The 67,122-nt window shown below is 41.8% G+C and overlaps 1 protein-coding gene and 1 pseudogene across 4 annotated transcripts; both read right to left on the reverse strand.

Moving 5' to 3' along the window:
* Positions 1-8,554: 8,554 nt before the first annotated feature.
* Ociad1 (OCIA domain containing 1) lies at positions 8,555-33,112 on the reverse strand. 4 transcript variants are annotated; one of them, XR_012907240.1, is made up of 9 exons: positions 32,959-33,112; positions 31,572-31,634; positions 31,029-31,109; positions 23,541-23,594; positions 18,303-18,350; positions 17,083-17,218; positions 15,020-15,240; positions 11,419-11,571; positions 8,555-9,022 (listed from the first exon to the last, which is right to left on the reverse strand). XR_012907240.1 is itself a non-coding variant. In XM_075943092.1 (9 exons), the coding sequence occupies exons 2-9, from the start codon at positions 31,627-31,629 to the stop codon at positions 8,985-8,987; spliced, it is 744 nt and encodes a 247-aa protein (XP_075799207.1). In that variant the 5' UTR covers positions 31,630-31,634; positions 32,959-33,112; the 3' UTR covers positions 8,555-8,984. The 4 variants fall into 4 exon arrangements, 3 of the variants coding, with proteins under 3 accessions (XP_075799207.1, XP_075799209.1, XP_075799208.1); XM_075943092.1 differs by having other exon boundaries at positions 15,065-15,240; XM_075943094.1 differs by lacking the exon at positions 11,419-11,571.
* A 5,435-nt stretch (positions 33,113-38,547) lies between these two features.
* Positions 38,548-38,970, reverse strand: LOC142832368 (small ribosomal subunit protein uS8-like; annotated as a pseudogene).
* Between the last annotated feature and the right edge of the window lie 28,152 nt (positions 38,971-67,122).

Here is a 67,122-nt window from a genome sequence, read left to right on the forward strand (position 1 = left end):
GCCTGGTGACCTTTGCACTGTGTGGCCAGGACCACACCAGATCCTCCCTCAGACCCTTATCATAAGGCTTTGCCATCAATCTATAAGCCCATCTTTGTGGAAGGTGTCACGTGTACTTTACAAAGAATTTCCATGCAGTTACCTCTGATCTTTCTTTAGCTTTGTTCCTCAAGGAGATTCACGCGTGCTGTGCTGTGCCCAGGGCTGAGTTAATGATCTCCAGGAAAGTTTCCACCAAATTGTGCTGTGCTTAAATACCCCTAAAATAAACTACTCGGGGCCAGACTCCTGAAGTTGGAACTAACAACTGTCTTCCCTCCTTCAGATCGTTACTCTGTTGGCTGTGGTGGAGATGCTCCCCCGCCACATACACACACACACACACACACTGCAGACAAGTGCTCTACCAATAAACTACAGCCCAGCCCCTGGCTTCTTGCATACAGTCTAACTTTGGCTCTGACAAGAAAAAGCTGGTGATTCAGCTAACTCAGCTCTTGGCCACAGTTTAGAATTCAGCACCATCACTTCCGCCGTGCCAGAAGATATCTCTCAGGAACGAGAGCATTGTCACATTGCTAAGCGAGCCAATCAATGTTACAAATCAGTCTCTGGCTACCGGGGAGAAACGTGTGGCCACCATCAAATACAAACTTTAATTATTCACATCTTTAGAGTTCTTAGTCAAACTGGGTTTGCTGCTTGGGCTCTCTGCTTTTCATTAAGTGGATAACGTATCCCTTGAAGTGGTTTATATGGTGATCTGCCTTGGTGTAAGAACAAGTTAACAAGGAGAAAACTGGAAGGTTGTCCGGCAGGTTTTGACCTTTCTGCTGTGGGTCCTCAGGACCCACCAGGAAGCAGGCATCTGGGGCAGAAGTCTGCCGTGGTGTGTCAGGAGCAGGGTCTGTTCCTCACATCGAGCAGTCACCAGCTCTCACCATCAAGTGGGCCGTAGACTTGTGAAAAAAATCGCAAGGTGTGGGGGGCGGGGGGCAAAAGCCTTAGCACAGGACAGCAGGTTAAAACTGCGGATGAGCTTGCAGGAAAGCAAAAATCAATGGAACAAAGTGGTAAGCGTTGTCTATAGCCAGCCTCATCCAGAGTCATCTGTATGGGAGAATCAGAGCATGAGCGGAACATGAGACCCATTATTGATGCCACTCAGTCCATGGTGCCCTGATAAAGCTATTGCATGATGAAAATGTCTTAAAACTACATTTAGTAAACCCGGCCTACATAACAGCATAAATAGATCTTTTCCACTCTAAACATGCTAAGAACATGGTCTACAGTTGGATAGAAGTCTAACAGAAGGCCTGTTTTATGATAGTCTCCGCTCTGAAAATCTGTCTCATAGGATCTGCTGAACTCTGAAATGGGTTGAGAAACAAGATGTTGTATGGGTGCTTTCTTTCACAGAAACCAAGTTGAATCATCATATCTTGGGGAGCACATGTATATTAAAGATAATTAATTGCTGTGAAATATTCCTTTACACTGTGTGAAGATGTGACGCTGTGATTGGTTTAATAAAGAGCTGAATGGCCAATAGCTAGGCAGGAAGAGGCTAAGCGGGACTTCTGGGGACAGAGTGCTCTTGGGGAAGAAGAAAGGCAGAGTCCCCAGCCAGATACAGAGGAAGCAGGACATGTGAGAGGAGAGGTAAAAGCCACAAGCCATGTGACAGCACATAGTTAATAGCAACAGATTGATTTAAGTTATGGAACTAGTTAGAAACAAGCCTAAGATAAGGGCAAGCTTTCGTAATTAGTAATAAGTCTCTTTATCATGATTTGGGGGCAGGCAGTCCTAAAAGCCTGCTACAATTAATGGAAATTAAAATGTGTTGTCAATTTACTTTACCCTGGATGTACCTAAAGAAGAGACAAATTTGCTATCTAAATTGGCAAGCCTGTCTCACACATTTGGACTTTGTCTAGACAATCTAATGAAATGTTCTCAGCAGAGACTGACATTGAGGGACGATCCTTGTTCAGCAACAAAGCATGAAAATGATTTAATGTGGCATCTCCTTGGAGCACTCCAGGGACATCTGGAGTGCAGTCATAATCTTCCAGGACCAATCTTAGAGGCACCCGGGATGGTCCAGCATTTGCACACCATTGTAGGCTCCCCTACAACAGCTCGTGACAATACTAGGCCCTCTCAAAACCCTGGTAATAGAATTGCTTACCATAATACCAGAAAGGCTAGCAAGGCTCCAATCAGCATGGTGTATGTTCCCATGCAGTCAATCTCTCTCTCTCTCTCTCTCTCTCTCTCTCTCTCTCTCTCTCTCTCTCTCTCGTGTGTGTGTGTGTGTGTGTGTGCGCGCGCGCTGAACACATTGGTGACAGAATCCAGTGTTTTCCTTATTGTGAAAATGTTGAAGGCACAAGCACAGAGTCAAAAAGTGAGCACGTACGAAGTTTTTAAAAGTAAGAAGAGTAAAGACTTATTATATTTGGGGGAAAGTGTGTTTATTTCTTGGCTCATTTGTCACATGACTAGAAAGGATATTTGAAGATTTCAAGCAGGGTATGGTTGTGTACACCTTTAATCCCAGCACTCGGGAGGTAGAGGCAGGTGGATCTGTGAGTTTGAAGCCAGCCTGGTCTTCAGAGTGAGTAGCTGGACAGCCGCTGGTCGAGCATCCCACCGTGCCCTGTTAATAAGACAGACATTTATCTCTCAGATTTGCCCTCATTTGTGTGACCCTGGAGTTCAAAGCAGGAGTTGAAGTGTATTCTGCATAAAATGTTATTTCTTAATAAAAAATTAGCAGGTTGATTACCTTGTGTTTATTCACTTTGTCTAAATAATCATAACTCCCAACAGAATTTATTGTATATGTGATACACACTCGTTGTATATACACATTATTTATGATATGACGTACTGCTTATAATGCTTTAACACTCTCATTTAAACAAAGATATCCTTCCCACGCTGTCACAATCGAGACTATGCATTTTCTGTTAGTGCTACAGAGTAATGAATTATGATTTAATAAAATGTAATGCAAATATGTCATTCCTCCGATACTCATTTGGTACAAACTGCTGATCAGCAAAAGCTTCTCCAACCAGAAAATGTAATTTTGTGTATTTCAAGTTTGGCAGCGATTTCAAAGACTGATCCAGAAACTGCAAAGTTCGGGATCGGCCAGATTACACACTCAAGACAGGCAAGAAGCATGTCAAACACCAGCATTTTCCTTGCTTCTCTCCCTCCACATAAACAATTCAGTTTTTCATTTTTTCCCTTCCTCGCTGGGATTACAGGTGTGTGCAGGGGCATCATTCATTGCAAGCACACTCCTGAGCTACATTGCCGCCCAAATCTTCTGTTTCGCTTGTTTTTATCCGAACAGTTTTGGATTGTTTCCAGACCTTCCTGGAGAATCAGCTGGGCAGTACACAGGGTTGTACCGGGACTCAGACACTGAAACACGGAATTTGTGTTCTCTGTGCCGTGACCCCGCCCACAGTGTGGGAGGAGAACACTGAAATCAACCAATGACACTCCAGCTTCCCAGGGCTTCCCTCTCCCCGCTCTCAAGCTTTGAGGTCCACAGAATGCTGCCTGGCTTCACGTGGAGGAGGTCACCTCTACGTCCTGCTGGCCCAGGAGACTACGGGACCGCCACGTGAACTTCCAGGGGAACACCATCTGGGACCCTTGCTTTGGTACAGCCCCTAGCTCAGCAGCTCCGTTCTGTTCCGCGAAAGAGCCCTGCTTTGCCCCCTCACTGCATCCAGGCCAGAAACTCCTTGAGGACAGGCTGTGTGCCTTTGGAGTCTCTCAGACTCCCCATGCAGAGGTCTTGCAGACATAGGTGTGATTCCCCAGAAGCTGCACTTTCACCTGACAGCTCTTAAACTTCCGGTTAAGGGGCCTCAGTCTTTTCAAGCATTGGAGTGTCTTTCCAGGCCCTACATACCCTGGTCTGGGGAGACCGTTCCGTCTGGCGTCCTCACACACGAAGACTCCACAGCGCAGTGAGAAGTTCAGAGAGCAATTTGGTGGCAACGCAACAAGGACGATTCAGCTTCGGGCACTGAAACTATTAGCAAAGACCCTATCTAATCTGGGTTCCCACTTCTTGACTTTGGGTTATTATTTATCTATTCTGGGCCCCAGTTTTCTCATTAGAAATGAAAATCATACTAGGCTGATGTCCTTATGGCAAGTTGTTCATGAATATCAAATGAGCTGATAATCACAAAATGTTTAGAACAGTGAAGGCTGAGGAGCCAATCAATGGAAGTCCCTTGTTTCTACTGTCACTGCTATTAGTGTGGTCCAAGACACGCCATGGTGTCATGCTTTGGGCTAGGCTTTTGCACGTGGCCTACTTTTAAGGTCTTCTTCTCATTTTGTGTACATGCAATTGGTCATTCTGAACTATATATTTGACCTATATATTTCTCAGTACTATTTTCGATTTGCTTTTTCCAAAGTCTCTGGTTAGGCAGGTAGGTAGGTGGGTGCACTGTCAAAGTCTTTTTTGTTTTCTAGATGAGTGTTTTGCATGCATCTACTTATGTGCACCACACGTGTGCCCGGTGTCCTTGAAGGTCAGAAAAGGGTGTCATCTGCCCTGAAACTGGAATTACGAATGGTTGTGAGCCACCATGTGGGTGCTTGGAGTTGAACCCCAATCCCCTGGAAAAGCCATCTCTCCAACCCCATTGTTTCCATTCTGGTATCTGAATATATGGTGCTCCTGGTAGGTGCCTCATTCTTATGGGAAGAACGTGTTATAGGACTAAGGAACTTCCCCAGCACTTTGGAACAGGTAACCTCCTGGGTGTGAGTTTTGTCTGGAGTCCTTTCTGAATACATTCTAATAAATACTTCAAACAGCGCCATGGTTTATTAAGAGATATTCTCTCACCTCTACACGTGGATGGGAAAGAAGGGGTTTGGGGACAGATGGCAAAAGAGAGTGGACCTGGGAAGTGAAATGAGCAAGGTTTATCCAGTTCGGCAGGGTCTGAGGTGGGGAGGATCAGGAGTTCGGGGTCATCCTCCACTAAGAGTGAGTTTCAAACCAATCCCAGCTCCTTGAGACCTGTTTCATAAAAACAAAACAAAGCAGGATAAAGAATATTTTTAAATAGACTGGAGGGATGGCTCAGGGGTTAAGAGCACTGGGTTCAGTTTCCAGCTCCCACACGGCAGCTCACGATCAACATACCCCAGTAACGGGGGATCTGACTTTCTGGTCTTCAGACATATATGCAGAAAAACACTCACACATATAAAATTAAATTTTAAAAACAAGTCTCTCACTGGGTGGTGGTGTATGCCTTTAATGCACACTCAGGTAGCAGAAGCAGGCAGATCTCTGTGAGAGAAACCTTGTCTCAGAAGAAAACAAAACAAAACAAAGCAAAAAACAAACAAAACAACAGTAACAACACAAAAACCCCAAGTCTTGCTTTCTGATGTTTTGTAAGTCAAGAACATTGCCACAGTCCTCATGGTCAAGCTCAGACTCATTCATTAACAAGGTTTCCCAGTACCTACAATACATAGGGCAACGTATGAAAAATAGGGTCCACTGATAGCGGGCAGTCCAACCTTCAAGGAGGAAGTAGAGGAAGACGCAAACGAAGGGTGTAATAGAGACCCACTGGTTACAGCTGTCACTGGAGTTCAGGGCAGGGCTTCCATCAGCAGCCTGTTTGATTCTCACCAGCTCTTTTCCTCCTCCTACATGGCTGCCTTTCGCCAGTCATTGAGCAGTTTCCTTCCTACTGTGAGCAGGGCACACCTATATCATTTTCAAAACAAGAGGCTTTCTGTGTGTCCATTTGTCTCCTTGGCCACAAGAGGATAAGTGGTCGGTATTAGATTCAGAGGCAGTAGTAGCCTGGGGGCTGTGACGTCAGCTTCCTAGCCGTCAAGGTCTAGTTCCCACTGCCCATCTCTTACTCTGCAGCACCCCTAACAGCCCTGCTTTTATATCAAACCCAAGCTGCAAGAAGGCCCTGCGTTTATTTTAGGATTGAGCAGCAGGTAGAAGCTGGCAGGAGAGATGGGACGCGGAACAGGGAGGGTGTGTGGGGGTGATCCATGAAGGGTTAAGGAAGAGTTCTTAGAAGCTGGAGACAAGACCCTTAAAGCAGCGAAGTTCAACAGGACGTGTGTCTGATGAACTTGACAGTCTTGCTAACACTCCCAGGCAGCAGCAAGCCAGGAGGAGACATAAACAAATTACTCCATCTCAAACTGGAAATTAAAAAAAAAAGAAGAGCTCTGAACCGTCCTTACTACTGCTCTCAACCACTGTGTGTTCAGAGACGGTGGCCAAATAAAGTTGAACCTGAAGTGGGACATGATGTTTCATTCAAAAAGGCTGGGGAACATAGTTTAGTGAGAAAGCTCTTGCAAGGCTTTGGGTTCAATCCCCAGCTGGAAGGAAAAACACACACCACAGCAAGTGTTCAAGGTCTCAGAAAGACAGTGTTTAAGACATTTCAAAAGGGACAGGTTAAGATGGCTCAGCAGGCAAGAGCACTTCTGCTCTTCCTGAGGACACAGATTGGGTTCATGGTAGCCAAATGGTGGCTCACAACCATTCCTAATTCGTCCCATGAGATCTGATGCCTTCTTCTGACCTCCATGGAAACCAGGCATGCATGTGGTACACATATGCAAACCTTAAAAAGGCATTTCAACTACAAAATGGAAACCATGGGAAGGTTTCTTGGCCTTGTAGAACCAGACCAAGGTGTCACTGAATCTTATTTTTATATGTAGCCCAACAGACACAGGAGGCTTGCGTAATAAAGTGACTCATACGTTGATCCATGAAAGGTCCAGGTTTTAGAAAGGATTAAGCTGGTTCCGGCAGGACGGCATGAGGCCTTTGGTTCCTCCCTGTGAGTGGGAGTCAGCTGAGAAAACTCCATAGAAGCAAATACGAGACATTTAGGGAAAGGAAGATTAAGGGGGCAGGGTCAAGAGACTGCAACAACCCCAGGGAATATGCCTAATGTTGGGGATGGTTCCAGCCTGGACCATAAATTATCTCTCTAGACCAGACCCCAACATAAACTCTCTCTCATTCATAAGAAACTGTATGACACTGGCTGGACCTCAGGGTGGCTATGGACAAGAGACTGTGCTTGGCTTCTTCAGCAGCAATAGCAAACTAGTGACATTATGCCTAAGATTCCCATTGAGGGTAAACAGGGCAGGTAATGCTGAGTTCCCAGGTCTCCAGACTGTGAGCTTTACCCACAGTAATCCACCCAGAACAGACTGTATGAGCTCCCGCACTTGAGCTGTTGGGTCCTAGGAAGGTGTGGGCTTGACTAGTGTAGGTATGGATGGGGCCCAAGAGCAGACTGAGACACCACCATGACTGTTCTAAAATGTGAGCAAAAGCTGGGTGTGGTGGCTCATGCCTTAATCCCACTGCCCACAAGGCTGAGGCAGAACTGCAATTTCCAAGTCAGGCCAGAGGTGGAAGGGCTAACAAACACATCAGCCGCGTCTACATACCCAGCCGCTAGAAAACACGCTGGTGCTGATACTGCCAACAGGCAAGTAGCTTTGGCGACGCTTTCTCTTCACGCTGACACACAAGTCCCAATCCTTCAAAATCCTCAGGCCTGCCACAGTCTAATCTAATCCACATAAACACAGCAACACCCTAAAACTCAACCCACCAAGGCAGACCCAGCACTGGACTCCCCAGGTTTAGCTGTCTAGCACCCACCGCAGCACTAATATACCCACAGTCAACTGCCTCAGCTGAATCCTCAGAGCAAAGTGAGATGCTCCGTTCTGGTTTGTTTTCTGAAACAGAATCCTACTATCTAGCACATATTAGGCTAGTCTAGAAGTTACTATTAAGGTTGTCCCAACCTGGCCTCAACCCTGAACCCTCCTGCCCCAGCTTCACAAATGCCAGGGTTAACAGTAGCACTAAGCTCAGCCATAAGCCACCAAATCTGGGGCTATTTTCTAACAGTTAAAACATGTTTCTGGTCTAAGACCACATTTTTCAATTTACCTGAACAAGAAATAAACTTTTCATCAATAACGAAACTATAGCAAAATTTGGAAACATAGCTGTGCTAGGTTGAAGTTAATGTGTTAAAGGCTTGGTCCCCAGAGTGGTACTAGTGGGCTGTAGTTGAACCTTTGAGCCACCGGTGAGACCTTGTGGGAAGTTCAGAGCACTGAGGGCAGGCCCTGGAAGGGGACTGAGGGACGACAGCTTCTGGTTCCCCTGCTGGCATTTGAAGTGACCTTTACCTGCCAAGTGCTTCCTAACAGTGCACGGCCTCACAGGGCCTGGAACCAGACAAAGTAAGGTTTTCTCTTTATTGTCCCAGAGATCTGATTCTGGTGACCAAGGGCTGACACAAAAGCACTGCGTTTAAAGATATTTTAGCGATTTACTGTATGTTAGTGTCTACTGCGTCACAGATTTAGTTTCTTTTGCTTTAAATACCAAGCGCTTAGACCCATACACAAAAACACATTAGCAAATTTTAAACCAAGCCATAAAAACGAGAATGACAGTTGATGCGTGTTTTACATTTTATTCACCATAAACATTAAGATGCTAGAGCAAATGCTGAAGAAAGGCCTTTTAATAACTGATATAAAGCTGAACCCCAGATGTGTGCTCCCCCCTCCCCCGCGGCATGCACTATCACTTGTCTTCACATAGCTTTATCTAGAGTCACAGTCAAATTTCACGAGTCTTTCCCTGTCACCAAGTGTACTAGCCATGGCCTAATACCGTCATTCTGAGTGCCCTGGGTCACAACATTTACACAACAGTAAACACTAAAATCTGTGTTTGTAAAGCATCAAATGTTAAATCACACAAACCAGGATTTCGTTTTCAATGTGTTTATAAAGACTGCTGCGGAGTCCAGGCATGCAGGGCGTGCACCACCTGGATGAAGCTGGGTATGGAAGGCCTTCAGTAGGTCCAATGACGGGGTCTCTCACTCATCCCAAGTATCTCCATATTTGTTTACTTTGACTAGGAAAAAAGGACAAACAATGATGATTCCAAACAGTAAAGGACACCACGTTAAGTCTGTTACGAGGATGAGAAGCTGTGCTTGCACAGTGCTAACAAAGTACCTGCGAGTCAACTATACAAGCTGACTACAAAAGTCCTTTATCAAGAACTTTACATAGCCCCGCACAATGCCCACCTTAAAGGCCAGAGAGCGGATTAGTAACTTGCCCAAGGTATAAGCCTTAAAAAAAACCCTAAGATTTGGAGACCTGTTTTAGTCCTAAGTCTGGGTGCTTGCCTTTACAAGTTTACCTCAAAGAGCATGTGGTTGCTTATGATAGCACATACAAAAAAAAAGTTACCAGGAATCCAAAAAAAAAGCACCACTAATAAACTTGAATTTTGCTTTTCACAAAAATTAAATAATAGAAATGTAGTTAATTCAATCTTTCCTATTAGCTACCGAAGGACAAGGAAAATTATAATTATTTCCCACATTCCGGCATCTTACATATTAAAATGTGAAACCTGCTCCTCTGCCTCCTTTGGCAGTGCTGATGGAGCCCAGGGCCCAGACACGCTGGGAAAGCGCACTGAGCTGCACTCAGTCCCTGTTTCCTCCATTCTTTCGCTTCTCATCTGTGAATTAACACCCGCAGCAAAGAGGTCATTCTAACGTAAAGAAGCAATGATTGCAGTGCGGCTCTTCTGAGAATCTAGAAGTCAAAGCTGCCTTTTTATTATGACTACAATCATTACACTGCCCGTTCTCCTCACATTTCTCTTTGCTCCTTTGTAACCACACAGCAGTTTTCCAAGCATCCGTGACATGTGGTTAATACTGCTCTGATAATATATGCTTTCTATCTTAATTTCCGGTGAGATAAATATTGTAAATATAATCCATATAAACGCAAGCTCAAAATACTATTCTTTTCAGAAATTTTGAATTTATACCAATGTACCATTGTCCAAATTTCTGCCTAGACTCAACATTTTAGAAAAACAAAAATCACAATTTCATAGCAGGCCTTTTCTTTACATTGTAGTACGAAACATAAGGAAAACCTCAGTTTTCTCTAGCAAGAAAAGGGCTGTGATTTACTAGTGTGTCACGTACTAGCATTTCAAGAGCATCCAGCTAGAGCTCCAGGTCAAGTGCACAGAACTCTTTCCCTCGCCTAGCAGACTGAGATGAACAGGTAAAAATCAAGGCAACAGCTCCTTCCTGACCCGAGTGCAAATGCTGTGCTGGGAAACATGGAGCAAAGGAGCTTCCTGCCCTCAAGGAGCTTACAGTCTGAGCCACGGTCTATCAGCACAAAGGATGGCCAGCCACAGAGTTTAGTGTTCTAGATCACAAATCTAGCTCAAAGGTAAAGAATTCACAACAAAGTTGATGCCTTGTGATTATAAAAGCAGTTGTAAATAAATCAACTATTAACAACTAGACATCAAATCAGTTCTAAAATCATTACAGTACTACTAAGGATTGCTCTGTATTTTACATATGGCCCTAGAGAAGGCACTAAGACCTATTCTTATGAGGACAGTATTTACCCATGACATTGTTGTGCTACGAATAGAAACCAGGGTCTTGTACACTTAACTTTTAAATGAGTGCAGAGAAAACCTTCAAGCCCATCCTTGACATCCCGTCAAAGTAATCAGTTACAAAACCTAGTAAAAACGTCTTCTTCCTTTATATGAAAAATGTCTACACTTTTACTTTTGTAACATACTGTTGTCCAAAAAAGATTAAATTATAACTTACATTTATTAGTTATAGAGAAAAAGTCAAATTCCTCCTCTAGAAATGCCTTAAAGTGTCTTATTACTCAATTAAGACTCCATGATTTTGCCAAAAGTATGACTAATGACCAGCTATCAGTCTCTGGTCACTAAATGTGATTATGTAACAGACACACTGAATTGTTAGGAAAAGCTATCAATTCCCACGGTGTTTCCTTCTAAGGAGAAACACTGTACTAGAGAGCTGGCTCCCTTGTTTTGTGTCTTACTGTCTAGGCTTTTTTTTTTTTTAAACACCCTCTGAAACACCTTAAAACAGGAGAAGTGGTAACTACGAAATAAGTAAAGTTTTTAAAAATTAAATCAATTTATTATTTTTGTGTGCGTGTGTGTGTTGCATCATGCCAGAGGACATCTTTCTGAAGCTGGTTCTTTTCTCTCCATCACATACATCTCCAGGGATTGAAGTCAGGTTATCAGGCTTGGTGACAGGCGCCTTTACCTGATGACCCATTTCGCCCACTCTGAAATAACTATTCTTTTAAAAACAAATTATTTTAGTGAGTAGCTTGAAGAGCTAAAGACGCATCAATATCGTAACATTTTAAGCTGACACTTAAGCTTCCGCTCCAAAGAGTCCCGTGATTAGACTACTAGCATACCTTCTTTTTTGGGCACTCTTTCCTGCACAGGCCTGACTGAGGGGTCAGTCTTGTGTGTTAAAGTTACTTCATAGGACTCTCTGTTCTTACTCCTTAATTCCTCATATGTAATACTTTTTCTTTTGGGACTTTCTTCAAAGTTGGGATCAGGTCCTAAAACAACAAACAGTTAAGAAGTGGTGATAAGAGGTAGATACATCTAAAGTGACTAAATTTTGCAAATGCTTTTTATCTAAAACTGAAACACAAAAATTAAATATTACTATCACTCCAAAGGCACTGACTTCCTCTAAGACAATTGCGGAAGTACAATCTCTCCTCCTTGTTCTTCTGAGATTTACAATTAGTATCAAAATTTTTATAAACTCAGCCACAGCCAGAAAGATAAAAATGCTAAGATCTAACAGTGTGCCTTACATTTACTAAATGCTAGAGTCATTATACTGTGTATAGAATTAGAGTCTACTGGTCACAACTAAACAAAGTTTTACAGTAAATCATATTAATATTTCTCTGGGCACATACTACCTAAAATTTTTTTTACTATGTTTAGGGTAGTTAAACAAAAATATTTGAAATAACCATTCCATGGTATGAAACGAAGTGGGCCTGAGTCCACTGGTCTGACACCCAGTACCGAGGGGGAAGAAAAGGTCCATGTTAGCTATGTGTTCTCTTCCATACCAGAGAGAATCTATGTGTGAGCAGCATCAGGGTCAAATACACACGTTGTAGAGCGGCATCTCTACAGTTTTACGAGCTCAAATACACAATACAGTTTAAGTTTATCAATAGCAAAGATTCACAAGAGCATTTCAGAAGGATAACTGATGATACCTTCAGAGCACACCTACTCACGTTCTATACACCTCACTGAAAGTACTGGCCAGCATGTTATTTTAGTAAAAAACTAACTAACTTTTGAATCAATTTTCACAAATTTATTTAAAATTCCAGTGAATAATCAGAATCTTCTAAGTAGCAAATAATAAATAGCATTTTCAACTCTAATCTTTTATCTTGGTAAATGTATACTGCATCAACAAAAAGAAACGAGTTCAATTTATAATTTGTTCTAATATGCCATGATTAGAAACTCATTTTTCCTGGATAAGAAGAAAAACAATCTTACATTAACTTAAGAATAACCTTACATCGATTTTAAACACGTGGATTACATCGGCGGTAAGCAACCAGTAAACTTGCATTTCTAAAGTGCCAAGGCGGCTGGAACTTTCCGGGACGCTGCTGGGTCTGCATCCTCACTCACATAGCCATCAGCACGAGTCCTTGGGCAAATCACTAAGCGTCTCTGAGTCTAGCTTTTCCCAGTGATGAAAAACTTGAATACTGATCTCTACAATTCCTTCCAGGTCTAATTTTTTTCTTAGGCAAAAAAGAAACACTTTATTATTCCACTGTTCTGTGATAAATGAAATCATGACCAAAGAGAAGAATGATAGGTATTTTCTCCAATGGAAATGTTCTGGCCCTGCACTGAGAATGTACTTTACTGCTTTGTGGATGTGAATAAGACCTGGAAGGAATACGAAAGGAGCAAAAGCACTGCCCAAAACTAACCAACTACCCGTAGCAATTTTTCTAACAGATATGGCAGAATGCCTTCTACTTTAAAAAGATCACTAAGTTTTTGGGATTCTAGAAAAAGAAAGAAAGCTAAAAAGTGGTCAGACAAGACAAAAGGCAAAAGAAGGTGCCCTGAAAGGAAGGGCAGCAGCTGGGCAAAGCAAGGCAGCTCCAGGACCCACAAGGGGAACAATGCTAACAGTGTTAAGTTTGACCTAGAAGGAAGGATGACAACATACATACAAAACCCAGAAGTGGACTGATGCTATGAAGGGCATTAAAATGATATTAAATATGGATCATGCTCACTTGTGGGTAAAGATCAAAATAACTTTTATCTGCTCTTATATGGGGAAAAAATTAGAACACAAGATTTTGTTGATGAAAATGGTAGGAAGGATGCACAACACTGCAAGGAAAGAGCTGGTGCATGCCTAGGCTACAGGAAGAATGGGTCAGAACACGACTGAAGGACAAGAACAGCTGCTGTCAGAGCTACAACAGTATCTTTACTCTGCCTGTCTCTTTCTGTTCTCATGTGGTATCTGGTGCCAACCAGAGGAAGCGCGGAGGCCTTAGGATTAAGGTATTCAACAACATTCTCCTGAACTCAAGCCTTTTATCTTCTGCAACTGTCACTTCCCTTCTGCCCAAACTTCCACTATGAAGCTTTGTATCCAGTAAATCTTCAGTGACAGTATTCTACACTGCCAATCCAAATCAGGTACCACATGCATGCAAGGATACTGAGCAACTGAAGTGCTACCAAGGCCACAGAAACTAACTTTACATTTCATTTAGTTCTAACTAACTTACAAAGCCACATTTGGCTTGTGGATACTTTATTAAAGCTATCTAAGTCCCTTTTTGGACCCTCTTAAACATCCCTTAACTTACCATCAGTTTCTTTTTCACTGCACCCTTCTCTTCCTCCCTCTCTTTAACCTATATGGAGATTCACTTTAGATTCAAAAGGACAAAAACAAAGCCAAGCCCCTAACTGTTGCCAAGTTAGCCTTCAAAATAATTCTCAAAGCATACTTTACATAGGTCCACAATTTCTTATCTAAGTCCTTTGAGTTAGAGATGTCACAAACTTGAGAAATATATTAACATATATAGTATCTTCAGCCAGGTCAGGACAGGAATGCCTAAGTAAACATATCAATAGTTCTATAAAAAAGTATAGGAAAAATCATTTTAAATAAAGCAAATAAAGATCACAATTTGCTGCCAAATGTGTTCCAGTCCTAACTTCTAGTTTCCATGGCTCTTAATGTTTTAGGGTTTTTAGATAAAAAAAAAAAAAAAAGCGGGTCTGTCTTTCTGTTTCTAAACCCCTATCTTTCACTGTAGAGTAGAATGAAAGAAAGGAATCTAACATCTGTTTGTTCAATTTACTCTCTGCAAGCATTGTCCGGCTATTTCATCTAATCCCAACAGTGCTGTCTCCATTCAAGATGAAGAAATACAAATTAGTTGACAATGACTACAAGATCATATCAAATTTTAAATATAACTTACATCATGGCCTAAATCCAAAATTTTTACTTCACACGCACTGCACTCTGAACTTAGTATTGACACAAACTTCACAATGCACTTTCCAGTGGATTTCCCCATGCAACAATTCTATAAAGCAGGTAAGAATTTTTTTCTTATAATTACAGGCAGGACACTGAAAGTCTTTAAGACCAGCCTATCAAATATAACCTATACCTTCCTGGAGTCTCCGCTGCCCACAGACAGTAACCTCTTATTTGCTGTTCCTCTACATCTGGAACATTTTCAACCACTGCAAAAACCTATGGATAAGTTTATCCATCTATTTCCGTATCCTCTAAATAACTGAGTTTCTTCCATCCCTAGCAAGAGTAGCTGGATGAGTGAAGAATCAGGTGAAAAGAACAAACATGTTGAGCCAGGCTGATGGATGAAGCGACGCTGACAGCTAACAGTAGCACACAGACGAGATATCCAGCAGAAAAGAGCATCAAATAAAGTGTATACATACGTTGGACCAATAAATGCTGAAATTCATTTCAAGAGAAGTTTCTACCTTGGGCAATATGGTCAGTAATACCAGTGGGAGTGGATTCATTCATAGACGCACTAAATGGAATTGGCTCGTAACGAGGAAGCGCCTCCTTTTCTATGCTGTCTGCTGCAGGAGATGTCACAAAAGAGGACTGACCACTCATATTTGAGTCATATCTTGATCTTTGAGCATAATGCCTATAAAAGAACATCATAATACGTAAGAACAAGGACTTTAGATTAATATATAAAAATAAGCAATGAGTTTCTAATATCATAATTTTAAACTATTTATAAAATTAATAATTTTAAATTATTTATAAATTATCCATAAAAGCAGCCAAGCTATGTCCTGTTCCACTTTGGCAACTAAAAAATGGTCACTAACTAAATATGATGGAAAACATGGAAATCCCAGTCCTGGGAAAGCCAGATGGGAGGATCCTGAGCTGGAGGCCAGACTGGGCCGTAGCATAACTGCCTCAAAAGTAAACCGTCATTGAAGGAAGGGAAATAGAAAAACATATATTCAATTTCTAAGTATTTAGCTTTGGAGGGTAATTTCATTGTATGTGTTAAGGCTCTTACAAAGAAAAACATCTTTCAGATGAGGTTTCAATCAATGTGTCTATTCATCCGTTTAATGCAGAGCTTATTCCACAGCTGTAGTCCATAGAAACCATGACTTGCTGATATAGACACAGGTATTATTCTCATAATTCTCATAGGTAAATTTCTCATAAAATTTACATTGTTTCCACTATGAAATAATTCATCAGTCTGATTAATGATCTTACTACTTACCTATTTACCTACCCATACAGTTATTTATATTTTCACAATACAAAATCTAAACCACAATCTGAAGAATCTCAGCAATGGGTTAAACACTGCTTTATGAGATTTAGAAGTCTGAAATATTTTTGTTGTTGTTGTTTTGAGACAGGGTAGCCCTGACTGTCCTGGATATCTCTTTGTACACCAGGCTGGCCTTGAAACACAGCTCGGCTTGCTCCTGCCTCCCAAGTGCTGGGATTAATGCCATGTGCAATTACATCTAGCTTTAGAACTCTAAAATTTTTAACATTTCAAAGTGCTTTGTTTTGGGGGACAGGATGTAAAGATGTAGCCCAGGCTGGCCTGACACTTAATTCTCCTGCCTCAACTTTCCAAGTGGAAACCTTGCCATGTTATCATTCTGCAAGATTTTTATTGTAGTTGTCCCATTTTCAAAGCCACACTGCAGAAGTCTGAGTAAGAGGATAAAATGTGACAATCACAACCAGCACTACTAATCTCTTATACTATTGTTATTGGCATAAACTTATATATACATTATTTTATACTTTTATCTTTTAGTTTATAAAAAACATTTCACTCAGATGCTTCACAGACTTTGCAGTTATAAAGTACCTCACAATACCCACGATTATACATAACATAATCTCATTCATTACCTCCTCTGGACAGGAAGCTGATTTTAGATTTTCCTCTACTTAAAGTTGTAAACAACCTAGAGCCTATGGGGTTTGCTTTTCCTTTTTATCTGATTTACAGCTTTGTAAATAACAAATAAACAAAAACTTCAAAATACCTGTATCAATTTACACCAAAAATTTATTTAGGCACCAGTTCATTTTGTAAGTATATACCTTAAGAATTCTCTCTGGTTCTTGGTATGAGACAATCAAAGCAAACATGTATTCCAAGTTTCAAGAAAAATGAACTTTATGCTAAGTTTATTTCCCTAATAAGCAACAACAACAACAAAAATGGCTATCCATTGGGAGAGATGAACAGAATCTGGTAACTTGAAAGAAGTCCAAACTGCAATAAATTACCAAAAGAACTTGCCAAATTGAATCAAAACAAAAGCCCTTTAATTCTTGGACAGGTCATAAAGTAGCCAAATCTTGTTCTACTTCATAAGGCAAAACACTTCTAGACTAGAGCAAATGGCCATTCCGTAGGCAGAGCTCCAGGTCTTGCATTCTGTTTCTTAAAAACCAAAACCCTAAGTGGAGCCACGAACTGACCTACCCAGGTGGTGAAGAGCGCCTTGCTTGGCCTGACCGCAGAGCTTCTCCAAGGGGGGAGTTTTCAAGATTCTTGAACTTTTCTTGGCAGGTTTTCACATAAGAAAGCTTCCCAGCAAAGTACCCCATGATACATGCAACTGATTTGCAAAAACAAACAGAAAATTATGTCACTGAATGGGCCTTTTTAGGCAATTTTTTCTGAAACAACATTTTTAAAAAGTACATCTCTAAATATCTCTAAGGTTTTAGAAACATTAAGATTAACTTAAGATGATGATAAAAGATAAAATTCAAACAAAAAAGTCTATGATATAATTCGCTTTCCCCAAAGTAACTCAGTCCAAGTAAAGCAGAATTGACATAAACAATCCCAACATACCACACTTCATATACAGGAGCAAGACAGAGAGAGATGGACAAGTAAACAAATAGGTTCTAGTCATGGGGACCTGGGCATTTGGTTTATTATAAATTGAAATTGTGTTACAAGCCCCAACAATTTCAAAAGATTGCTTTAAAAACAAAACTCAGTATAACAAGTCAATTAAAATAAAGAATTACAAATTCATTTGTAATTATGACATTGCTGTATTATGTATGTTTCCAATAAAAGAGAAGCTACCCCAAAAAGTTTCATAAAGATCATATCCATTTTCTAAAGAACAATTTAGTTTCTTTTTGTCAACCACAAAGTGGAACATAAATTAAAGAGAGAAAAAGCCAATTCCAGACATAATAATCTGGATTAGCAGAATATCTAGGTAACTTCCCTTTTACTATAAACAAAACAAGAATTTATTTTTGCCGGGCAGTGGTGGTGTACACCTTTAATCCCAGCACTCAGGAGGCAGAGGCAGGTGGATCTCTATGAGTTCTAGGCCAGCCTGGTCTGCAAGAGCTATTTCCAGGACAGGCTCCTAAGCTATAGAGAAACTCTGTCTCAAAAAAACAAAATAAAAAGAATTTATTTCAAGAACTGTGTATAAAGTAAAATCAAATGAAAAGCAATTTTATATTACAAAAGGGGGAGAAGAGTCTTTTAACTAACACAGGACTTTCAATGCTGACATTAAGATTGTCAAGCAGTGAACTTATTGAAAAGCTCAAACAACTTGATTTGTGGCAGTATATAAACATGTAATATTAGTAACTTGAAATATCTGATTTAAATTTAATCATTTGTAAAAATGGAAGGAAAAACACAGCATTGTTCATACTTACATATAAGTTTAGGAATGGAGCCGTATTTTGGATGACTTGACAGGATTCCTAAAGAAGAGTAAAGTATTTCTGAGTAACACTGTCAGAGAAGGAAAAACCAGTTTCGACTATCTTAAAACAGCAACTGCCAACAGCAACTCTGTGTTGTGAATTCAGTGTCAACAGAAAATGTTCTAAATGTCAAAACACTATAGTCTACTGCAATAGATAAATACAGAAATGACCACTTGTCACAGTCAAGAGACTATAAAAATTTCTACCTACCAAGATCAACAATAACAAACACTTAAAAGATTTGATCAATTACAGGACTAAAAATTATCCCAGAGCCAGGAAGAACTCTAATCAAACATATAAAACCAGGTCTAGGGGCTGGAGAGATAGCTCATTGGTTAAGAGCACTGGCTGCTCTTCCAGAGGTCCTGAGTTCAATTCCCAGCAACCACCTGGTGGCTCACAACCATCTGTAATGAGATCTGGCGCCCTCTTCTGGTGTGCGGGCATACATGGAGGGAGAATGTTGTATACATAATAAATAAATCTTTAAAAAAAAAAAAACAGGTCTACACTAAAAACTAGAAAACTGACCAAGGAATTCATATGAATATGAAGAAATACTCCATGTTCAAGAAGTGAAACGTTGAACACTGTGAAGAAGGCAGTTCTCTATAAATTCACCTACAAACTCAAGGTTCCACATAAAATCAAAATATGCTTTCCTTATTTTAAAAACTGCATGCAGACAAACAGCCAAGGTAACACTGAAGAATAAACTATCATCAGGTACCAAGACCTACTGGTAAAGTAATAGTAATTAAGACAGTCATTTAGATGCAAGAATAAGATGAACAAAGCCAAGAACTCAGAAATGGTCTCATACATAAACTGTCTTCTAAGAAAAAAAGCAACAGTGCAGTGCAGTGAATAAAAATCGTCCTTTCAGAACAGTGTGGTCAGTGGCATGGACCTTGAATCCGGGCGGCTTCCAATTTTAATTATGAAAGAAAAAGCTTATGGAAAAAAAGTGTAAGCGATCAACTTCTTATCCAGGTAGACAAAGATTTTAAATACCTAGAATACAAGAAGTAGCTCATCAATGCTGGGCTAGAGATAACCAGGGGACTTTATTTGCTCCTTGTATGCCTGTGTGTGCGGTTGCATGGCATGGCAGGCACAGAAGACAACTGGACAGAACTCGGGCTGCCAGGCTTAGCAGTAAGCACATGTACTCTCAAAGCCACCTCGCTGACCCAATCATGGGGATTTAGCTGTAAGCACTGTCACTAAAACCCATGTGATTGCTAGCTTAGTAGTACACAGACTTGAACTGGGGTGTAGCTCAGTGACAGAGCACGTATTTAGCAAAGGTCTGGGTTCAATTTCCAGGTCCACTTACAAAAAAAATGTGCACATACAAAAAGCCAAAACCGAACTTTAACATTTCTAAGACAAATGAAGAAAACCAATATTAATAACGTGAGCATAAAACAGTAAAAATTAGTCCTTTTGTGCTGCATAGCATTAAAACAGCACAATACTTAACAGCTTTCCAAAAGCATGAAAAAAAAAATTGAGCGAGGCTGGGTATGCCACTGTGGAAATGAATAAAAAGAACGCTTCAAGAACTGGTTAATGGAGTGAGGTGCGTAGGCACATGCCTTTACCCCCAGTGCGTGGGAGGCAGAGACAGGTTCATCTCTGAGTTCAAGGCTAGCCGGACTACACAGAGTTCCAAGGCACCCAGGGCTACACAGTGAAACCCAGTTGGAATGCCACCACCCCTAAAAGAAAAATTGGTACTAATGAGTGACGTTGGTCAAAGATAAAAACTGCCCATCAAGTTTGAGCATCACAGAGGTTATAGTGATGACCTTTGAATTTCCAACGATGATAAACATATGAGAATGAATGACACAGACTGCAATGGATTAAAACACATAAATAGCCAAGCGCTCATTCATGAAATCAGATTTGAAACAGTAGAAAACAGTCAGAGAAACATGAAAGGAGGCTTTTCCTTTTATGTTCTCTATCCTTTCTTATTAGATCAAGAACAAAGGGGAACAGCCAGTATAGCACGTCAAGCATAATGTACTACGGAAAAGATGCTATTAAAATATATGTCTTTGAAGATCTTGTCTGACTCCTTTCCCAAAAGCCTGACCTTTCTATCTTATTCTCAACTGCCTAGGATTTCATGTTACCACGGTGTGTGTGTGGGGGGGGGGGGGGACCTAAAACTTTTTCTTCTACCCACCATAAACCAAAAAGGTAATTATTCCTTCTTCTAGTTCTAACTTATCTATTTAATTGTGTTCCTGATTTTGCCTCTACACCTACCAATATCCTTTTGGAGTGGAGTGCTGGGGTGGAAGAAGGGGCACTGGCCTCACACATGCGCCTTCCCATCAGTCATGTTCCTCCTTCCTGATACATTCTTCCTTCGCTTTTACCCTGAATCACTTCTTTTAGAAATTGACAGCTATCTTCTTTGAACACCTACATCTGAGCATTTCACGACATAATGTTTCTTTGCTTCAGCCCATGTTCACATGCAGGTTCCTTAGGATGACTACTTGCTGCAGCCCATGTTCACATGCAGGTTCCTTAGGATGACTACTTGCTGCAGCCCATGTTCACATGCAGGTTCCTTAGGATGACTACTTGCTGCAGCCCATGTTCACATGCAGGTTCCTTAGGATGACTACTTGCTGCAGCCCATGTTCACATGCAGGTTCCTTAGGATGACTACTTGCTGCAGTCCATGTTCACATGCACAGCTCTTAAATTTCTTTTGTACAAGTCCACACCTAATTCTGTTTATTCTTAGTTAAGCGACATGCTGGAGTGCCACATATTACATGACAAACTGACACTGATTTCTCTGTTCACCCCTTTGCCAGTTTTTTCTTTAAACTAATGTGACTAAATTGTTTCCCCCAATACAGAGCCTATCTTAGGAAGGAAACAACTTAGTTTGGAGTGCATATAAATGTATATTCCATGTTGTTTCCATGTTTAAGATTTTGATCATATAATACATTACACTGAAATTATTTGCAGATTCTTCCAATACTTTTATTACCCCGCTCCTCAGATCCTTCCATTTTAATCTAAATCCACTTTGTGTGTACTGGGCATGGTGACAACCCTGAGGGTCAGCCCTCACCTTCCACCTCGTTTGTTTGAGACAGGGTATCTCTCTGTTTATCCCCGCATATGACAGGCTAACTTGTGAGCTTCCAGGATTATCCTGTCTCTGTCCATCTCACTGCAGAGCCCATGGGATTACAGCCATGTACTATGGCTCGCAGCTTTGCATGGGTCCTGGGGATTAATCTCAGGTTCTCAGTTATATGATAAGAACTTAATCCACCAAGCCCCAGATCCTGCCCTAATCCATTTTATAAATGGTAACAGAGATTGAGTACTAGGCGAGAACTCTATCACTGAGTTACACCTCCAACACTAAAACCAGTTTTATTTTTCTATGACCAAATGAACAGTCAAAGCACAATGATCTAGTTAAAGTTAAAATGGGGTTGAGCAGGTAATTCAGCTGAGAGAACGCATGCATGCCCACCATGCACAAAGCCTGGGCCTGACTCCCAGAATCCCAGAAACAGGTAGAAACATGTCTGTATTCCCACACCTGGGAGGCGGAAGCAGAGGGCTTAAAAGTTCAAGGTAACTCTTATATACTGAGTAAAAGGTCAGCCTGAGTTACATCACATTCTGCTTTCTGACAGTAAATTAAAAAAAAAATCTCAAACACATTCTGTCATATTCACATTTACAGAGGAGCTAGTCAACAGATTTTTAAAAATTGTCTGGAGTCATATTAACATTACCACAATTTCTGGAATGCTTCTCTGCCAAACATGCAGGTAGAGGATACAACAGGCCAGTAATTCATGAAGTATATTTAACAAGCAATCTGCTGGCTGCACCACTGATACATTATATTTAACCTAAACTCAATCCCACAGAGATAACTGTTCTATGTAAGCCAACCGAATTTAGCCTCTTTGAGGACTACTAACAAAAGATTACCATGGGCTAGAGACATAACTCAGTTTGTAATCCTAGAACTGGGGCTCGCTGGCCCTCCTGCCTACCCAGGCGAATTCTAGGCCAGTGAGATCATGTGTGGAATGCTTGGAGACTGACAGACAAGGTTGCACCTGTGTGCACATATAGACATATTAGAGACCCTTGAATATCTAAGCTATTTAAACAGTGCTTTGCCTGTGTATCACTTGCACACAAGGTGCCTGCAGAGGCCAAAAGAGGGCGTTAAGGCCTCTGGAACATGAGTCACAAATAGTTGTCAACCATCATAAATAAGGGTGCTTGGAACTGAACCTGAGTGTTCTGCAAACACAAGTTCTCTTAACTGCTGAGCCATCTTCTAAACTTTTTTTAAATGCTAACTCATTCTTCCCTATTCCCAAGATGAGAAGACAAAGCTAGTTCAGGGAACTAGGGAACTACAGGTATGTAAGCCAGTGCACAGGAGTCACTTAAACTTGTAAAACAGACTGTGCCGTTGACTCGTATGACGGGTAAGAGCCTAGAATCTGCATTCTAACAATCTCTAAGTAAGCACACTGCTCAGCTACACCAGGTTTGATGTTCTCCTTGCAAACTAGCCACAAGGATTGGCTGGTTAGTTTTTAATGTACGTCTGTGTGAGTGTAAGCCATATATGTTTCCTAAAGCTGAAGTTTATATAGGAACTAAACGCAGGTCTTCTGGAAGAGTAGTAAGTATTCTTAACCACTGAACTATCTCTTCAGACCTATCAACAAATGTTAAAGTACTTTCCTGCTTTTGTAGATTGTTAATATCAAATTCTCTGGTTGGTTGGGATTGTTTGTTTGTTTGTTTTTGAGGCAGGGTCTCAAGTAGCCCAGGTTGCCCTTGAACTTCTGAACTTTCTGCTTCTGTTTCCCAAGGGCTGGGATTACCTGTATGTGCCACCAGTTTAAACCTGAGGGCTTCCTGTACATAGACATGTACTGTAACAATTAAAATACATACCCAGCCCCAATGCCATCAAATGTCAAATCAATATAATCAAGTGAGTGGGTCCAGAAAGACAAAATTCTTCTAATACTGCATAAATTTATCAATGACCATGCTTACTAAGATAATGTTTCCTTATTTAAAAATCAATATAATAAGATAAAGCAAGCTATCCAAAATGCTAAATAAATGTAAAATTTAAATGCTTACCTTTACTAATTAATCCTTGAGTAATCAACATACTTGTGGCCGCCAATGGCACAGCTATAGGAAGAAAAAGAAGTTATAAATATCAACAAAAGGAAAATACTATTGAGTACACCAGGAGATAAATTAGTATCAGTAACAGCACAACCCTCAAGATGAAGATTCAACAACCAAGATCTCTAAAGCTGCACTATGCACACACAGTGAAAATAAAGGAGTATTTTCAGAAAATATTTTAATTCAAGAAACCACCTAGGTTTAGGTTCTACTAGCAAGTCATTAAAACAATCAACTAAATAAAATAAAATAATCAACTAAAACAATGAAGTAAAATGACTAGAAATCACTTCTGAAGTAAAAGGGAAAAAGGCATGCTTCAGAAGCACACTACAAGAGCCACTCAGTACTAAGTGACAACCAAATTCCACAGTCTAGGTGCCTCAGGTGAATGACCTCCTTCATATCAGCACATCTTTACAGGAAACTTTATAAATATACATCTTTACATTTACATCATCATCACGTCTTCACAGGAAGCTCGTATTGCTACCATTTACAAAGGAAGCTTGGAGATGTTAAGAACCTTACTTACCTAAAACCATATGAGACCATCAACATCAATGTTAGGTCTCACACCTAATGAAAACTGACTAATATCAGATCCTAAGATTTCAGCCTCTAAATTACACTGTGTGAACCAAGACACAAAATATATTTGATCATGTGATTAAATGGCAGCTGGAAGAATGAAAACATGCATTAAAAATATTTCTTAAAAGCATATGAAAATATGTAAAAGATGCATATTAACCTATAATTCAAAATGATTTATAACTTAGAACCACATCAGCCCCAGGTTCTCTGCAAGCATGGAAGCTGGTCCTAGACTCACTACCTTGGCAAGAAACTAGATCTGGTAACCTGATCGTAAACAGTTCCCTAGACTGACAATAAATTGACCTAAATAAGTTCTCACCTGTTTGTACAAAGAGTTTACACTGAATACCCACTTCCTGTCTGGGAGTCTGCAGTTTCAGACTCCCTCTGTGATCAGTCCCCAATAAAAACCTGGCTCTGTTTCTAGTGAGCATACATGATTCTCAGATGCAAGTGTCCAGCTTCCTCTTAATTCCACCAATGCTCCTTTACCTAATTTTTCTTTTTATATTTTAGCTGTAAATTATTTTGAGTTAAAATAACATGCACCTGGTGATTGGCACACTCTATAACATCCAGAGAGTATATACCAACTATTTAACTGCTATCTAAGGCAGAAGTACTCTAAGATAAAACATGAAAAAAAAAACAAACCTAGCCTTTTCTAATAAAATGCTACTTATGGACACAAAATATTAACTCAAGTAATATGTATATGTAATCAAACCAGCCTTTTTCTCCCAATCATTTTAGTATAAAATTTTTTTAGCGTATTAAATACAAAACCACATTTGGTTCATGTCTGTGGTCAGCTCGACTCCTGTCTAAAGTATGTGGCAATTAAAAACAAAAATAATTAAATATTTTAACTACCACAGAAATTTTATGGTCAAGTATTCTAACTCTGCAATCAGACATCGACTTTATCATCAACATAATTCGCAGCCATCCTAAGTCAGCCTTGGCGGCTTACTATTCTACTTACTGACAGGTTTTGCCTTCGCTGGAAAACGCTTTCTCTAATGCTGGTTAGAATGCCTTCGTGCATTATAATCTAAGGGTTTTCAAAGAACAAATCTCTTTGAAATTACAGCATCAGCTCATCTTGGTTCAAGGACTGCAATGGAGAGCACTTTCCTGGCTGAGACAGAGTAACAATCCTGGGAAGGGGTGCTGGCGTTACTACCCCATGTACCACCATGCCAGCAGGCCTTTCCTCTCATGCCATGAGGGGATAATGGACTAGGCTTAAGTTCTGCTCAACTGACAAGATCTATTTTATGTCACAAAAATAGTCAGCTGAAAGGGGCTTTGGCAGTTACCTAGTCTTTATCCTAATCAGAGTGCACTGGTATCCAGAATGGACAACTCACATGCGCAAAACAACACAGGTAATTATGGCTGACCTGGATCAGAACCCAAGTTCTCCGGCTCCCAGGTCAGTGGCCTTTACCACAGTACTATGAGATACGACTCTAGTCTATAAACAATCGGTTTCTTCAAGTAAATCAGTATTACTGACAGCCACTGTCCATATCATATCTATCAAAAGCATTCCCACAGTTCCTTGAGCTTTTTTTTCCTTACAATTGCAAAATGCTACTACTGCTCTAAATCTGCAGCAGTTTTCACCAGAAAATTTAATGTATTAGTCAGAATGTATATAAATGGATAAATAGCAAGAGGGGGGAGGAGAGAGCCACTTAATAGATAATCACCATTTGTAAAATTAGAATTGAATTAATTCCCACAACAGTTCCATGAGATAGATAGCTATCATTCCCATTTTGCAGATAAGCAAACAAGGACATAAAGAGAAACTTGCCCAAATTTCACAGCTCTTAAAGTAGATACTTGGGGCCAGGTGGTGGTAGCTCATGCCTTTATTTCCAACACTGGGGAGGCAGAGGCAGAGGCAGATTATATCTCTGTGAATTCGAGCCCAGCCTGGTCTACATAGTGAGTTTCAGGACAGTAGGACTGTTTCAAGAGAAACTCTCTCTGGGGGAGGGGGGAGTATTCGAGCCCAGCCTGGTCTACATAGTGAGTTTCAGGACAGTAGGACTGTTTCAAGAGAAACTCTCTCTGGGGGAGGGGGGAGTATATACTTGGGACTTGAATCTAAATAGTAAGGTAAGAACAAGAATCTATGTTTTTGTCATTGATCATGTTTTCTAATTTGGAAATATATGGCTATAACAGGACTTTTCATAAAGAGAAGTAAAAAGGGTATCTACATCCCAGAGTGAGCATTCATACATCAAAAAAAGGTTTCATCCAAGTTCAGTTTGTGAACCAGTGTAGTTACTGGTATAAGTATCACAGCTTAAACGGAAAGGGATCCTAGCAGGAGACAGTCAAGGAAAATGAGTGTTATGGCTCGGGTAGAAGAGCCCTCTGGCAGTTGAACACAGGCCACAGCAAGCATAACAGTTTCCAGCCTTGCTCTAGGGAAAGGCTTCCCCAGTATAACCACATCTAGCAGGAGAGGGCTTTCCCCAGCAAAGTTCTTACAGCTTGGCTCCAGTGCTCAGGAGTGTAGCACTCTGCTCTGCTAGGTGAAGGTTTCCCCAGTGACAGTGTTACAGCCTGTTCCTGACTTCTCCCACAAAGTTATAACAACTGGTGCTGCTAAGGGAAGGCTCCTCCAGTGTTACAGTGTTAACAGTCCCACTCCGCTTCCAGGAAGGGTGTCTTCACCCAAACCTTGTTCAAGAGATTTATTGGGAGGGAAGAATCCAGGAGAGTGGCTGCCTCTACTGGTATGAAAGAAGAGCAGCTGAAAACTGAACAGGCACAGGGTTTAGGCAGGGCTTCTTAGGAGCAGAATATTCCCAGGGAGAAGAGGGATTGGTTAGTTTTCCCTGCTCAGGGATTGGTTAGTTTAGTTGAAATCAGAGATAGCTGATTTCAGAGCCAAACTTTGTTTCTTTCACTGGCCTTTTTAAAAGCTTTTTGGCTCTAGTTTTGGGACCAGGGCATATTTCTTTCACTGGCTCTGATTCTAGGGACAAGGTATATTTCTTTGGCATTGGTTTCAGAGTCAGGGTGCATTACTTTGGTTCTGGGTTCAGGGCTAAAGTATTTCTTTCACGGGCTCAGCTCTCAGAATCAAGCTGTGTTTCTTTCACTGAGCCAGGGTGGGTTTCTTTGGCTGGCCCTTTTACCCTACGACTGAGAGCTCTTTATAGGGGCATGAGTGACTCAAAAGGTAGCCAAACCATCAGGAAGTCCCCTGAACAATAAAGCATGCCACCAGCAATATGGTTGACTCACTGACTCCCATCAGCAACTTTTGAGCAGCAACACTATCAAGAAATCCCCTTGACTTTATCCAGGCTATTGCCATTGACGTTGGTTACACAACACAAGTAGATATCAAGTTCCTAATGTGGAACTCTGGTTGCATCACAAAGAAATCAAGCTGGCAATGTCCTCCCCTAATGGCTAACATTTGTAGTGCCAGTCAGCTTTATGCCAGAGGATGAGAAAAAATTATGGCTCAACAGTCCTGGTGGCTATGCAAGCAAGATATAATTGCTGCTATAATACTGGTATAACTAATATGGGTGCAACCAACAACTTTGCAGGTTAATTTATTTTATTTTTATTATATTTATTTATTATGCATACAATATTCTGTCTGTGTGTATGTCTGCAGGCCAGAAGAGGGCACCAGACATTACAGATGGTTGTGAGCCACCATGTGGTTGCCGGGAATTGAACTCAGGACCTTTGGAAGAGCAGGCAGTGCTCTTAACCACTGAGCCATCTCTCCAGCCCTTTGCAGGTTAATTTAAACCTACTCTACAGGACTATGTTTGATACTGTTAGCTGGGCACAATTGTAACTAATATCATAGCCCCCAGTAGGGAGACTGTGACTATTGTTTTGTTAAACATGCATGGTAAAATTGCCTCCTAAACATCTGTATTCACGCTATAGACTGCTGCTACTGGGGACCATATTAAAAAGAAACTTCTTTTACAATAATAGTGATTACTGTGGAAGCTGAACTGATGAGACTGTTGCTATGACACAGAGGCTCATCGCTCAGAAAAATATCTTTCATTATACCCTCCAAGGAGCTGACATCAAAAGAAGGAAGCCAGAAAGAATGTTAAGAGTCAGAAAGATGCAGTGTAGCTGGCTGTTTCCTCTGAGTTGGAGAAGACCACTGCCAGCCACAAGAGACCGTCAAGAGGCCTCTTTTCCTGGAGGCTGTAAAGGTAAATAATTCGATGTGGCCTACCATGTATTGGACACATGAGACTCTTCAATGATGCAGCTGCCCAAAGGTCTACCATGTTCCTGGAAGCAATCTCAAGAAACTAACTCTATGGTTCACCAAGCAGGATTTCAATGGAATCCTTTCTTTATTCTATCAGTGTTATACCACTCTAGGGTAATCAGGTGTTTAAGTCTCTCCATGGAGCCGGGCGATGATGGCACACGCCTTTAATCCCAGCACTCGGGAGGCAGAGGCAGGCGGATCTCTGTGAGTTCGAGACCAGCCTGGTCTACAGAGCTAGTTCCAGGACAGGCTCCAAAGCCACAGAGAAACCCTGTCTCGAAAAACCAAAAAAAAAAAAAAAAAGTCTCTCCATGGAAAGTCATAGAACACTACTAACACACACACATAAAATACAACTCATGCAATCTATATCTGATGCAAATGTGAATTCATACATCATACAGTAATTCTAAAGGTTGGGAGCTGCTGTAGTACACAAGATGCAACACAATAAAACTTTATGTACAGAGCCTTCTGTTACTTTCTAAGGTAACAGTTACCTTAATGAAGCAGTCTTCAGAGCAATGAGCCTGCTTTTAAACCAGGAGGAACACAGTTTACAGATGTCAAAAGGTACAAAAATTACATTTCCAAGGTGTTCTAATTACTTTAACATTCTGTTCTGATCAACAGTTACAAGCCAATACTTTCCTTAGTAAAATAAATTCCATTACTCATTTGCATAAATATGCATGTCACATACGGCATTTTATATCTGAGAAACAAATGTTAAAGTACAAAATTTCCTATTATATAACTATTAAATTCTCTTGGTAATTACATGTTTAATTTCCTATCATCTGGTTACATAGTTCGAAAGTTTGGTGTTATTACAGAGAACACTTCGTTCATATCTGTTTTAAGAGTCTAAAGCAATCCCATTAGGAAGGCAGAGAGAGATCTCTGTGAGTTCAAGGCCAACCTGATCCACTTAGTGAGGTCTGGGGACATCTAGGGTTCTAGCCCATAAACCAGCAAAAAAAAACAAAGTCTAATGTTACCTATTAATCTTTTGTCTAGTAGTCCACCTAGAAGTCCAGTAGTAAGCTATTTTCCACCTGTCCTTATTTCTCTCTCTAACTTGGAGCTGTAATACATTTATTGTAATAAAAATGTATTTTATTATTCATATATCACTTTCCTATATATGAAATCCTGCCTAGAGATCACTTCCCTTCTATACAATTTAGGCATAATATTACAGCTATTTCAAGTGACACACAAAGCATAAATTTAATCAGTTAAAAATAATCTGGATCCAATAGTATCCATTAGCTTAATGCATTATCTTTTGAACCCTACATACCAAGCCTAGTCTTTTTCATGTAGACTATTGCTGTATAGCACAGGGAGATCTTCAACTATATAGCTCAGGGCCAGTCCAAATTCAAGATCCTTCTGTGGATTGGGATTACAGGGTTTCCTTTTTCTTAATTCTGTGTCATTAAGACTTGAAAACACATGAACTCCTAGCAGAAAACAAGCAGAATAATCACATATGCAAGGCTAGCCTGGTCTAGTTCCCTTGCGGAATTGGTTGTTTGCTTGGTTTTTTTTGTCTTCTGTAATTCCTCCACTACCACTAATTCCTGGTGCTAGGAATGAAACCCAGGGCCTCATGAGCTCTACCACTGGATAGTCTCCAACACTAAACCTGGTCTACACAGCAAGTTCCAGGCCAGCCAGAGCTACAACAAACAGACAAGCAGCAACACAAGAATCCTGACCTTAAGATCTGTAGTCAGAAATTCAGAGTTGATAGTACAGTGACTCCTCACTACAATTGTCACAACAGTCATAAATGTAAGAGTAAACCCCGGAACAAAAGGCTGTGGCTCAGGCAGACCTGATTCCAAGGCACAGTGATTCACTCACTAACGTGTAACTCAGGCGAACATGTTCAACACCTCTTAACCATAATTCCTTCAATTCTATTTCTTTCATTTTTTTTTTCCATGACAGGGTTTCCCTGTGTAGACCTGGCTGTTCTGGTACTCTGTAGATCAAGCTGGCCTTGAACTCACAGAGATGTGCTTGCTTCTGTGTTCCAAGTGCTGGGATTAAAGACATGCGCCACCACCACATGGCACAATTCTATTTCTTTAATCTCTATCAGTAATAAATAACCATACTATGCCAAAAGTGCCCCCAATATGTTCTCCATGTAACTATCATTTCAAACATAAATTTAAGTCACGTTTGTAGGTAAAGGTAGGCTTATGCTGATGGAAAACCGAGGACCAGGGCAGAAGAGATGGCTGGAGATGCAAAGCCCAGGACCTGAGTTCCGACCCCTGATGCTTAAATAACAGCCAGCTGCGCACCCCAGCACCGGGAAGCCGAGACAGGAAGATCTGGGACTCGCTGGATGCCCAATTTTGCCAAAATGGTAGAAGTCTAGGTTCAGTGAGAAATCCTGTCTCAAAAAATAAGAGGAAGAGGCCGAGAAGGACGCCGACCACTGCCCTCCACACACATGCACACCCACACAAATATACGCAGGGACATTTTTTTTAAAGTTCACAAAAAGGATAACTCACATCTGAACCAGAAGCTTTCTTCATTGCACTCCGCAAAGACTCTCCTTTCTTCCTCTGTCGGAATGTAATCAGCCCCTATGTCTTTTGGAGAAAAACTGGAAGTCATTTTCTTAACAGCCTGAAAGTTAGCTTTGTCTACTAGTAATAAGAACATCTAAAAACAGATAAATAAATAGACAAATAAAGCGATGAAGTAACTGGCTGGTCAGCTTTTTAAAAAACGCTGACCTCCAACAGAATTTATTCTTACTACCTGTTAAGACAGGCTGAACACACTGATAAATGAAAATACGGAAAACCAACCTCCGCCCCGCTCAGATAATGAGGAATTTTAAGACTGCAACAAGACACCATCAAAGCAAGGATGAAGCCCTGTGACTGTGCAGGCAGACGTCACACCCATAAAGCAAGGATGAAGCCCTGTGACTGTGCAGGCAGACATCACACCCGGAAAGCCAGCCCAGCTGCTCCTGTTACTCAAGCAACTAAAATTTCCTTACACCGAAAGCGCTACTAATTATAAATATTTAATATGATAGTTACGGGGAATCGGTCTTGGAACTTCAGCATTCGGCTCTCGAAACTCAGCCCTCCCATTCATAGTTCCTGCATCAAAGACATTCATAGTCAAACATTATAAGGTATTAGAACAGGTTAAATATCTATAATCAGTCTACCTGCCGGTCAACAAATATTTACTTTAAAACATTAAACTTTGAAAAACTTGTTTCATGTGCATGGATGTTTTGTTTCACGCCCGGTGCCTGAAGAGGCCAGAAGGTGCTAGAGTTGCAGATGGTTGCGATACTGTGATAATGTGGGGGTTGGGAGCAGAACCAGGTACCCTGGAAGAGCCAGTGCTCTTCATTGCTGAGCCAGGTCTTCAGACCCTGCTTCAAACCGCTACCTGACATAACTTCATGAGGAAAAAGGTCATAAACCTACTATTTAAACTAATTATTCAATTCGGCCCTTTAATTGAAAAACAGGTATACAAAAACAGACAAAATTTCTCTTCTAAGGCGAGGTTATTTCACATTATTCTGTACTATGGTTCAAAAAACAAAAAATAGACAAACAACGCCCCCCCACGCACACAACTAGGTCCAAATGGTTGAGAAAAAACCCACGCCATTTCTAGGCTTTCAATTAATCAAAAAAAAACCTGCATCGTCTCCCATAACTCAGCAGTCAAAAAAACAACGACGTCACAGTCTCTCTATAGGTAGCTGCTTCCTAACAGCAAACTACTAATCTTCTAATTGTCCCTGCACAGGCCGAAAATAATCTTCAAATAAATGCGATTTTATATCCAAGCGCATTCCAGGAACATATACTGATATTTCCTTCGTCTTGCAGACCTAAGGATTTCAGGTAACGAGTAATCTCCACGTTTAAACAATAGCATAAAAACGCGGTATGAGATGCACGATGCCAACAGCAAAGTACCTTTCGGTAATTCGTCTAGCGACTAAGAAAACACTGCATACCCATCCGTCAAAGGAAATGGTTTCATAAACGGTTTCTTGGTGGGATGAAGCATTCTGAGGAATGCTTCTCAAATTGCAAAACGTACTCTTAAAAAAAAAGAAAGAAACATCTTCCCCAGAAAGGTTGGAGGGCCGTGAGATCAGACTCAACACTACATCGTACAGCGCCTAATTCCAAAATAAAAAAATAAATAAAAGGCTCAGGCGAAGCCTGGCCTTGGCAGCAGACTCCAGCACTCCTGCCTCGCACCTGTCACCCCACCTTCCCCACCCCTCCCTGCAGGCCCTCGCCGCCCGGGTCCCCCGCGCTGCAGCCGAGCCGAGGCCCGCAGCACGACCCGACGCCTCCAGGCAGGAAGATGGCGGAAGGTGCGAGGCGATGGCGGGCGAGGGTGGGAGACCGGCAGACAAGCTGGAGACCGCTGAGCCACCACACCCACCTCCTCACGATGGAGGTGGCAACCCGGCGAGCACGAGCCCGGGCAGAGGCCGGAGGAGGACCCCAGAGGCAGGGACCGCGGACAACGCCGAGAAGTCACCCAGACACAAGTCCCTGCAGATCGCGACCCGGAAGCTTTGCCTTCGGCAGGAAATGACGTTGGGCCGCTCTGGGGGTAACTTGCCGAGCCGCCTCTCAACCCTCACGGTGTCGGCCCCGCCCCTTCGCACCCCCAGGCTCCGGAGCTGCACTGCGGCTGCGCGGGGTGTGGGGTTGGCACTGGTGCTCCGCCCCGCCCCGAGGTTCGATGCTCTTGTGAAGTACCCCAGTGATTGTGCTGTGACCGGCCGGTAGGGACGTTCTGGAACCTCCCCTCCTCGCCCCCGCTCATCCCTTTGACTTTCCTTGGTTTCCCCTACTCTTAAGCTTTACCGAAATCATTTTATTCTTCAGGCCTCTAGTCTAGGGAGTGGATTTTAAGCGTGAACACCCAGCTAACTGTCAGAAACTCCGGGCTAGTGGCTGACCCGTTCTAGAACCGGAGTCGGAGTACATTCCCACTCGGAGACTCGGAATTTGCACAGCGGAGTAAATAATGCGTATTTCATCGTTTGGATGAAAACAAGTATGAAAAGGAGTTCAGGCTCTATGAACAGGACAGTGTATTTTAATGTAGGGAGATTGACTTTTGTCCCTCAGACGTCAGGCCGCCACCCCCAACTACCAACAATTCATTTTCTTTCATTTGCCCTAGAGATGTTCGCTGAGTGCCTATTCTGAACCAAGTACAGAAAGTTTATCGTTGACTGACAAGGAACAGCCCCACCGAGTTATGAACTCCGATAAACGTCAGATTTCTCTTTTCTTCCTCTTGTCATCTATTTTCACTGCCTCTAGAGTGGCCACAAACCTGTGCTGTGAGTGTGTTTAACAAAGACAGCCATGTAAGCGCTGATCAGGAGTCATGGCTAGGCTTTTGTGCCTCTTGAGCCTCACACCAATGAGAAACAGCCTGTTTTCTTTGCTGTACTGTCTCCACCAATACATACACAGAGACACCCTTGTAGATTGCACAGGTTTCAAAACCCTGCCTTATGCCACCTCCTCTGTGAAACCCGAAAACACCAGACAGTCGCAGTTCCTTAGTGTTCACGTTGTACAAACTTCTAGCACCACAGGGTAGCTCTGACAATACGGTATTTTGTTGTTGTTGCTTATTTCTTTCACTGAGACCATTTAGAAACAGCTTTACAAGTATGTATACTCCCATATACTTGAAGATAATCTGTATAAATATCCACTTTTCTTGCGATGAGTTATTCTGAGCCTAGGACGTCTGCAGTTTCCTTTCTCTCAAGACCTGTCACTGCCGTCCGTCAAACATGCTTTCCTCGCTGCCTAAAGTGACTCTCCAGTCACCTTGTGTGTGACTTTGTTTTTTCTTTTCATGGCATTTCCCGTGGCCTAAAATTGTTTGTGTGCTATGTTTCTCTCTTTCCCCTCCTCACTGAAATGAAAGGTCCATGAAAGAAAGGAACCATGATAGTATAGCGTCAAACTTATTATCGTATAGTATGAAATTAACAATATTAACTTTTAATGGATTTATTGGGTGTATTTTTATAATATAAAAACAAATATAAGAAAATTAGAAGACAAAAGAGCTTTTTCTTTGGAAATAAATTCCCAAACATTCAAATTATACTTCCATTTCCTTTATTTTTCTTTTCTTTCTTTTTTTTTGTTTGTTTGATTGATTTGGTTTGGTTTTGTTTTTTGAGACACGGTTTCTCTGTTATAACCTTGGCCATATATAGCTTTGGAGCCTACCATGAAATTCATTCTGTAGACCAGACTAGCCTTGAATTCACAGAGATCTGCCTGCCTCTGCCTCCTGAGAACTGGAATTAAAGGCATGCCCCACTACCACCCGGCTTTCTTTATTTTTCAAACTAAAATTTTATATTGGGTAAACTGTTACTTTGTAGTTGTGCTGACATTTAAAAGTATTGGGCCTTTTGATAATTTGTCTTGATACACTAGAATAATTCAAGCATAAATTAAGACCCAAAATTTTCTTGGAAGTTGATGCTCTTTTGATGGAGAAAGGCTACAGGACTTGTCAGCCATCTGAGACCCTTGGTACACTCACCTTGAACTTGGAAATCACCAGAAAGCATGCTTCTTAGATTAAGTTAAAGCACTACTGATGTGGAACTCTGTGCTCAGGCACAAAAGCCTTGGGTTCTAGTCTTAAAGTCAGAGTGCTGTGGTTTACCCATTGGATACCCTTAGAAGGCTGGTTCCACTCAAGGGCCCTCCTGGAAATGCAGAGAGCTCAGGAGGCACCTCACTTCCTCAAAGATACATGATTGGCTTTATATGCTCAGGGCAAAAGTGCTATAATCCAGTGGTATAGCTGCTGGCCAACTGCCTATGATTTTGAAAGTCACTTTAATTAAGCTTATTAGTTCACCTAGCTAGACTTGAGTGGAATCATTTCTTCCATCTGCCATGACTTTCTGAGATGAATAGGAAGACACACCCCTGGGATAGTCACTTAACAAACACTCTTCCAGACACCTCCACTGAGTGAGCATCCAAGAGACGTCACCCTATTTTTACCTGTTAGACGTTACTTTTTGTTTTCAGACCACACTTTTTTGCTTGTTTGTAAATATTTATTTTTATTTATGTGTGTGGCTGCGTGAATTGATGTGTACCACATGTGTTCAGGAACTGGAGTTACAGGCAGTTATAAGCTGCCTGATGTGAGTGCTGGGAATTGAACCCAGGTATTCTGAAAGAACAGTAAGTGCTCTTAGTCTCTGAGCCATCTCACCAGCCCTGTTAGCCGGGGAGACATCAGCTTGAAATGATTATAAAGGAACAATTCAGAGGATTCCTTAATTCATATAAATGAAACCAAACTAGTAAATTGCTTTTTGACTTCAGTGACATAAGTTTCGCTTTTTAGCTGAACTCTATTTTAATTTCTATTATTTTTGTGTGTATGGTGTGTGCTGCAGCACTTTTCAGAGGTCAGAGGATAACTTTTGGGAGTCAGCTCTCCTTCCACCTTGGGGTCAGGGGATCGAACTCATGTTGTCATACTTGTGTGACAAGCACTTTGACTTGCTAGATAATCTTACCATCACTGGATGGTCTTTTGAAATTTAAAATTGAAATTATTAGTGTTGAATTTGTGTGTGTGGTTTATGTGTGTGTATGTATGTGTATGTGGAGGGGCACATTTGTGTGTGCATACATGTTTAGAGGCCAGAGATTGACTAAGTGTGGTTTTTTTCTATACACTTCACCTTATGTAATAACAATTATTCAATGTGTGTTTGTGTTTGTGTTCTATGAGGACAGGTATTCTTTCTTAGTTCATAGACTACGCAGTGTCCAATTACAAGATAGAAGTCTGCTATTTCCATGCCTTTGGTATATGATAAACTTGGTGTGTTCTTTTCCCTGGAAAAGAAGAAAGAAAAGAATTAGAAGTCCTTTGGAGTGAGCTTTATGCTAATGCAAAATCTGGTTTTTATTTGCCTATTAATGAGCCTTGGAGATTTTCATTGTCAAAAAAAATGCAGTGTTATAGAAGCCAGAAGGAAAGAATATTCCAAAAAGGAGGGTATTCAGTCAGAGATAGCAAATGCTGATGAGGACCGGGAATCACACATGAACTGTATCAATAAGGTTATCGATAACTTTTACAAGTATCATTTCATTCAAAAATCTAAATTACAGGGTGGGGCAAAAAATCCGGATTACAGTGGACTGGGAAAAGAATGGCTGGGGTTGATGTGTGGAGAAGTATAGTTTGCTGTTTCTAGAACTTTAGCTGCTTGGAGAAAGCAGACATAAATGGTAGCTGAGGGAGAATGCAAGAAAGAGGTGAAGGTTGGGTATTGTTTTATAATTCTGTACAGATTTGGTTCTATTAACAAATATAGACAACAAATAAAGAGAAGGATTGAAGTATGGAGAAGGGGAAATAGGAGGTAATAGGGGCTGCAGGGGTGTGTCCCTATTCCTCTACAAGCTTCTGTGCTCTCACCCCGCCTTTGGGCGGGACACCTGTGGCGGCATCTTCAGCAACTTTTGGGGAGGGGACTTCTAAGTGTTGCCAGAAGGAAACAAAGACTAACGCATGTTTCTGCATGTTATGCTCTCCGGGTGATGTTGGGAGGGGGGGGGGATTCAGTTTTATTTGAGTCCTCAGTTGCAGAAAATTCAAAGAGTATATTGGTACCCACTATTGAAAAGGAGCTTACAAGGCAACTAGAAAAATATGCCACATTCTAGATGTCCTGGTTACGTGAACTGACCCCAAGAACTGCTTTGTGGAAGCAAGAGGGGGCTTCATGGAAGCTGCTGCTGCAGCTGCAAGGAATGTCCTAGAGAACCTAAGCCTCAGTCTTCATATTGAGTAGCCGGGGCGGGGGAGGGGGGCGGGGGGGCTCTAACAAGGCGATGTAGAGCTCCATTATTATTTTGCCATTCCTGAAATATAAAGTTTATACGGATTCATAATTTCTTTGGGTTTTCATGATACTTATGCTTGCTAATAAGAAGAAAGACTTTTGAGTTTGTAAATGTTGGCAAATTGCCATTTTAAATATTAGATGATTATTGCATTCAGCATTTCTGGAGAAATCAGATGCCATTATGAGTACTATTAGTCAGGAAACTTGGGAAACAGCTTGTTGGAATATAGAATCACCTAGACCCACATATGGATGTGTCTTTGTAGGAGTGTGCATACTGTGAACTCTAATGCACATGAGCACGAACACCGCACATGCACATGTTTTAAAAAGAAGCCACTTTAAAAGGGCAGTGTAAGTCATCTAATGTTAAAAGTATTTCAGTTTTTATCAATATTGTTTGCTGATATTTCCTTGTTTTTACTTTATCTTCATGTGGGATATTTTGGTCAAACATGAACTTGTCTACTTTGTTGTAACTGTGAGGGGTCAACTCTTTGTCAAGTGTTAGGGAAAGAGAATTTCTTCCACATGGAAGCGAGTCTCAGAGAACTGTTTCACTCTAATGCATAATTGAGAAGAAAGCTCTCCTGAATAGCCATCTCTCACTCTTCCTGTGTAACAGTTCAGGCAAAAGCAAGGAGAGGGAGGAAAGAAAAAAAATCCTCCCCAGGAGGTGCCCCTGGCTGCAGTGCTCCGTCTGTCTGCTGTCAATCAGCCGGGGAACCATCTGGCCCACTTTAGATTTCTGGAGCCACCAAGCACATCTGCTGTGCTCTTCTAACGTCACGTGGAGAACCTGCCGGAAGCTGTGAGATGAACAGGAGAGCCAGAGTGAGCTGCATGAAGCTGAAGCTGGGTCCGTCTCAGTTCACGGGGAGACACTGAGACTAGAGCCACCAAGTGAATGGTTCACGTCATAACTCTAAGGTGTGAGAGACTGGATCTTCGTGTTTCTGAAAGATTAGGGAGATGCATGTATTCACAAACTATAACAATGTTTAAAATTCAAGTTGTCATTCACGAGTTCCTCATTTTTGTTTCATTATTATTGCTGTTTTGATTTTATTTCACAGTCCATGAAGGCTTTTTATTTATATTTTGTATCTCCAGAAAAAGAATCTCAGGATTTTCCCTCCTGTGAGTTTTCATCTTTCTTCTTTATGGTCCATGATGCCAGCTGAGGTTGTCAGTACAATAGAGCTATGGAGGAATATGCCAAACTGACGGGATGGGAGCAGATTGTTCTCCCATTTTTCTAGGTCTTTGAGTTGTACATCAAATCTAGGACTTATCACTCCACACTTGTTCAACCTGTGTGTGAGGTTCCCAATGGTCTTCCCAGCTCTGTGGCCATCAGTGATTTCAAATTCTCACCAGTGTGACCGTGCTTCATCATCAGTTAGGAGCTGAACAATGCCTTTGGAGCAGGACCTGATGAGGACCTGGCGTTTGCCTCTCTTCTCAGCATTGCTGATGCTCTTGAGGGCATCAGCCAGGACATTCATGCGCACCATGGTGGCAGCGTGGAAAGATGTCAGAAAGAAGTGCTATTTTGATTTTTGAGACAGAATCTCATATAGCTTAGGCTGACACAGAACTCACTATGTAGCCAAGGCTAGCCTCGAACTAATAATTCTCCTACTTTCACCTCTCAAATGCTGAGTTTATAGGCATGTACCATCACACCTGTCTTAAAAAATTGGATTTCATTTTTTTTTGTACAAATTCAACCCAGGGTATTATGCATCCTAGAAAAGTGCTATACCACTGAGCTAGTTTGTTCTGAGAAAAAAAAAAAAATCTCGGGCTTGGAGCCTGAACCCAGTGCTTACCAAGCATGTGTGAAGATCTGTCTCCAGCTATACATGGTGGCAGAGGCTTCCAATCCCAGTACTTGGGAAGTAGATGCAGGGCATCGCAAGTTCAAGGTATCCCTTGCCAAAACAGCAAGTTGGAGCCTGGCTTCAGACAACACGGAACCCTGTCTCAGAAGAAAAGAGGGCTGAAGAGATGGCTCAGTGTTTAAGAGCACTTGCTGCCTTTACAGAAGACCCAGGTTCAATTCCCAGTACCCACAACTGTCTATCCACAACTGGCTCATAATTGTCTAACTAATTCTAGACACACGTGGTGCAAATACACAAATGCGGGAAAACACTTATGCACAATAAGATAAAAAAGCAAAACTTAAAAAAATAGGAGAAGAGAAAGAAGGGAAGGGATAAAATCCACACAAAAAGGATTTGTAAAACTTCAATTCAAGAACTAAAATCTTTCTGGAAGCAAGTTTGTTGCCTGCTGCAGAGATGTGACATGCAGAGCCTGGGATCAGAGATCTAAAATATTAATACCCTCAGGCGAGTTTCTCTATATAAACCTCAAGCTGACCAAAGGCCAAATATAGCATTTACTTTTCTGTCTGAGGGCAATGGAGCTTCTCACGTTGCTATCATCTGATTGCATAGAATTGAAAAGCTAATGACCGAGAGCTCTGACTCAAGGACACTAGTTCTGGCTGGAAGCTCACACACGTGGAAAGTTCCACTTTTCTCAGAATTAGCTTCCGTAGCTTTTTCGTGTGCCTTCATGATAACACTTACCAAACCACAAATATTTATTTACTTGGTTTTTGCCAGCAAAGGGACTTTCCCCATTGTGTTTATATCAATCGTAGCATGTGTGTTTGACGATTAAACACTGTTTAGTTAAATGAAAAGTCATAGCATGTAATTAAACAACCTCTGTCAGACATAGTCGAGAGTCGTCACAACATCTACCTCTTTACCTGAGCTGTTTATTGCCTTTTTTCCTGTTATTGTGTGTAGCTCTCCCACAAGTGAGGGATGGAGCCCAGCTTCTCCCAGTTACTCAACTTCTACCCACTCTGTCCCTGTTTTTTTTTTTAATCTCTTTTCACTGTTGGAAAATTCCCATCAGCTTATACGTGATCCATATTTATACACTTCAAAGAAGATTTATTTTATGTATTTTACCTACATATATTTCTGTGCACCACATACATGCCTGGTGCTCTGGAGATTAGATGAGGGTGTTGGGTCCTCTGGAACCGGAGTCACAGAAGGGTGTGAGCGCTTGTGGGTGCTGGGAACTGAACCTGGGTCCTCTGCAAGAGCAACAAGTGCTATTAGCCACTGTCCCATCTCCCCAGTCCTCTTACCAGAAACCCCCCAATCTTTTTGGACTCCTCTAGTTTTACTTATTAGCTTTTTCTATGTTAAAATTCATTCAAAGAATCCTTCGTACTTCCTGTGCTCAAGCACTCTTCCCAGTCCTTCTAGGCCTACACCAAACCTGCTTCTCACCCCCCCCCCCCGAAAAGTCTCTGCTAAGTCCCTTGCTCAGTTCTCTGCATGTGTGCTATTTATCCAGGGTAAAGCCTTGAAAAGAGTTGCTCAGTCCCTCTTAAAACATTTTTTTCATATGGTCCCAAAATATCCTACTTTCACTTTTCCCTCTCTTCTCTCCTCTCTTCTCTCCTTCACTAACATATGGAAAAAATTTAACTTACTCTTTTAAAAATTTTTGTGTGATGGTACAGGTGTGTATTGTGTGGGGAGGTGGTACATACCACAGCGCACATGTGGAGACAGGGAGACAGTTTTCTCTCCATCTACCCCATGAGTCCTGGGGACCCACCCAGAGTCATCAGGCTTGGTGGCAGGCTCCTTTACTGGCTGAGCCATCTTACTGGCTCAATGATTATTTTTTCCAAAAGAATCAGAACTACGTAGACTTTGTTAGATGGGATTTTTTTTAAATGGACAGGAAACTTTCTAGTAAAACGTCTACATCTTTCTCAAACAAATGCAATGTAAGGTAAAGAGGTAGCTTGACAAGGATCCGAGGTGCTTGTGAGCTGTGCTGTCCCCACAGTAGCTGTCTATTGTGTCGGAAATTATCCCGGCCTTTAACAGCTTAAAACAGTTCTCATGTGGAGGTTTGAATGAGATGGCCCCTAGGAAGTGTGTCACGGGCAGGATGGTGGAGGACTTTGAGGTTTCAGAAGCCCATGCCATTCCCAGTTCTCTCCCCGCCTCTCTCTCTCTCTCTGCCTTGTCCTTGTAGATAATCTATGCTCCCAGCTCTCTAGCGCCATGCCTCCCTGCCTGCTACTATCCTCCCTGCCATGATGGTCATGGGCTCACCCTCTAGAATCATGAGTCCCAAATGAAATGCTTTCTTTCTTAAGTTGCCTTGGTCATGGTGTTTTATCACAGCAGTAGAAAAGTAATTAAGAACATCTTATTTTCTCTCAGATTTGTATGGCCAGGATTGTGGAGTTAGCTAGGTATATGGTCCAGGCTCAGGGTCTCCTAGGAGGCTGTATAGAGATGTGGGCTGGGGTTGCAATCATCTAAAAGCACCTTTCGAATTGTGTGGTCCTCTTTCAGGGCAGCTGCTCACAAGATCCTGACAGAGTTGGATTCCCTCCCCGAAAGACGCTTAATAGTTCTCCTGATGAAGCATAGACAGCGGAGGAGAAACCATGCATGAGCCTTACAACCTGCTAGTAGAGGTCACTTCATATCATCAGATTCAGTCACTAAGTCCAGCCACACTCAGAAGGGAGGAAGGGCTTAAAGTTTCTCCTTTTTCTCTTTAAAAAAGGTTGTTGTTGTCATACTATGTATTTCGGTCATATGCACTCCAGCTCCTCCTAGAGGGACCTTCCTACTCCTCCCAACTTTGTCCTATAATATAATAATAAATATAATATAATGATACAATAATAATAAATATTATTGTTATTACACATATGTAATAATTTTTTAATGCATGCATATAAACATGCAAATAAAACATGCTAAGTCTGTTTGGTATTTAGGGCTGATCACTTGGTATTGGATAATTATTTAGAGGGCTCATTCCTGGGGAAGACTAATTCTCCTTTCTCGGTAGTCACTAATGAATGACCTGTAGCTCCATCTAGGGGTGTGGGGCCTTGTGAGCTTTCCCCCATCCTTGTTGGAATGTCAACTGGTGATGGTATTCAGGTCTTGTTTAGGACTGTTGAGATTTCATGTGTGCAGCTTCCCTGTCCTATATAGAAGATACGATCTTACAACAGAGTTCCTCTGGCTCTTAGAATCTTTCAGCCTCCTCTTCCAAGATGCTCCCCAAACCTTAGGCATTGTCAGTCGGGGCTAGTTACCCCCCAGTCAAATTGTCCTCTGCTTTTGGACCAGTTCTGTGATTCTGTCACGGTCTCTATCTGCCACAAAAAGAAGCTTCTTGGATGAGGGTCAGAGCTAAATTTCTCTGTGGGTATAAGGATAAGTATGTAGAATGTAGTTAGGGGTTTTATTGGTTTAGAAAAGTGGCAATGGTAGCTCTCATCTAGGCCCATGCAGTAGCAAGCATGAGTTGCCTACTACTGAGAAGGAAAGAGTATCAAAGGCTTTGTGAGTATGTTTCCATATTTCCCCCTGTAGGCCTGGAGCAGTCTTGAGCTGTTCTTTGTCTATCCATCTCTTGTCCAAATTCCTTTTTTAAAAAAAAAAATGAGGATGTCAGGTTTATTAGATTAGAACATACCCTAATGATTTAATTTTAGTTTGATTACCTCTGTAAAGACATCATGTCCAAATAAGGTCATATGCTGAGGCCTTTGGAAGGTTCAGTTCAACCCATAAGCGATAGCATATTTATTTTCATGAGAGGCACTGCCAGATGAATGAGAAAGCATGCAGAACTGGAAATAATAAAACGATGTTGTGAGAGGTCACTTTGCAAATTAGGAACCAGTTGAACACTAAAGATGTTAAAGTTAAAGAAGTTCATATATAGCATAAGCATAAAATACACTAATCCCAAATTAAAAAAAAAAAGCTATCACATACCCCGAGATGATCTACCATGCCATAGCAAACATTCATGCTGTTCCATTTGCCAGCCCCGTTTCCTTCTTACTTTGGTAGCAATGTCTTGACTTTTCTTTGTTACTTTTGTTTTATATGGAGGAGGAATCTAGTTCTATTCTCAAGTACCTTTACCTGCTGAGCCATCTTGTCAACCTACCTTCCTCTCTTCCTCCTTCCTTCCTTCTTTCTTTCCTTCCTTCCTTCTTTCCATTCCTCCCTCCCTCTCTCCCTTCCTTCCTCCCTCCTTCCCTCCCTTCTTTCCTTCCTTCCTTTGAGTGAAAAGTAAAAACAAGAAACAATCCTGGAAGATTCCTTATCTGTGGACACAACATGGGTGGAAATAATTTTTTTAAGGCCCTAAATATGTATAGACCTTTTGTTACCATCCTCCCCTACATAATACAGTATAACAAATGTTTGTATAAATTTTACAACTTATCCAGCATTACGAACAATCTAGAGATATTTAAGTATACAGGAGGCAAATGCTATACTGTTATATAAATAAGGCTCTTTGAGCCTCCATGAATTTTGGTATCCAGGAAGATATCCTGGAGCCAAGGTCCTATACAGATATCAAGGGATGACTGTGATGATGAATTTCAGCAATAATGTTCAAGATCTCTAGGGGTCTTAGCATTTCACATTGAGAAGCCCCTCTACCAGTGCTATCAGATGTACCAGATAGAATGCATGGGAACCAGAAAGAGGGCTCCATGTGTGAAGTGCTTGTCATGTAAGCCTCATGACCTGATTTAAATCCCCAGAACCCACATAAAAAGTGTGATCTGTGATCCCCACACTGCTGGAGTAAAATGGAAGGTGGAGACAGAAGAATCCCCTAAGCTTGTGGGCTAGCTGGCCAGGACTATGCAGCTTAGCAACACAAACAAGAGAGACCCTGCCTCAAGGCCAGGTGGACAGAGTTGCTCCCTGACTCCCGTGTGCATACCATGACTCATGAACCCCCAACCATTCTCATGCTGTTAATAAACAATTTTAATGCACGATGCATTTGTTACTTTTCCATTGCTGTGTTGAAACACTGACTGATGGCTAATGGCTAATCTTGCTAGTCAACCTGAGCACATCTGGATTCAAGGAAAACCCAAGCAGCTGGATATACCTGTGAAGGATTAGTATTGATCGGATCATTTGAAGTCGAAGACCCACCCTAAATCTGGGCCAAACCTTATGATGGCAACCCACATAAAAGGACAGAAAGAGGAAAATTTGCTAGCCTGTGCTCCTCCTGAGGGCAGTTCCTCTCTCCTGCTGCTGAGGCATTCCTTAACTGGCATTAGAACCTCCTTTGGAATCTCAACATAAACTGAAGACCAGATGAGACATCAAGTTTCATGTACTGGAAGCTACTTGATTCTTGGCCTTTCTGTTAGTTGATAGCCATTGTTGGATTAGCAGACCATAACCTGTAAGCCACTTTAATAAATCCCCTTTTTGATATATATGTGTAGATTATATCAGTTCTTTTCCTCTAGAGAACCCTGACTAATACCGTGACCGAAAGCACCTTATGGAAGAGTGTTTGGTTTATGGTTCCAGAACGAGAGTCCTCAGAGTGTCAGGAGGCATAGTAACCAGTAGCCGTAGCGGGAAACTGAAGCGACACATCTTTAACTCCAAACGTGAAACAGAAAGGGCAAACTGGAAGTGGGATGAGGCTGTGAACTCTCAAAGCCTGCTCCCAGTGACAGACTTCCTCCAACTAGGCTGCACCCCCTTCCCAAACAGCATCGCCAAATGAGGACCAAGTGTTCAAGTAATTGGGCCTGTTATAGACAGTCCTGATTTCTCAACCAATGCTACCATATATGGAACAGGGGAAATGCTGAGCAAGCACGCAGACGAAGGGATCATTTTAAAAAAGAAACATCAATGTCCTGTATCCAGATAGCACTTCTTTATGGGTGCTTCTGGATTGTCATAACTCATGGGTATGACTGTCACCTCTTTCCAAACAAGATCATACTTAAGGAGATTAAAGAACAGTTAAAAGAAAACAAGCAAAAAACCCCACGGAATTTGCTAATAACCAAACTTGGGCATGAAACATGTTGGGGGAGCCATGAAAGGAGAGGGGATTACTTTGGGGGTAGGGAAGTGAGCAGAAAGAGGGGGTAGGCGGGCAATGGGGGAGAACAAATACAACCCGAGGATCATGGCTTACATAAATGAAAGTGCCACAGTGAAGTTCATTACATTTTTATTTTAATTTAAAAAGAGGAAATAAAAGAGAAGAACTGGGTGTGATGGTCAATACTAGTAACCCAAGCATCCCCCAACACAGGAGGATCACAGGTTCAAGGCCAGCATTGGGCTATAAAATGAGCTCAAAGCCCAGGCTATAAGATGGGACTCTGCTAAAAGAAAAAACAAAAACGCAAACCAAAATGAGCAAACTGAACCAAACCGAAACAAAACAAAAACCCATGGCTTCACTGCTGTCCTGAATGCACAGACCCTTTCCTAGAAGTTGCCCATGGTAATAATATTAGATGTTTTTTTTCTGTGACTCATTCTGAAGTCTTTTTATTCCTTAGGGAAATCCCACAGTATTATTGTTGACCTTTAGGAGTATTTCAGTTTTGATGTTGTTCAGTTTTTATTAGACAGAAAATTTAAATGTGGTGAATACTTGCATGGTTCTTTAAAAGTAATTAGAATTCAGAAGAATTATAAGTAAGACAGCTCCCGATTCACATGTGAATTTGTTATTATTATTATTATTTGTTTGGGGTGGAAAGGAATGAGGGGGGAAGATATCAAAAAATGAAGAATTCTTATTGATGAAGACTGAATGAAAATATTTATGACTGAAACATCAATAGGAGAAAGCTGTGAAGAAGCTGAGAGGGGGTCTTGTCTACACAGAGAAGGACAAGGCCTGTGGACCTGCAGAGATGGACAACAGACAGTTGTAAGTACACATGGGCAGGAATTGTGTGTTTGTCCTAAAGGCAGGGCAAGAAGGCTGCCTCCAGCACAGAGAGCAGCAGAGGCTGTTACAGAGAACTTTGGGAGGGAGGACATTGTTAGAATGGCAACAGAGGAAGTTGATTTTGGCAGCAGGCTTGGGAAGGACTTGAGGAGGGAAAATGTAGAAAGGAGGCTTTTCCCAAGAGGAGACGAGTCTGTACAACACACTTAGGTGGGGTCGCAGCAACAGAAAAGACTGAGCGTACAAGAGTTGTGTTTTCCTCTTCATCAAGCCTTGTTTTTCAGCTGTCTTGAATTCAGCTTTCATCCAGACTTACTGGTCATCATGCTGCCAAGAGCGTGTTGTAAGATTGACTGCTTTCACCACCTGTGAGGACCTTACTCTGGGTTGGACAAGACTTGAGGGGAGCTGATCAGTTTTCAAGTGTAAAGGTCTGGGCATTCCGAACTCCAATAAGATCGGTCACACCTTGAGCTTGAAAGGGTAAAATAAAACAGCCATTGTTCCTGATGTCATTCTGTGTCGTGAGTGTATGGGAGAAGGTTGGGGTGGTATAAGGCTCTCACTCAGGCTTTCTGAATAGCATTAAGCTTGTGGGAACGCGAGTTTCGGTCCTTTGAGCCCTACTCCTCCCAATGTTTATCCAGCACAGTTCATTGTTGGATAAACACCTAGTAGTCTGCAAATTTTCTCTCCTTTGTGTTTTGTTTTGTGTTTTGAAGCTGTTGCTAATTTCATCTCTACTGGCTGCTTTGTGTTTTTAAAACTATATCTGGACAAAATGTGAATGTTAATATGTATTTGACAGCAATGCTGGGAATTAAGATGGCAACTGTCAAGAAGAAAATAATACACACACACACAGTTATTTTTATGCTTGCTTTTTTTAAATCATGGAATTTAAAAAATTTAACAAACAAGCATCAATACATCAAGTGTGAGACCTTTTTACTTTCTTTCTCTTTTAAATAGTGACTTTGGTCCTTTAGGGGCAGAGCCATTATCGTGTCCGTTTTCACTGGTGTCCTGCAGGAAAAAAAATCAAGATTCCTGCTTTCTCATCCCAACTGAGGCTTTCTAGGGAAGAAGCTAGCCACTGGGTGGAGTGCCTGGCAGCCACAGATCGCGCCTCCAGACCCCAAAGCGAAGACTTTCCCCAGGAACTGTGTCCTTGATGACTAAATGCAATTGTCAAGAGGCTGAGAAAGACTGAAACACGGCCCCGAGAACTCCATTGGCCTGGGTAAAATCAGTCCTCTCTCTGCTGTCATACCACTCACAGCAGAGGGTGAGGGAGAGTCTGGTGGCCAGCCAGGCTGCCAGCAGCCAAGCACACTACGCCACCTGGCCCTTTCTATAAGGTGCTAAGAAATCAGCCATAGTGGAGAAGCTCATAGTGGAGACTGGGCCCCACCTTCTCCTAAGTGGCCACCGTGATGAATTCCATCAGGTCAAAGCTTTATATGACTCAGGGCAAGCAGAAGTCCAAGCTACTGAAGACTCTCATCCACTCCATGCTTTGGAATCTGTGGTTATACCCTTTCCCAGGTTCTTTCAAACTCTAGTCATGCTGTCTCAAACATCCCACTTACACACGACTAAAGGTGCTGTCCTTGCTTCTCCTTGCTGCATCTATAATTGTTCAGTGTTCTTCCTTCTTAAAAAGAAAATGCCAGGTATGGTGGTGAACACCTACAATCCCAATACTTGAGAAATTAGAGTAGGAGAATTACAAATTCCAGACTAGCAAGATATTGTCTCAAGAAAAAAATAATAATAATAGTAAAAATGACTAAGGAAAAGAAAACAAAGTAACAAACAAACTCCTCAACTTCTTTGAGATACATCTTGTATCAGACATGAGTCTTTAAATCTTTAGTATTGTTTGTCATGTATCCCAGTCTGGCCTCAAACTTGCTGCTTGAATGTAATGAGGCTAGATTTGAACTCCTGATCCCTTCTGCCTCCACTTCCCTCTAGTTTCAGGCACAGCACCACCACACCCACCTCTCCACTACTCTTCTTTATGACTCATCAATCTCCTGCTAACTAGTCTTGTTTGGCTGCAGTTTTAGCATCAAGGCTTCCCTCTCTCCTCCCTTCTACCCCCATACTCCTACACTTGAAGATGCTGTGCTTAGTTTCCTCTGAGACTGAGACATTCTAACCATTCTCTCAATCAGGGAAGCTCCTTGAACAAAGGTAAACAACTTAAGATAGCCTCAGAAAGTCCCTGAAACTGAACAAATTCACTAGGCCTCTCCCTGCAACTGTAAACAATAAAAGCTTCCTCTTGGAAGGAAGAGATCTGAGCCACAAAGAAGACTCAGTTGGCAGGGGAGCTGCAAAGACTTCAGAGGAGAGAAGCTGCAAAGGGACTCTGAGAGCAGACCAGCTGCCTGGAAGAAGCAGAAACCAGCCACGACTCCTGGAAGAGGCTTAGACCACCTGGAAGGCTGAAGCACCTGGAAAGGACCCTCTCCAAACTGTGCAGCTGCCTGCAGGCTGTGCAGTGTACTCCAGGCTCCCAGCTGTGTGGGCAGCCACCCATGCTGGGATGGCTTTAGTAATGCAGCTGTCTTTGAGTCTTTTCTGCTCCTGTAAGTAACCCCTCACCCATACTCCTGTAAGTAACCTCAATAAAACTCATTGTTTCACCTCTTTGGTGGTATCTATACTTCGGTCTGTCATGGATTCCCTATCTGGGGTGAGTAGATTTGCATCTGTCCGGAAAAAGTTTTTCACACAACACTTGGTGACTTCAGCATCTACAGAAATTATCCTTTTAGGCACCGTAGCCCCTCAGCCCCTCAGTCTTATGTCTGTTATTGCTTTTACCCATTCCATTTCAGCTAGACACCTCCATGGTCATGCACCTTAGAGAACTTCCTACCACATAACCGCATTGCCAGCAAAAATCTTGATTTCTAGAGTTCCACATTCTCTTGATGGACCACCCCTTCTTTCTCTAGCCCCACCATCACCACCCCTGGCCAACTCCTTTGACGCAGCTAATCCAATGTCCTACTGGTTCTTCCTGACCGCATGCAGGGACCTGTGCAGTATGTTGCTGTCTTTGTCCTTTCGAGTTCATTGCAACCAGTCATTTCTTTTCACACCTCCTTAACCACCTCACCCTCTCAATTTCCTTCTTACTAATTTAGAAATATGACCCTGAGTGAAATATAATTCCCACTTGTTTCCCAGAAGCACTGAGCAGTTGAACATGGCCAGAGGATTAGGGGCAAAAATGATTTAGCCCTGTTCTTTTCCACTGTCTGAGATTTCACAGATTCTTAACTTTCTTCAAATTCAGCTATTCCTACCTCCGGTCATTATTTTCGATAATGACCTTCCTTCTCATTTAAGGAAGCAGTGTCTAGAAGGAAACGGTATCATCTTTCCTATGATCTCCCAGTCTCCTGGCATCTGATACTATGCATATTTCCTCTTGTCTTTGCATACACCCTCAGTGCTATCCCTGAAGCCAGCATCTGTATGTGGGCATCACATCTGTCCCTTTGGCTCCACACCTGCTACAACCCAGCAATGTCCTGGTTTATATGATGCTTCCTGGAGATAAATTATCCGTGGGGCTCTTCATTCAGTGCATCATTTTGCTACTCCTTTTTATTGAAACAGTTTATTAAACTGACTGTTGTTTCTGCCTCAGTTCAGTTGACTTCATCTTCAGCCTTCCAGCATTTGTTCTTACTCAAGCCATTGCATCACCGCAGCAGTTGGATGCAGGAATGGACTATTTCTCCAAGACCACTCCTATTAAGCTCCAACAGAAGCCTGTCTTGGCTGAATGAGGATGGCCAAGTATCAGCTCTCATCCTGCTTGGCCTCTTAGCAGCATCCAATTGGATCATTGTTTCTTCCCAAACCATTTTACTTCTAGACCATTGCTCTTCTTTGCTTCTTGTACTTCATGGCCAGTCTTTCCAGACCCTTAAATGTTAGAATGCAGTAGTCTCAGTCTTTGGCTTACAATCTCTTTCCCTCCCTCCCTCTTCCGCCTCCTACACTCCTCCTCCTTTTCTTCTTCTTCTTCTTCTTCTTCTTCTTCTTCTTCTTCTTCTTCTTCTTCCTCTTCCTCTTCCTCTTCCTCCTCCTCCTCCTCCTCCTCCTCCTCCTCCTCCTCCTCTTCCTCCTCCTCTTCTTCTTCTTCTTCTTCTTCTTCTTCTTCTTCTTCTTCTTTCTTCCTGTCTCAGGTGTCCTAGCTGGCCCTGACATAGAGTTAAGGATGACTTTGAATTCTGATCCTCCTTCCTCTCCCTCCCGAGATCTGGGGTTACAGGTGTGTACTGCCACGCCTATTTTATATGGTACTTAGGATCAAACCCAGGGCTTTGTTCATGCAAGACAGACATCCTACCAACTGAGCTCCACCCCTAGCTTGAGCCTTTTCTTTATCTGAGCCACTTATGTTTGTTCCCATGATGCTCTCGTCTAACTGCCATGGCTTCCAGTGCCATATATACACTGAAGCCTCCCAGGTTATATTTCCGATGCCATATATACACTGAAGCCTCCCAGGTTATATTTCCGGTGCCAAATATACACTGAAGCCTCCCAGGTTATTTTATTTCTGGCATAAACCATTCCTCAGAGCTTTGGACTCAAGGTCCAGCTCCTACTTGATGATTTGTAGGCTATGTCTGTTTGGCACTTCCAAACTTGACTATTGATTTTCTTCCATAAATTGTTCCTTCCCATGCATTCTCTGTGATTTGAACTCACATTCTACTCTATTGGCCTGGGAATCACTGTACTCCTCTCTTTCCCTCAATCCATCCACATGTCCTGTTAGATTAATGTATCCAGAAGCCATTAAAATGTCACCTCCTTCATTGTGACAGATCACCTCCAGGAGAGTAATGCTTTCTCCAGTCTTTTGTGGTATTGTTCTCACTGGTCTGTCTGGTTCATAGTGTTCATTCCCCACTGAGAAGCCAGAATGATCTTATTAAATTGCTAAATCATATCTTCTCATGCAGCAGTGGAAATCTCTACAATAGTTTCCTACTGTATTGCAAATACAAACCAAGTTTTTGCCTATATTTTCAAGGCTCCAGTGAGCTGGCCCGTTCTTCCGACCTCATCACCACACCTCTTTCGCTCCTTAGTCTGACTTAAGCTTGAGTTCCAACCAAAGTGGAAAAATGGGGCTTTTAAAGAATCTGAGTATGCTTTTAGCATAAGCAAAAGCATAGTGACCTGGCTCCAGTGGATCTATCAGTTTAATCAAATTGAATTTATTATGGTTGATACTTCTCTCTTTGTGGATTGGCTGTGAGAAGGATGTGAATTCCACGGACATGGCAGAATCTCACATTGTATGTATAATTGTTTGGTTGTTGCTGGCTCTAGTTATCTTTCATCCAGTCTGCTCTGGTTTGGGTTAATTATGCCACAATGTGTTTCTTTTTCTCCCACAGGTTGTATGAGGAAGACATTGTTCTTATGATGAATATATTAACAAGCACTATCACCAGGCTGGCCTCGGACTCTGAAATCTGCCTGCTTTTGTCTTCCAAGTGCTGGGATTAAAGGCATGCACCACTACCACCTGGCTTTGGGTATTTTGTAATAAATCCCGGATTCTACTTCTTTATCTCTTTTGTGGAAGAAAGAAGACTCCATGCATCCTTCTCCCACTCTCTTACTTTTCTTATTCTCGCTCCTCCAAAGCCTAAATGCCTGTGCTTCCAGTCTACTAAGACTCTAACTGACCTGGGGGTGGAGTTATGGCTCCGTTCACAGAACTAGAACATTTGTTGGCAAGCAATTGATACTGAAAAATAAATGTGGAATAAGAACATAAATGACAAGTAAAATTCCCAGAATTGCTATCAGAATCTTAAGACTTAATAAGAAAAACCCAATCTTGGTAGAAATAGACTCATGCCATAAGAAAGGGTTGTTTTGTCTAGTAAGTCCAGTAACTCTCCTTAGGAAGCATCCCAGTGGTGGGCAATATGTTCGAGGTGGAATTTACCACCATCCTGTCCATTGCTGTGGGTCTTGGCTTTAACTTTACAGGTCTCAAATGTGTTCATCATCATGCTAATAACAGAAGATCTAGTTCTTAGGACTGTCTTGATGAACTGGAATTTGGAATAATGGTGTGTAAACCGGAATGCCAAGTTATTGGTTTATAATGAGAACCCAAATCCTCCCAGGAATCGGCATGTGTGAAGTCTGTATAATTAGTCCCTGCCTGTAGGTAGGCTTTCTAAGAAGCTAAATCAGATAATCGAGGTGCTTGCTAAGTAGGGATTGGAGACATACCGCAGCACGGTGATTAAGACACAGGCAGACCTAACTTCAGATCCTGAGTCTGCCACTGACTTCCTGTAAAATGGGAGTAATAATAGTCCCAACTTGTGGCAGGTGGCTTTGGGGATGTATCTGAGGCCACACAAGTTTGACTCTAAGAATAACTACCTTATCTGCTTCTCTCTTTCCTGCAAATCTAGTGTCCCTGTTTTATATTAAGACCTTGCACTACCATTCACAAGTTGAGCTAAGGCTAGACTCCTAATTTATGTAGGAGCCATCAGATTTTCTTTCACAGGAGTTTGTGATTTGTTTATTTGGTTTTAATTAGTTAATTAAATTTACTTTTCAGTGCTGGGGATTGAATTTTGGGCCTCACTCATCTTAGGAAGGGCTCTACCACTGAGCTATACTGCAAACCCAGAGCTTAAAATTTAGAAACAATTCAGTCTCATCTGTTTGCCTGGATAAGTTGATGGAAGCTTGGGGCCAGCGGTTGTCTCTGCAGAGAAATGATACCCATCCAGGAACTTCCATTTATTTGAGGCTGGGTTGGCAGAGAAGAAGAGAGATCAATGAAACAGAATCATCCAGATCAGCAGAGACTGAGACCATGGCAACGGGAGAGACAGCTTGGTTAGCACCTGTCACCAATCCTGTTCCAAGCCCTTCAGAGGCTCATCAGTTTCCTTCTTGAGACATCTCTGAGTTCTTGCATGAAGTGTCCCTTCTTACTTAAGCTAACCACACTCAGTTTTTGGCATTTTCAAAACAAGAGCTTTGGACAACAGCCCTATATGGTATTTTATTTATTTATTTATTAATATTTATTTATTATGTATATAGTATTCTGTCTGTATGTCTGCAGGCCAGAGGAGGACACCGGATCTCATTACAGATGGTTGTGAGCCACCATGTAGTTGCTGGGAACTGAACTCAGGACCTTTGGAAGAGCAGGCAATGCTCTTAACCGCTGAGCCATCTCTCCAGCTCCCTATATGGTATTTTAAAGTTAATAGATGGCTATTGAACACAGGTGATACCTTTAGAAGACAAGTGACACCTATAGAACACAGGTGATACCCATAGAACACAAGCAACACATTTGGAACACAGGTGATAGTCTTCCTGCTACTGGGATGATTGACTGACATTTTCAATCAAGACATCTTAAGGGCCCCTAAGGGTTTATATGAAGATGACCAGAAGCATTCTGTGACTTTAAAAAAGAATCTCTGCCTAACTGGTCAATCATCTCCTTTTTGATGGACATAACTGCCTTCTGATACAGCAGCATGCTTTTCAGTGACAAGGTGGGGAGCGATCTGTCTCTGTGGTGACTGGATTTCTCCGTGCTGGCTTTACAATAAATCTAAGATGATCTTTCGACCTCTCATTCCCATAACCCTTAAAGACACTCCAGTATAATCCTTATACCATGAAAGCGGTTATGGTACAATTACCCCATGCACTCAGGATGCCAAGAGCTCTGTGTCCTATTCTTACTGTCCTTGACTTCATTCTGAGACTCACAGGGCCATTCACCGGGTTGCAAGCAGACTTCTCTATCTCCCCAGTTACCCTCAGAGCTACTGTTGTTAAATACTAATACCTTACTTTCTTGAATTCTCCATTAACCTTCTTGGATCCCACTCCGCTGAGACTTCTGAGGCAGGCAAGGGCATTAGGGAATAGCATTTGGACCAGTTTGATTAAAATACCAGAAAATAGTGGAGGATTGTGCTAGGAATAGGCTGGGGTCTGCGGTGTAATTCCCATCAAACAACACCAATACCAGGACCACGACTCCTCAGACTCTCTGGGGTTGGAAGAAGCAGGAAGGGAAGTTTTGCTTGAAGCCCCTTGCAAGAACTCAGCAGTGACTTCTGTCTCCATTCTGCTGGCCACCAGGAGCCACTGCTTTCCTATGGGCAGTGCCACTTAGGTGGCATTTTCTTGGTGTTGTGACATTTTCACTGCTTTTTACTGGAAGCTCTTTAGTCACAAGTTCTTCAGTGTGAAGGACACTTCTGATGTCAATACCGTTTTGGAGGCTAGAACAAATTGTTTTCTTCCTTGCATGAAAATTACCAGGCTGACATCGTACAGGCTAAAAATGTTCACATAGCAGAACTTCTAAAAATAGATCCAAAATACCAAATTCTGTTGAGTGGGACTTTACAACAGCCGCCAGCTATCTGCATACGGTGGTAAAGTTTGTCTATGGAAAATGTGGCCTGTTAAGGTCCTGGGAGGCCCAAAGAGAAAGAGTTCTCAGAGGAGACCCAAAACAAAACAAATCAACCAGCAAACCTTTCGGATAGGCATTTAATTGCCTCACCAATGGACTGAAGGAGAATAATTTCCCAAAGGCGATGTGTCTCTTTGAAGGACAATTTAGATCACTGTTCGGTCATTGTGATCATTTTTCCTCATCCTGTGTCAAGGGATGGTTTACTGAAAGGGGATTTTTTTTTTCTGTCTTTCAATTGTTTAATAAAATATTTGCTATGTTGAAACTCCAATATATGTAGCAGATAAACAATTTTTGATGTGGTAAACATCTGGAAAACGATAAAACCATGCGGTTTTGTTACTTGAACTCTGTCTTTAGCATGTCACTGGAGTTGGTACTATGTTGCTAATATGTTTATTATCTACATAATTAATATATGCAGTATGTATACATGGTTCAGGTTTATACTTACATGAAAAGGTAAGCATGAAGGTTTTATTTTTTATTAAATTTATCCATTTTATTATTTGTGTGTGTATGTGTGTGTATGTGCACTTGAAAGCATGCCATAGCATGCATGTAGAGGTCAGAGAACAACTCGTAGAAGTTGGTTCTCTCATTCTACCTTGTGGGTCTCAGGGATTGAACTCAGGCCGTAAGGCTTGATGGCAGGCATTAACTGATGAACCAGCTCATTGGTCCAAATATGAAGGGTTTTTATTTATTTCAAAGTAAAGAAACACTAGTCAACAAATGAACCTATTACTAAGAATTTTGACATAATTATGGAAAGATATTTTTAAGGAGTATCTGGGATCGAAATGACTAATGAAATTCCCTTTTCCGCTTTGCGATATAGCTCACTTTGCACAGGAGTTGCTCAGCGATCCTGTTTCTATTGTGATTACCCTCGTGGGCTGATGGCAAGACCAGACGTACCTTCTGCACAGTGCTTCAACTATGGCATCTTCACCTCAACTTTTTTCCTTACCTTGAAAAGAGTGATGAGCTTCAGTTTTGAGCCAGACTTAAAGGCACAAGTTTAAACAAGAACTACCTGGAAAGGTGAATAATCCTGAATGCATTTTAGTTATTTGAGGTAGATTTGTAGGATAAACGAAAGGCAATGGGCGAGGGCCCTGCAGAGCCCAGCTCTCCATGCCTTTCTGCCTCCTTCACTCTCACCTCAGAGCTGTTCATTTATTTTTTTATTTGGTGTGTGTGAGGATATGGGACTGTGGGCATGGACATGTTGTAGTGCTTGTGTAAAGGTCAGAAGACAACTTTGAAGAGTCAGTTGTCACCTTCTGCCTTGCTGAGGTGGGATCTCTCTTCTGTCTGTGCCTTGCTCCTACATGTTGAGCTGGTCGTCCTGTCCTGCCTCCCGTCTTTGTGGTAGGAAAACTAAGATTACAGATGGCTGCCATCACATCTGGCTTTTCACGTGGGTTCTGGGGATCAAACTCGGCTCATCAGGCTTTGCTTGGCCAGTGCTTTTATTCACTGAGCCATATTCCTGGCTCTGTTTATTATTTTCTGTTGCTGGAGATGAAACCCAAGACTTCTGCCATGCTAGGTAAGCACTTCCAGGGCTTGCTATTATTACTGTTTTAAAGAACAGCAATGCCTCTATCTATGAGTCCCACTGTTCACCAAAACCTTTCTCCTTACTCTACAAATACAATCAGCTTTAATTTCAAGCTAGATTTAAAGGCAGAAAAATAAAGCAGTAGATTTATCTATAATTAATAATCCAAAATAGTGCCTATTAGTATTATTCTTGAATTGTTAATGTCACTTTTTATAGGGAAATTCCCTTAAGAATAAACCGATAGGGGGCTGTAGAGATGGCTCAGAGGTTAAGAGCATTGCCTGCTCTTCAGAAGGTCCTGAGTTCAATTCCCAGCAACCACATGCTCACAACCATCTGTAATGAGGTCTGGTGCCCTCTTCTGGCCTGAAGGCATATACACAGACAGAATATTGTATACATAATAAATAAATAAACAAACCGATAGACACCTGGCATGGTGGCACACTTACTTTAATTCCAGCACTCAAGTGGCATAAAATGAATGTGATCTCTGAGTTTGAGACCACCCTGCTCTACAGAGCAAGTTCTAGAACAGCCAGGACTACACAGAAAACTGTGTCTGGGGGACAAAATAATGTGCTGATGGAAGCTGTAGAGATGGCTCAGCAGTTAAGAGCGCTTGCTGCTTCCTACGAGGAACCGAGTTAAATTTCCATTACCCACATCTGATGGTTCACAAGCAGGGCACTTGAGAGCTCCAGCCTCTTGAAGTGCTCACATTCATGTGCATAGACTCAGGCTCACACATAGATACACACATACACATAGACTCAGGCTCACACATAGATACACATAGATACACACATACACATAGACTCAGGCTCATACATAGATACACATAGATACACACATACACATAGACTCAGGCTCACACATAGATACACACATACACATAGACTCAGGCTCACACATAGATAAACATAGATACACACATACACATAGACTCAGGCTCACACATAGATACACATAGATACACACATACACATAGACTCAGGCTCACACATAGATACACACATACACATAATTAAAATAATAAAAATAGGGCTGCAGAATTGGCTCGGTGATTAGGAGTACTTGTTGCTTTTCTAGAGGACCAAGTTAGATTCCCAGCACCCACAAGGCATCTCACAACTGTCTACAGCCCTTCTTCCAAGGAGTTCAAAGACCTCTTCTGACCTGTGAGGGCCCCGGGCGTGCATATGGTACACAGACATGCATGCAAAACATACACATAAAATAATAAGCTGAATAAATATAAAAATGATTATAAATATTAAAAGAGGAGTATGCTGATATATATATCATCATGAACATGTCACAATAAACCCCAATTATTCTGTATAATAAGCAGAAAAAGGGGGTGCAGTATAATGATGATATCACTAGTAAAACTGGGTATGGTAGATATAACCTAAAAAGATACTCTGGCTGTCTTGGAACTCGCTATGTGGACCAGGCTGACTTTGAACTTACATAGAACTGTTGTCTCTGAACTGTGAATGCTGGCATTCACAACTATACCTGGCTATTACCTTTTTTCTTCCTTCTGACATCCTGCTTCCCTGCCACCCAGTGCTACCACTGCCAAACTTAACAATTGTTTTTCCTTAAACTACTGGCATCTACATTCCTCTTTGGTACACTCTCAGGTTGTTTATGTTCGAAAGAATGCTTCGATAAGCAGTTGAGGCCATGAGGTCTTAGATGTCAACTGATGAAAAGCTTCTGAGAGGGACTCAAAACTGCTGACCTTGGGAATTTGCTCTAGAGGGGAGAAATTCTTGGCCACTGAGAGAATGTTGAGAAGACGGAGGAGAGAAAAGGATGTGTCAACAGAGTGAACCAAGCCCAGGGGACATGGCAGAGTGCCACAAGAAACCACTGCTCATGAAAGGACTCAACAGATGCAAACGAACAAAATATGGTCATCCCTCAGTCACCAGGGTTAGTTCTAGGCTCCTTCCCTAGAATACCATGATCTTGGAGTGCTCAAGTCCCTTTTAAAAAAACAGCAAAGTGAACTAGGGCATAGTTCAGTTGTATTGATTGTGCTAAGCTTGTAAGGGGTCCTGTGTTCAATCTCCAGTACTGAAGAAATAAATAAAATAGAATAGTATGGTATATGCATATAACCTAACATACTTTTCCAGGTTATTATTTAATACCTGGCATAATATAAATGTTATACAAATAGTTATTAGGAGAGAAAATGTCATAAGCCTAGGCTGGCCTCCTACTTGGAAAGTCAACAGTGATCCTCCCCAGTGCTGTGGTGACAGGCACATCAGCTGATGCAGCGCTGGGACCAGTCCCATGCTAGGTGAGCCCTTTCCTAGATGTTTGATTCCTGGTTGAATCTGTGGGTGTCTCACTCACAGATTGAGGGGTCTTCTTTGAGCTGTGTGGAAGGCAGAGGGGACAAGTTCCCTTCAACTCCTAGCTCCCCTGTGAAGCCCACCCCACCCACTCTGTGTCTGTAAGCCCGTTAGTTTTTTGCTGGGTGGGAGAGTTGGAGAAGCAAGTCTTGAGGGTGAGAGAGTGAGTCTGGAGGCAAAGGTGAGAACTGACTCCTCCGTTTTGTGCCGGTGGTTTCTAGATTCTTCCAGCGGGCTTCTTAGGCTTGTTTACTCTAGTCACCCTGAGTTTCTGATTCTCAAGAGGCCAGGTGTCTCCAGCTGGCACCCAGCAATTTATGAGAAGGATTGTTTGTTTCTTTGAGATTGCCAGATAAAACACAGGAGGATGCCCACTGAATTCTGAAGCTTAGATAATCAGAGGGAGCTTTAGAGTATAAATACATCTTAAATATTACACTGGGTATATTTGGATTGTAATGAGTTCTCTCCTAAGAGCTTCCACAGATGCCCAAGGCAGTCTTGCTGCATTTGGGCCTCATTTCCAGAAAACAATGTAAGTTCTCACTTAGTCTAGCCAGACTGCAGGTCCTATAGAATGCATCTCTGTCATTTTCTTCTCTTTGAAATTATCCCCTCCTCCACACTGTAAGATGATTATGTGAGTTTAACTTCCTTTAAGGGCAGGTAACAGTCCTATGACCCTCGAAGGAGCCATGTGAAATGTCAGTGAGTTGGTATAGGTAAGTCATTGAGAATAGTACTGGGAGGGGCCAGAAGATGGCTCAGACAGTAGAAGCACCTGCCACCGAGCCAGTGACCTGAGTTTGCTCCTCGCATCCACATGGATGAACAAGAGAACTGCTAGTTCATGCAAGTTTTCCAATGCACTGTGGCACAAATGTGCATGCGTGTACAAAGTAAGTAATTAATAAAACAACAGTACCTGGTATAGGTAAAATAGTAACACCTAGGTCTACCAAGTACAGTACAGTGCAGATTCTAGGGTCTAGATGTCTTTGGGACAATTTGACCACTGTAGCCACTTCTGTCACTAACTCATGATTTCATATGCATGCGTGTACATTTTCAGTGTGTTTTGATCCTGTCCATACCCCCATCTTCTCCAGATCCAGCCTCCTTGGAAACATTTAACCCTGAAAATCTGACCCTTGACTTAACGCTTTCAATGGCATTCTACTGCTCTGAATAAATCTGCGGGGCCTGAAATGTGTTTCTTTTACCCATTGCCACAACTCTGCTTGCCCCTCTTCCCTTCATGCTGTTTTTTCCAGGCACACAGGCCTTCTGGGGCCTCCGAGGGACCACAGGTGCTAGACCTCCCACCTATTTTCTTCCTGCTCGCACCTCTGCATCATGTCAGTGGGGTCTCAGCTTTCGGTCTGTGTCAAAGACGCCTTTCTCAGACAGGCCAATCCTGACCTTCTGGTCTAGATTGCATTCAGAGTTTAGACCTCTACTTCTCCTCCACAGCCATTTATTATGTGCATAATTAGATGTTTGTCTGACCATTGCACTGTAAGCTCCATGAGGACAGGGCTCATGTTTCTCTTATTAGGCCTAATAGTCCCACATCTGTAGTTGCTTGTCTTGGTCATTGTTCTATTGCTGTGAAGAGAAAACATGATCATAGCAAGTTTATAAAAGAAACCATCTAATTGGGGCTGACTTACAGTTTTAGAGGTTTAGTCCATTGTCATTATGGCAGGGAATGTGGCAGCATGCAGGCAGTCATGATGCTGAAGAAGTAGCTAAGAGTTCTCTATCTGGGTCCATAGGCAGCAGGAAGAGAAAGACACTGGGCCTGGCTCGTGCTTTTGAAACCTCAAAATCCACCTCCAGTGACTCATTTCCTCAAACAAGGCAACACCAATTCCTAATCCACACCTCCTAACCCTTCTCAAGTAGTGCCATTCCCTGATGACCAAGCATCAAATATAAGAGCCTATGGGGGCCATTCTTACTCAGACCACCATAATACAAAACAAGCAAAACAAAGGTCTAAAAAGAAATGCATTTTTATTTTAGAGAATGTACATGTGCATGGTTGTTTGTTTGTGGGTACACGAGAGTGCAGCCTATGACGCCCTGAAGAAGATGTTAGATCATTTGGATCTTTGGAGCTAGAGTGACACACAGTTGTGAGATGCCCAGTGTGCATGCTGGGAAGTGAACCTGGGTCCTCTGGAAGTACATTAGTGCTTCTAACTGCTGAGGCCAAACTCTAGTCCCCAGACAGGTTAATTTTGATAGTTTTCTTTGCTTAGAAGCATGCTTCCTGTAGCACCGACTGACCTTACCTTGTTATGTGGCCAACAATGACTTTGAACCCTCAACTTTCTGCTTCCACCTCCAAAGTATTGGAAAATACTGTTTTTTTAAAAAATAAACTAGTTAGATGAAGTACAGCAATACTATGGTTCATGAGTCCAATCAAGTCCATCACTTGAGTTTGTAAGGATGCTATGCTAAGAATAGAAGTGATTTTAACATTTTAAAATTTTCATATGAAATTTTGAGATTTCATATGAAAATTTAATTTTGGTATCGATAAATTTTTCTTGTAACAAAACCCTGCATTCCAGTCTACTGTATCATTTTTGGCTACTTTTGTGTTCCGGCAGCAGAGTGTAGCTACAGCAGAGGCTGTACAGCCCAGAAATATCAACATGTTTACACTCTGATCTTTCATGGAAGACTGTCAATCCCAGTGCGAGACAAAAGTATTTGGGATCTCTGGGCAGCCTGTGTCCAAAAGTCTCTTGCAGGTGGCTTCGCTCAGTTGTCAACTGTTTGCTTCTGTTGCTGAAACAAGTGTTCTATTTATTTTTGCTTAGTTGGTAGGATTAATTAAAGAAAGTTTCCTTTGTCCTTTGTTTTTCTTCTCTATCAACAGACAGCTCCCACCACCACCACACACACACACAAAGGAGAGCAGTGTTTTGGTCATGTAACTATCTACTCCCCCCCCCACCCCCAGAATATTTCCTAGTTCTCTGAATAATCCATGAAATCTATTCAAAATAAAAGACTTGATAGATGGTAGCAATACCTTTAAATAAATGCCTATATTTTTATTGACTCTCCTTTAATTAATACACTGGGATCAGATTGAATATTAATTTTGAATATTGCTTTCTGCCCTCTTTAAAGTATTCTATCTCAGGTGCAAATTCATGCCTAGCAGGATACTTGAAAGTACACCTTGAAGTCTAGCAAGATTTTAAGCTGGTTTCCGATGAGTACCAATAACCATCAATGTGCTGACAAAGGAGACAGGTGTGGGACTTGCAGCTTCAGGAGCTAAAGGGAGAAGGACATCAAGTTCCAGGTCAACTCATCATAAAACCTTATCCCCACCAAAAGTGTGGTGGGTGGTCCAGGAATGTGAGCCGGTGGTATAGCACTTGCCCTAATGCGTGAGATCGGAAGTTCAATCCTCTGTCCTGCCTGCCAAAAAGAAAAGCAAATAAACAACAACAAAAACTAGTCACAGGAAAACAAATCATTCAGTCTTTCAAGTAATTTAATTTTAAAAGTCCAAAACTTACCTATTGCATATGCATTGAGGTGCTGGATTGAGGGATACTTTCATGTCAGGGAAGACGAAAGGGACTGAATTGGGCTCAGGCATTCTTTGTATGTTACTGTTTGCATCTCCAAGTTAAATGATTATCTCAGAATTCCATCTTGGATATTCAGCCAGACCGCTAATAAGGAATCTGTGGTTTATTTCTTCTTTCTATTAGCATTTTCACACAGTGGCTTTCTTTAGAATGTAATTCTCACTGAGATAAAAAAGAAAGAAAGAAAGAAAGAAAGAAAGAAAGAAAGAAAGAAAGAAAGATAGATAGATAGATAGATAGATAGATCACAAAATATTAACAGCCAACAGTAAGATACTTTGGCTAAAGTTACAGCATTATTGGTAAAGGTATCTCAGATAATAGACGTGTTTTTGGTGGGGGGAGCAGTGCTGGTGTTTTGAGACAGAGTTTCTCTCTGTAGCCTTGGCTGTTCTCGAACTCACTCTGTATATCTAGGCTGACCTCAAACTAAGAGATGTCGCCTCTTCCTCAGTTGCTGGGATTAAAGGCATACATCACCACCATGCTGGGACAATATTTTTGTTTGTTTGGCTGGCTGGTTTTGTCTCACATAGGGTCTCTTATAGCCAAGGCTGGTCCCAACTTACCAGGTAGACAAGATAACCTTGAATACCTCATCTTCCTGCCCTCACCATCAGAGTACTGGAATTTGACTTTGGAAAGGGCACTAAAATTTATAAATGATTTTAAGAAAATATAGGAGGGCTGGAGTGATGGCTCAAGAGTTAACACTCGCTGTTCTTCTAGAGATTCAGTTTCCAGCACCCACATGACAGCGGACAACTGTCTGTAACTCCAGTTTCAGGGGATCTGACACCTTCACACCAATGCACGTAAAATAAATTTAAATAAATTATAAAAGAAAATAAAATATGGGAGCTGAAGTGGGACAAAATAAATGTTATTTTAGTAATTGGAGATGGTCTTATCTATATTAATCATTTAATCCAGGTTACAGTATAATGTTTCCAGACTTTACCACAGTGTTGGAAGTTTTCCTTACAGGGTGGTTAAGCCTTTGTAAGCTATCCCATCATGGAAAACTTTTATCTGATTGCTTTGTGCTATTGCAAACTAGTTTGTATTTATATCACCCAAACATTGCTCCACATCCTTCAGTGTGGCTTGTATTGTCATACATACCCTGCCATACTCTGTCACATGGGATAGACAGACATTGGGCTGTTAACCTAAGTTACTAAATGTTCAAGAGAAATGCACGTGCCATATGAGGAAGACTGAGGAAGACGTTATTCATTTTTTATTTGTGTGTGTGTGTGTGTGTGTGTGTAGGGGTGTGTGCAGTTATTGCTTACACATATGTGGAGATGAAAGGATGAGGGCTTTGGGAGTTCTCTCTCTATATACCTTGCTGAGGCAGAGTCTGTCTTGCCTTGTTGAATCCTGCAGACTGCTGCAGCCTTCCAGATCTGCCTGTTTCTGCCTCCCAGCTCACTTGAGTAATACTGGTATTCCAAGTTTGTGCTACCATCTCAAATGGGTTTTCTTTTCCTTTTTTAAATTTATTTTTTTTTTCGAGACAGAGTTTCTCTGTAGCTTTGGAGCCTGTCCTGGAAACTAGCTCTTGTAGACCAGGCTGGCCTCGAATTTATAGAGATCTGCCTGCCTCTGCCTCCCGAGTGCTGGGGGCTTCCCAAGAGAAGAGAAAGAACTCCATGAAGCATGAAAAGGGGATTCAAGAGTTACCTGAAAAAGCCTCAGGAGCAGGGCTGGAGAGATGGCTCAGCAGTTAGGAGAGCTGACTGCTCTTGCAGAGGACCTGGGTCAGTTCTCAGCACCCACATGGCAGCACCAACCATCTATAACTCCATTTCCGTGAATCCAAGGGGAGTCTTCTGAGCTCCCTTAGTTCCTACACACACACACACACACACACACACACACACAAATAAACAAAAAAGTTTCATAAACACAATTTTTTTCTCAGATATTCTTACAGGAAGCAAACAGGATAACTGATGATTCAGTAATATTTACTTACAATAGGACAAAAAAATTATGTTTTTTTCTCCTTATGAATATTATGTAGTTCAGTTTTTCTTATATTAGTTCAAATAACTTTTTCTCCTCAATATTATGGGGGAAATGCTAAAACTATATTAAAACTACCTTTTGAGATAGGCCAAAAGGGCCATGGAAGCCGCTCAGGTTCGGAGTGCTGTTTGTGCTGGGCATGGTGGCTCACACCTTCAATCCAGCATGCAGCAGGCAGAAGCTGAGGGATCTCTGCGTTCGAGGATGGACGATTTTCACAGTGAGTTCCAGGTCAGCCAGGGCGACAAAGTGAGACCTTGTCTTTAAAACAAAAAGATTTTCGTGCAGTCTGAGGAACCTGAGTTAGGATATTTCACATCCGTATGAAAATCCAGGTGCACACTGGTAACCCTAGCACCCAGGAGGATCTCTGGGGCTCACTGGCCAGCCAGTCTAGCTAAATCAGGAAGTTCTGGGTCCAGAGAAACTTTGTTTCAAAAACGAGGTGGTGAGAGATAGAGGAACAATCACATTCAACTTCAGCCTCTGGTCCATGTGCACATGCATGCACCTGCACATACGTACATGTACATGAACTTGTACACATATGAACACAGCACACAGGCACAAAACCAGGTAAAAAGGAGCCTCAGATCAAGTAATGTAAAGTGCAGAGAATATTCTAGATTCACCCAGAGGTTCCCGGAAGTTCTTCACAATATTAAGGTGTTCAATTAAAAACTCACTGATTCTGAAGAAACAACTTTCTTAATTTCTGCTTTCAAGATGTTCTTATTCCCAGGCCTGGTGGCACAAGACTTTAATCCTGGCACTCAAAAGGTAGAGGTGGGCAGATCGCTGAGTTTGAAGCCAACCTGGTCTATGGAGCAAGTTTTAGGACATACAGGGCCACATAGAGAAACCCTGACTTGAAAAAAAAAAGTTCTTATGTGAAATAATGAGAATGGGACAGATATCTTATATGTATTTATTGGTTATACTTTTAGTTTATAAAACAAAGAGTTGATATGCTATATGTCAGTTCCCTAATATCTCTGGGTATTTTGCAAGTGAATGAAATGAAAGTATGTGGGGCCAGTGACCTGGAGTAGCTGACAAGGGAGACCTACAAACTGAGTCTGGCGGTGTGTTTCTGGAGTCTCAGTGACGTAGCAAGGTGAGGCAGGAGGATTGCTTACACTCAAGAGTTTGAGGACAGCCTGGTTAACACATTGAGACGCTATCTCTCTACAAAAGATGGATTTGCAACAAAATACTACGAAATTGCAATGCTCTTAGAATGGTACTCAGGTTGAGAAGGTGTTTCACTTGTGGCCGGAATTTTCTTGGTCACTATTTCAGTTTGCTGTGCATTCCCTGAAAGCCTTCAGTGAAGCCAGACTGGCGTGGAAGTGAAGACACATGAGTGTGGGCTTGCTCTTCCAGAGCAAACACAGATCGTGCAAGAGACAGAAAAGAAATGTCTCGCTTCTGTCTTCAGTGTGATGCCTGTCATCAGAGTAGTACGCACTGGGCAGGAAAGTAGCACAAAGACTAAATCAAGGAAGGGGTACAACCTGGGCGGGCTTCCCGAGGAAAGTGAACACCTGTACGGGGCCGTTCGCTTGATGGATGACTAGGAGAGTCCTTCAGGAAGGAATGGAGGGAAGGTGAGACCCACAAAGGGTACCATATGGCTAAAGGCATTGAGGCTTGACTGTCAAATGAGGAGCGCCCTGGGAAGAAACCTGAGAGGTGGCTAGGAGTCAGGTTCTGAAGGGGCTTGTTTTGTCAAGGTGCCTAGGTGATGCTCAGTGCGTGCCTAAAGAAAGCCCTACAGTATTGTAAGTAGGACGGGGCTGGGCAGCCTTCTACAAAGGCCAGTCCTGCCCTTTTTTTGTCTCAGTAAGAAAAATAGACTGAACTGTTTTTAAACCGATGAGTGTCGTGTTTCAACAATGCTCTCCATGAATGTCAGCTATTTTACAGGGAGACATTTAGATATGGAAGGTGGAGAACTTGGGCCTTTTCCGAGAAACCAAGGAAATATCCCTAGAAGTTTTGTTCTTGTGTTGTTTTCAAAACATGCATTTTAATTTTAAATGTAAAGATAGTAACTACACTTATTTTTCAGCTACGTTGTGTTTAGCCTATACTAGGGTCCACCTAACCTGATTGGCACATTTCTGTCTCCTCACACATATATCCTTTCTTTGTGTTGAGAACATAAAAAAATTCTATTAGCTTTCTGAAGTATTCAATTGATTGAGGGTTTTTTTTGGGCAACTTTATCTACCCAGTTGTGCTATTGAACATTAAGAATCACTCTTCGAGGCAGATATGGGGGCATATGCCTGTATCCCAGCACTTGGAGTGATGGAAATAGGAGGATGGGGAGTTTAAGGTCATCTTCAGTCATATGGAGAGTTCGAGACCAGCCTCCATGCCATGTGTGAGGACTGAAATGTGAATAAGTCTGGTGGACAAACACAGAATACTTAAGAAATAGAAGAAAGGAGGCCGACTTTGCACGGTCAGTTAAATAAAAGGAAGAAAGCCTAGGAGTGAATGTAGCTGCCCTCTGAGGTCACAGTCCCGTGTGCTGGCACAAACAGCGATGGTAAGCAGGACCTCACTAAGCAGGTGCTTTACACACAACGGAAGATGTCACCTAGACTGGAACAAAAGCTGCAGGTGTGTATACACTTGAAATACCAGGTGCCATTATCTCC

Source organism: Microtus pennsylvanicus, chromosome 12 (genome assembly GCF_037038515.1).
Source record: "Microtus pennsylvanicus isolate mMicPen1 chromosome 12, mMicPen1.hap1, whole genome shotgun sequence".
Classification (NCBI taxonomy): Eukaryota; Metazoa; Chordata; class Mammalia; order Rodentia; family Cricetidae; genus Microtus; species Microtus pennsylvanicus.

Bases quoted from the DNA above. Each gene is read 5' to 3' on its own strand.
- Ociad1 (XM_075943092.1), bottom strand. From the start codon at position 31,629: ATGAATGGGAGGGCTGAGTTTCGAGAGCCGAATGCTGAAGTTCCAAGA. The intron at 17,219-18,302 runs GTAAGTATGAAC...TTTGCAAATCAG, and splicing joins CTCCATTCCTAAACTTATAT to TTGCATGTATCATGGGGTAC. The intron at 15,241-17,082 runs GTAGGTCAGTTC...GTTCTTTTATAG, and splicing joins AGGCGCTCTTCACCACCTGG to GCATTATGCTCAAAGATCAA.